The 63,538-nt window shown below is 39.6% G+C and overlaps 1 protein-coding gene across 1 annotated transcript; it reads right to left on the reverse strand.

The window, feature by feature from the left end:
- Positions 1 to 1,259: 1,259 nt before the first annotated feature.
- On the reverse strand, positions 1,260 to 55,556 carry GTF2I (general transcription factor IIi). Its single transcript, XM_088530099.1, has 34 exons — positions 55,535 to 55,556; positions 47,573 to 47,679; positions 45,972 to 46,110; positions 38,198 to 38,332; positions 37,384 to 37,567; positions 37,186 to 37,214; positions 35,990 to 36,038; positions 35,219 to 35,262; positions 32,434 to 32,490; positions 31,009 to 31,029; positions 30,335 to 30,394; positions 27,369 to 27,431; positions 25,522 to 25,623; positions 22,349 to 22,414; positions 21,610 to 21,793; positions 20,716 to 20,774; positions 18,189 to 18,260; positions 17,382 to 17,565; positions 17,032 to 17,090; positions 14,967 to 15,038; positions 14,302 to 14,485; positions 13,732 to 13,790; positions 12,975 to 13,058; positions 12,450 to 12,545; positions 12,011 to 12,076; positions 11,336 to 11,519; positions 10,665 to 10,717; positions 9,449 to 9,559; positions 9,037 to 9,120; positions 8,087 to 8,270; positions 6,976 to 7,004; positions 5,527 to 5,628; positions 5,079 to 5,117; positions 1,260 to 1,333 (listed from the first exon to the last, which is right to left on the reverse strand). Exons 2-34 carry the CDS (start codon positions 47,669 to 47,671, stop codon positions 1,275 to 1,277), a joined length of 3,012 nt encoding a protein of 1,003 aa, XP_088386225.1. The 5' UTR covers positions 47,672 to 47,679; positions 55,535 to 55,556; the 3' UTR covers positions 1,260 to 1,274.
- Positions 55,557 to 63,538: the final 7,982 nt, after the last annotated feature.

The following is a 63,538-nucleotide window of genomic DNA, read 5'->3' on the forward strand; positions in this document are numbered from 1 at the left end:
GCTGAAAAAGTAGACATTTCTATCTAAAAGTACAAAAATGGTTTGTATAGAAGGTACTTCTCTTATACAGTTATATTACACAGCTCAAGACTGTCCCAGCAAGGTCTTCTCAGGACTGGATACTTCTGGCAAGGTAAGAAAAATGACAGAAGTTAGTTAGTTGCATTGCAGCTCAGTATCTCATTGCAAATAGTGGTTTTGACAAGGTTTTGAGTTCTTTAGGGCATACACTTGGAAAGCACCTAGAGGGTGACTATTGTCCTCAGTAAATATGAGATTAAATGTGTGTTGGAATGTTCTCTGTTAGAATGTAAAACAAATATTTGCTTTGGTATAAATTTGTTGGGTAACAGAGAGCTTAGAGTAGCTGGAAATCCAAACCACTGTAGCATTGAATTATCTCTGATGAATACAACCCTCGTGTCTTGCTACATATAGACAGATAGAGCCTGAGCATACCAAACAAATGCATATGGTCAATCATATCAAAATACTAAAGTATCAAAAAATAAAGAGTAAAATATTTGGTTTAGAGTTTTGGCGAATATTGGAATTGGAAAAATTAATACAGATCTGTTACTGCTTAAAATTGCCTTTTTTTTTTTTCCTGCTCTGTATTACAGCTCTAAACTAAGCTTGCCCAGGTAAATCTCCGTATATAGCAATGAGGGAAGGAAAAATAATTGAAGAGAAACAGAAGTCAAACAAATTTTTGTGCTGCTAAGCTAAGCTTTTTGTTAATAGAAAAGAAAGAAAACTTCTAAGTCATGTTGATTTTTCATCATGGCTTGTTATTTTACCAAGTGCGCCAAAGTTACACAACATCAAAATCCTAGTGAAGAGCTTTCCTGCACAGTTACAGGTTGGAAATATATAGGCTCTACTAAAAACAAAAATATTCTTTCACACAACCATGTAACAGCTCTGCATAAACACTAATCCCCTAAGCTTTAATTTACTCTGCCTCTAAGGTATGTAATTACCATCATCCATTTTTATTTATAGGCTGGATTACAGCATTCATTTTCCTAAGACTGACTGTCTTACAAATTATAACACAGCATGCTCTACATTACATTTGAATGTTGCAGTTAAAACATCCTACATTTTACTGATATGGGAAGCAAGACAAATAAAATAATTCATACGTCAGGTAAAGCATTGGCATCCTCTGGCATTCTCCCCACCCTGAAATCTAAAAAAAAAAAAATATTCCTTAACAAGTGTTGACTTCCAACAAGCAGTAAGTTACTTTACCCTAGTATTGATGAGGTCTACCACGTTGGGTCTGGTTCTTGTTTTATTTGAGAATTTTCTTCTGTTTCCGTAACATCTATTGGAAAAAGCAGCAATGAATGAAGAAAAAAAAAATCTTGTGAATTTTGTTGTTATAATTAATAAAAAACTATAGAGCAAATATGAAAAGCATTCATTTACCATTTTATACTATTAAAGATAAATTAATATCTATTCAAAGCAATCTGATCCTATGGAAATTATCATGTTGACTTCAATGTAAAGCAGTCTGGAATCTTAAAAGAACTCTATTTTTTAAATAATAGAAATAAAAAATTCATATTAAAAGTGTAAAAAACTCTCTGGGTGAGAAATGAACTTAATTCAAAACTGAAACAAAACGTAATCAGTTAAAAAACGTCAGACATATCTCAGTTTGGTCTGCAAAGATATCTCGCAGTATTTGCCTGCATCCTCACTCTCATTCAGTCCTCCCCGTTCTTCTCTGCCAGTCCTCCAGGCTGTTGTCTCTTCCATTCATACATTTGATACACAAGGTTTGAAGAGGCTTTTACAAATACTCACAGGTAAATGGACAGCCCACGATCGCAATACAACCTCATGGTCTGCCTTTACTAGCAGCTTAGAGTATGACCACCACATTTTTTAAGATGCTGCCTTCCAAAGCCAGTAAACAGCATCGCACCTTCACTGTGATCAAGTTATACCTTTTGCAATAGTGATTTAATTAACATTCATTGCACAAACTCTTTTTTCCCCAGCATTAACCACTTTTCAGATTTTTTTTTTTCATCTGCAGAACCGCTCCTCGATTGGATGCAGACTCCATCATTACTGTATTTCAATCTGCCCAAACCACTTTCTGATTCTAGCTAATTTTTCTTCAACACACACTATCACGCAAAGAGCTATTTTCATATGCTAGTCCTGTTGGCTACAGCATTTGTCATCTTTTGCTAGGATATTTTTCACTTCCAAGTGACTTCCCTACAAACTCCTTGCCTTTTCTTGTTCACAGTGACACTTGAAGGTGAACCAAATAAATTCTGTGCCTGCACAGTACTGCCTGTGCAACTCAGAACTGAGTTGTGTGAACACAACTCATGTGAACAACTGACGGTTGTTCTTTTTATAAACAGAGAATATGATGCTGGAAGGAAACTTCTTTCACCGAAGCTGTTTGGAAGGTTTGAGGCCAGGCTAATTCCTCACTACAAAGCCAGGTCACTTCCACATGACTGTTTTATACTTCCCACACTGATTCTGAAGTGACTTTGGAGCCTTTGGCAACCACATACCTCTGCTCAAGATCATTTCTCTGGTAAGTGGATCTGAATTTAGTTTTGGATGACAAATTCAAAGGTATGTTTGCTTATTTCTTCACAACTTTTACTTCATAGGCCCCTAACCAGATTTCCTCTGGACCTGGGTACTCAGGAACTACCTCCATCTTCACAACATTTTTGTGACCTCAAATACTTGGCAGCATAAAGACTGTTTCATGTTCAGCTTTTAAGAGCTGTGAGCTTAAAATCTGCATTTAGCTGTTTTGCTGCTATTGCTTGCTTCCTTTTCAATAGGCTTTCTTCCTGATTACTGCAGCAAGATTAATCCATATTCAGAGAAAAGAAAAACTACTGAAAACACTCAGAGTAAACCTGCAGCTAAGCTCATAACTAGGTTTGGCTGAGGATGTTGGATCCTCTGAGAGTTCAGTGACACTTTCAGTGAAGTTGAACCAATGGAGATAGGAAAGAACATTTCCCTGGAAAAGAACAAAGAACGGGAGCGCTAACATTTGCTATAGGGGAATCTAATAGAGAGTGAACTCAAGTTGAGAGTTTTAAGATGACACTGCACTGATGCCAAGCAGCCTCCATCCCACTGTTGCTTGCTATAATGCTGCCAAGATCTTGTGAAAACATCTGCGAGATGTCAGATTTCAGCAGCCCTTCAAAGTGACACATTCATAGTGACCACAGCTCTTTCTGACGACCAAAGTCCACCAAAGCAGAGGCAGGCACAGCCTTCTAGGGTCATAAAGAAAAGTTGTGGTTAGCTAAGGCAGCTTGTACAGGACCAGAGCACACGGCAGACACCAGAATCCAAATTCTGAGATCAACAAGTATTTTAATGCTCCATGACCATCTGCAAAGACAAAGTGAGTAGATCTTCCATGCTCTTATTTGATCTCACATATTTAGTTTCCCAAAGTCTGAAAAAGAAACAGCTTAAGTCTATTCTTGGAAAATAGGAAGGTTAGATATCTGGATATTGCTGGATAGACAACAGGAGAGCTGTGGATGTGTCCTACCCTGATTTCAGCAAGGCTTTTGACACAGTCTCCCATAACATCCTCATAGGAAAGCTCCGGAAGTGTGGACTGTACGAGTGGACAGTGAGGTGGACTGAGGACTGGCAAATCTCGTCAGAGGTCTGTGGTCAGTGGTGTGCCACAAGGTCAGTACTGGGCCCGGTGCTGTTCAACTTGTTCATCAATGACTTGGACGAGGGCACAGAGTGCACCCTGAGCAGATTTGCAGGTGACACCAAACTGGCAGGAGTGGCCAACACTCCTGAGGGCTGCGCTGCCATTCAGAGGGACCTGGACAGGATGAAGAGTTGGGCAGAGAGGAACCTCGTGAGGTTCAACAAGGGCAAGCGCAGGGTCCTGCACCTGGGGAGAAATAACCCCAGGCACCAGGACAGATTAGGGGTTGACCTGCTGGAAAGCAGCTCCCCAGAGAGGGATTTGGGAGTCCTGCTTGACAACAAGTTGACCATGAGTCAGCAATGTGCCCTCGTGGCCAAGAAGGCCAATGGGCTCCTGGCTGCAGCAGGAGGGTTGGCAGCAGGGCCAGGGAGGGGACTGGAGCATTGGGGGCAGTTCTGGGATCCCCGGGACAAGAAGGACATTGAGCTTCTAGAGGGGGTCCAGCAGAGAGCGACAAAGATGATGAAGGGACTGGACCATCTATCTTATGAGCAAAGACTAGGCAAGCTGGGCCTGGTTGGCCTGGTGAGTCTGGAGAAGACTGAGAGGAGATCTGATCAATATGTATAAGTACCTGAGGGGAGAATGTAGGGAGGATGGGGCCAAACTCTTTTCAGTGGTGGCCAGTGATAGGACAAGAGTAGAAGTTGAAATACAGGAAGTTCCATCTCCATGGGAGGAAGAACCTCTTTCCTGTGAGGGTGCCAGAGCCCTGGCACAGGCTGCCCATAGAGGCCGTGGAGGCTCCTTCTCTGGAGATCTTCAAACCCACCTGGATGCCGCCCTGTGCCCCGTGCTCTGGGTGTCCCTGATGGAGCAGGGGGTTGGTCTAGAGGATCTCTAGAGGTCCCTGCCAACCTCAACCCTTCTGTGATTCTGTGATATTTTTCAGAGCTCAAATTCTGGAAGAACAGCAATATCCTCTCTCCTGACAAACCCTCAGTAAATTTGGATCAATATGTCATTGAAGTTTCCTGAAAATACCAATCATTCAGTTGCACAAGTTGTGGAAACCACTGCTCTTAATAGCTAGATGCATCACTTAGGATATGAACAATCACTCAAACTCTATATATAGCCATGATTCACCACCCAAGAATAACAACTCATAAAACTCTTTCGTAAGATTATTTGAATAACTTTTGATTCAGAGATTTTTTTTTAACTTGTTATAGTATGATACTAATAGAGATGAAAACACTTCCTGGGAACCAAGAAGTCCCTTTTTTGTTTGTTTTGATTGACCATCTTCCTTTCAAAAAGGATGTAGCTTTGTTCAAAATAATTTAAAAAGACTTGTTGATAGTAACTGAACACAAAGACTCACCTCCCACAGACATTGCTATTGGGCCTGGTTCAGCTGCCTCTTAAATGAAAAAGTACATAGTCAAGTGAATATGCATATATTTTCAACACTATGAATCAGAAAAGTGTCTTCAGACTCACATATGTTTGCCTGAGTTAAAGATATGTAACTTGCTATACAGTCTACAGCAAAACATTAAAAAGTCAAATATTTATTATAAATTAGTAAGCAACATTTCCTCTTCAGAGTGTGATTCACTGTGGTAGGCACATAACTGAGTCCTAGCAGAACACAGCATGTGCTCGTACAGAATATATTAAGACCAGTCACATTTAAACTTCTTACACATAATCTAGATTTCAAAAAAATGGCACCACTTCTGGTTAATGTTGTTAGGTCTTCAGTGGTGAGTGCCAAGGCATGACTGCTAATACCATCTGTCAGTATATTCTTGAATCCCACAGCCTACCCATTCTGGAAGGATGCGTACTGCGCTCTCCATCACCTGGGAGGCCTGGTGCTGGCGCTGGTACCACTGGTGGTGCTTCTGCTTCAGCTTTCTCCATCAGCTCTAAGATCAGATATGATCACTGTTTAGCTTCACAGTCAAAATCGTCCCAAGTCCCACACATTCAATGCCAGATTATATTCAAATTCTAAAACTGTTGCATGAACAGGTTACACTCACTGTAATGGAGCCACTTTTTTGCTTTAAACAGAAATAATATTCCATATCTTGCCTTCAAGCACTAAAAATTTCCTCCTAAATTCTCGTAACGTTCTTTAGAACAAGAATAATGCATTACAGGCAGTAGGCTCAGAGCCTTTCAATAACTCACCTCACTATCAGTATCGATTCATCTTGACCATAATGAATGGACACAGACAATGCACAAGAATTCCTTGTTCCAGTGACCAATTCCCCCATTCCAGTGATGGAAGATGACCAGACACCTGTGCTGTTCTTGCTCAGCTAGCCTCAGTCCCATTGCCAATTACATGCTGACAGTTGTTTTTTTGTAGATCCTTTCATCCCTAATTCAATTCTCTGGAAATGCTACAACCTTTTCATCTGCCTGGAAGGTTTCTTCTACAAAGTGACATCTTCCCCACCTACAAAGATGTGCCTAGGCCTGATGAGCAGGTCAATGAAAGCTATTAACCAGAACATATTCCTGAGAAAACATCACACTTCAGTTCATAGATGTTGGCATATCAACTGGAAGACACTGGTGTCTGGATGAACATTAGATCACTCGAGCTTAATCACCATACAGCCAAACCAGTGCCGCTAGATTATTTGGCCTCTGACTCTCTAATCTCACACTGGCTCAGAAACAACATGAGCCAAGGAACTGTATGCTTTTTTTTTTTTTCTTTAAGTATGACCTAAAAAAACAAGGTCACAACTATGTTAGGCAACTGAAAATACAGAGACACCATTTTTCCAAACAAGATTTGAGCAACATGGCCAAATTCCACTTCAGCTAGTTGCACTCTGCCTCTCTAAACTCTTACTATTTCAGCAGAATCTAGATTTTTTCACTGGAACAGGATTCTGCAGCTACTGGAAAGTTCCTGCTTACTAGCTGCCACTGCCAAACCTGAAATTAGAGACTCCCAGTCAGTTGTTCAGTCTGGGTCCTAAATCTCTTTGGGGCTCTGCAGCTGAAAAAATACAAAATTACTATCTCACATTTGCATATCAAAGTTAGTGCTAATCTTACACCATTCTGTACGTATATCACTCTGCTCTCGTGATAATGGGGCATGCATGTTTAGTCAGAAATTTTAATGAGATAGGAACACACAAGAGTTACTCTTAGAACTTGCTGCTGTGGAGCCTCTGCTACAAAGCCAAAATGTGGAAACTAATCTTGCTAAGTGACAAAAAAGCATTTATCTCATAAATACTTACGGTTGTTGATCACAAGTCCTGGAAACGGTCTGTGCAAAACAGAAAACAGAACACAAAATTTACTTATTACTCCTAAAACAGCCTCACCTAATGGAGGTCATCCTGAAAGAAGGAACAGAACGTAGACAAGAACAGAGGGAACCACCACGGGGTTTTCTGGGCACTGTGGTTTGGTGTCCAGCATTTTGTAAGTGACATGCACAGAAAGAGCTAAATCCTTCCCTCAGTCTCAGCTGACAGATTAATTAACAAGGGGATCACCTCTTCTTCATCCCACTTAATCTAAAACTTAGATTGAGCAGGAGTTCTTTCATCAGGTTTGAACTTTTTAGAGATTAAGAGTAAAAATTCAGTCTTAGTAAAATGACGTTTTATAAATTTCTCTCTCTAATGCAAGTAAAGCTTTTAAACTCTAGTGAGGTGGTCTGTAATTTGAGGAGTTATAAAAGTTGAGGCATTTTTGCTTTCAACTTCTAACCTTCTTTTTAGTGTGGTTCCTAATTTCTTTCTATTCTGCTTCACTACAAAAATATCTCTTTATAAAATTTGCTTATACTGTAATTGGACAACATTCAATTGTTCAAATACTGTAGATAAATTAACCTTAATGGAGAAAGTGTCAGAAATATTACATTACTTGCAGCATCTTAACACAACTGCAATACTTTATTAATATTATTAGCAATATCACCACAAACACACTAATCACTGTCAAAAACCAACATGGATGACTGGACAGTCTTGTATGAAGCAAAACCAAAGTTTGATCAAGGCTGTGGGGCAGCAAGGCCACTACGTGTTAGGACCGTGTTTTATAATATGAATAAATGGCAACTCGAATTTTAGCCTGCTGTAACGTGTAATACTAACACTATGATTTTTCTCCTACCTAACTGGGCAATTGCAATTTGGGCAATTTTGGTCCTACACAGTTAACATCTTCATTCATGCTATGGATATTTGGATTTCATTTGACCTATTTAGTTATCCAAAACAGTCAACTTCTTCCTCTAGATTCACTGAAATTTCTGTTCTTTCGAGTCTCCATTTATACAAGTTACTGGGGTGTCCTCACAACATGTGCACAATCCAGTCAATGAAAACTACATACCGAATGACAGTAAACTTGATGAACTCTGCTGATTCCAAAATCTTCCTCATTGAGCTGATTTCAAGATAACTGGGAGCTTTAAATGCCACCCCAGGAGGCATTCCGTCCACCACCACACAGCCAGGGTTGATGGTGATTTTTCTGTATGGGACTTTCACAGGGAAACTCATACCAATTGCCTCACCTGTGTGAGAAAATTAGGACAGGTTTATTTTCAAGTCTACATATTCATGATAATATTGAGGAAAAAATTCTCAGACAAAATCTGTAACTATAGCTATTTAATCATCAAGTAGATTAAGTGTTATTTTTTCAAACAAATAGATTTGGGTTGCACTTACGACTACCACAAAGAGATCTCTAGTTCTAGCTCTAGTATGTTCAGCATAAAAAAGGACCAAGATTCTGCTTTTACTAAAAAAGAACAGGCTATCTAAGAAAATAACTACAAGAAAGGAAAACACAGCACTTCCTGTAACGCACACAAAAATGCACACACAGCACTAGAAAAGGAATTCTAGATAAAGAATCTCACTAAGTTTTTATTGGTGTCCAATGCAAATATACAGTAAAATAAATAAAAAATACATACAGGAAAAAAATAAGTTAGATTTTAAAAAATAATCCAGTCTTGAATATTAATAGGTCAGAATTACATAGTCTTATGAAGAATCATAGTTTGCAAGCAAAATAAACATTTCAGTCATGTTTACACAGGAAGAGGGAGAAGCAACATAAAGCAATCTATATGTATGGGACCTTGTTTAAAATATCAAGCAAACCACATCCCTTATTCTTTTTGATTCTTTTTGAAGTCAAGACGATATTCACACACAATTCTCATATTTGTTCATTTTAATGATTGTACATATTGTCCAGCATTAGCAACAACTCAGTAATATCACATGAACAACATTAGTTACATTAACATCTGTCTAAAAATTAATTACCAAATTTCCGGCTAAACAGATCATTTACTTGCTCTCTCAATTGTCTGGCTTTTTCTACTTTTGACAATCGCTCGCTTTCATCATCTGAAAAATTGATAGAACAGTATCAGAAGATTTAGCAATGTGTGAGTGTGTACTTGCAGCAGGCATACCAAAATGTTTTGAAACAGGAAATCTGTTCCTTATTCTATCATTAACACAAAATTGCATAAATAAACAAAAATTCCTGGCTGTTAAGAAATCTCTAAAATTCTTCAAACTTGAAATTATGGAAATTATTCAAACTTGTATTTTAATAAACCAACTAGAAACCTACTTTGGTTTTCAGTAATCCTACTAGGAAAATAACTCAGCAGAAAAAACAAAAATAAGAGCACAAAAGATAAGCTGGGTAGCTGGACAGCATGCATACCTGGTATAGTTACTTGGATGATGTTGAGATCTTCAACACCTGCAGCTGTGTTCACCACTGCATTGGTTGTGGTGCTTGTTGAAATGGCCATATTGGAACAGTTATTTTTTCCTAGATGTAACAAAATGAATTTAAAAGACAATTGTGGAGAGCCCAGAATCTTCAATGCCATATACTAAGAAAAGACTAGATTAAAGCTTATGTTAATTATCATCAAACAGGTTTTCCAAAAAGACTTCAAAAAACAGGATGAAAGACCAGGTAAGATATTTTTTGTTCTTTTTAATGAAGAGGAAAAAAAATCACAGCACTTGTGGTTAATTTAGTAACATCTACTGATCTGTTTTTTCACTGCATGCATTCACAAAATAAATCCTTTAGTTATATTTATGGGTCACACTGTCCAGGGGCATAAACTGGCGAAGCTCAACTAGCTCAGTGGAGTTTTGCCAACCTTAATAATGGATAACAGTATGACTCCATTTAATTCATGACATGCCTTTTGCTGATACAATTTTCTACTGGCTATCATCACTCATTTTATGGAGCACTTCTCACTTAGAATCACTTAGGCATCAGGAGTAACTAATTCACTGATAGACTCCAATTATTTCTGCAGATCACACCCCATTTGTCAGATTTTGATAACAGTAAAACAGATCAGAGAGAAGATTATATAGTGAATAACTCAAAAATTTTAATCCCTTGCCAAATTCTATATTCAAACCAGCAATGGTTACTGCCTTCCTCATCTCATGGGTGTAATTCAGAAGCGACGATGATTTTTGATATATCACTTTCTTTCATTAGAGTGAAAACACTAACAGCTATCCAAAACATAAGCAGTGTGTGGAATACTGTTACAAAGGGTTCAATTACAAACTGCTGCTCAGAAAGCCAGAAAGACCTGGCAGAAGACGGAATAATACAAGAGTTAGGGAACTATGCAGAAGACCAAAAAAAAAAAAAATGTAGTAGTGTTATAATCCTGAAAGTGGAGAGATCTCCTACAGATATGGGATGGTCGCACAGCACTTAAGATTGTGCCTCAAATTCAGCCCAGTAACATTCTCCTTTCTTCTAAAGGAAAAGCCAAATCAATCACAATATAGAATGAATTTTTCAGGAGTTTATTAACACCAAACAGCACTTCTCATCTGGTTTTAATCCTTGAAAGAGATTATTATCTAGAATACTAAGCAGACATAAAACTCACTTTGGGGGCTTCTAGCAGAATTTTCCTTAAGTGTTGCCTCAAACACCTCGGGCCTGCAAGCAAACAGATTGAATTTTTCATGCACAACAGCAAAATTACATTCATTTCATCAACAATTAAGAAAATGCAATATTCTAATATTGATATTTTAAAGACAGAAACTGATTCTGTACACACAGTATTCTCCTAGACCAGATGATCCACGATACAGTGGTTAAACCTCCAGAACTTCTCTTGCCATCTTACATCCATGCTGGAACGCAGATGTTTAAGACTATTCTAGTTGAGACAAATCAGTTCTTACAACTCCAAGCATATGAATTTACCCTTCTCTGTCCTTAATATAGTGCTGTCAAATTTTAGCTAAGTGTAGCCTACAGCAGTTCCACATAATAGGAATTAAGAGTGACGTGCTGCTAACTGAAATGAACTTCAAAATCTGGATCAGCTCTTCCCTACTACATAGCTTGTAACTATCTTTTTGAACAACAAATCAGTATACCTTTGCTCCTCATACATAAATGCTTTCTGCACATTTCCTGGGTTACCAGAAATATTCCAGTGTGTATTTTAGACTAAAGAAATTTAGCAATTCACCAAATGAATTTTATTTCTCAGGCTGCAGTTCAGCTTTAATAGAATAAATTGTCAGAGACATATGGGGGCCTTACTTTTTAATAATGAATTTAATCTTAGATTTGTTTCTCAGGATCTTCTCTAGTCGTGGAATTCCAAAGGTAGAAGGTCGACGGAACGGCACTCCCTCTGGTAGGCCCTCCACAAAGAAATCTTCTGGGTAGGATTCAAATAATGCAAAAGGGACCTTCACTGGTTCAGTCAGCCCCAGTGCTTCCCCTGAAATGCAACACAGCAAATAAGCTACAGCTAGACCACTGATGTGTTTACAAGCAAAACATATCAGGTATCAACTGTATATAATAAAGCCCTTAATTTCCAAACAGTTTGCTGTAGAAAGAGACTGAATATGATGGGTTACATGTTCCTCCAGGTACCATCCATGATGAATGGAGTCATGCAGCAGCTGAAATAATGTAAATTCTCATTCCTAAGTAGAATGAAGAATGCTTAGAAATGTGCCAACACGTGCAACAACTGGGTCATTAAAAAAGTAGAAATCAAACCATAGCTTCTCCATTTCCAAGGCCATATAAAGTAAGTGGAAATTTGACACAGAACTATAAGCAAATTATGTAAGAATGAGAGAACACAGCCTACACTATGCAAGGATTGTAAAATTTTCAAAGTAAGTATATGAACACATCCATGATACGTCTAACAGTACATTTATAAGAAAGGCATCTTGATAAAGGAATTGGTAAACTTACCACATTTTTCACTAAAAAGATTTTCAACTTTCTGCTTTAGGTCGGTGATTTTGGCATTCCAAGCCTCTAACGGGAGAAAATGGAAAGCAGTAAATCATTCACAAAATTAATCTATCTTCAAATAATGTTTTTTATAAATGTTTAATAAATGACTTATTATGCTTGCTAACAGATTATTATGAAATGAAAATAAGCAAAATGGCAATCAGTCTGCAAACTGCATAGAAATATGAGTAAGGAATTCTTTTATGAGTATAGGGGCCAAGTGCACATTGTTCTAAATGATGGAGAACTGAATGTGGATGAAAACAAGAACTTCCATCATTCTCTAACTGTAGAATAAAACATAAATGCAAGGAATTTCTCATATTAAAAATGCCAAAATTGTCAATGATGACATTAATAGAACATATGCATGCTAAATCACGTAAGTATTTACCAAAGGAAAATTCTCTTCCTCGTGGCTTGAAACACATATTGGATCCATTGGTTTGAGAATTAGTTTGAACAGCTGTTGTTTGTGGTTTATTGGGACCTGTAGAAACACATTATATACATACATGCAGACAGCAGAAACAATCCATCATATGAAAAGGATAATACACCATACCAATAGAAAGAACTGTGCTGCATTAAGAATGCAATGAAAATCTTGACTTTTTTTTCAGGGTTGAATTTAAGCATATCATAGTATTGCTCATATCCCTCATTCTCTGCTCAGGACTTTAGTCATACCTGTATCACTACTTGGAATAAAAGGCCCAAGAAAGCAGTCACAACCACTACTTTCTCAGAATCCAGTATTATTCAAAAAGGACAAGCAAAACTGTTATCTAAGCTGGAGTGTATCTGGAGTCCTGAAATGAAGTCTGCTATATGAGGTGAAGATTAGAACTGGTAGGTTAACTGTGGGATTTGAGACCTTTTTACACTAAAACAGCATTTATAAATATTTGTTCCATACCTTCTCCAACAGTAACTACAACCTCTGGGACCTTTGGATTGCTTGCAGGACTTCGCAAACTTTTTGTACTCTTTGGATTTATTGCTAAAAAACAATGTAAAACAAGCTGTAATGAACACACTTTCTATGGAATATATCCTGCATAGCCAACAAAACCACCTGCATTCTGAAAATTGCACCAAACTGAATAACTTGTGCCTGTGCTCAGTGTAGTCTGCACTGAAAAACCTGACCAACACAGTGAAGTTCACAGACTTCCAAAGTGCTTTTAGAGTTCATCAGACAGACAGGTATCATACTCCCTCGAATTTGCATCCCCTTAATTTAGAACAGAAGACATTTAAGGGGCAGCCTTAGTACCTTTTATTATCTAAAAGATTTAGAAGTTAATAACCTCATGATTATGACAGCGAATTTTAAAGGACTTCTTTGTTATTTCCTTAAGAAACTGAATTGTTAATTACTTCAGTTCACAGGTAAGCTAAGTCATGCTTTCAGTAAGCAAAATAAGAGTTGTAGAAATTGTAAAAATTCACTATTCTTTATTTGAATAGTGGCAAGTTAAAAAATTCAAAAAAAAAGTTTTGAGTAAATGTTTTGGGGAATAGTTAGTTTAGAGGCTACTGTGCAAGTTCATCTTAAGTAATGCCATTTATCTGCAAAGTCTGTATTTTCAAACTGTAAAAAAAAGTAAGTCTGCTAAGAAAGCAGAAAGTATTTATGAAGTGGCAGTAGCAAATAACACTTAAGCATTTACCTTTAGTATTTATTTTACTAGCCAATCCTGGAGGCAAAAAGGAAGTGACAAGCTCAGGCCTGAAAGTTGAACAGAATACAATTCAATCAATCCCAGACGCAGGAAAAATACAGCATAATACTACATATTTATTGGAATTCAGAAGAGTTCAAATTTACATAATATCAGCTGCTTATAAATTCCTACTAGAAGAAGGGTGACTCACTATGTACTATAACCCGAAGAAATTAGAAAACATTAAGTTGCATATTATACTTCTGTTTTTTTCCAAGTTTTTACTCGGGGGGGGGGCGGGGGGGGGGGAGTGGGGGCGAAGAAGAAGAAAAGCTTCCAGGTACAGGGCCTTTTTTTTTTTTTTTTTTCCCCTAGATCCATGATTTGTGAACTAAAAATATGCATTTATTTAAGTTTCTAAGGAGGGCATATCCCTTCATGAGATAAAACATACGCGAAGCTGTCTTTCTGTTTCATGTAAACAGAATTTCTGTTGCATTTAAAACTTAAAATTGCCAAGCAGAAAATCAAATAATTTCAAAAACAGGAGTAGAAATAACTGAATCACAAACATACTTTTTAACAACAAATTTGATTTTGCCACTCTCGCGGATAATTTTTTCAAGGCGTGGAATTCCAAACCACATGGGACTCCGGAAGGGGATTCCTTCTGGGAAGCCTTCGACGTACAAGTGCTCTGGGTATGATTCAAATACAGGATAGGGAACTTTCACTGCCTCTGAAAGCCCCAGAGCTTGGGCTGAAAATAAAGATTTAATGATAGTTTACACACTCAAATGGGTGGTTTTTTATATTAAATGATTTTAAGAAGCTCTTCTACTCAGAGAACAAAAAAACCCAAGAAACATTTCAACAGGTTTTCTACCACTTTCTGTAGAATCACTGCAAAGGGGAATTTTGCCCATCTTGTTATAGTCTCCTTACAGCTATCTAAATCTGCAGAATCTAGTATTTCCAGCACTAAGAAGTTCTTTGATCCTAAGTCCTTTTGTACACATACCACTATACCTATCCTAAAATTAAAAAAATTAAAAATCATTAAGCCAGTTAGAGGGAAGAGTCAGCAAGAAGTCGGTAAGAAGAGTCAATATTTCCTTTCTCTTGTTCTAGCACATTTTTAATCTTACATACATGTAAATGTAAAATTTACAATTCTTCTATAGCAGAGTTTTAATCAAAGCAGCACTATATTATAATAGTTAATTTAATATTTAACTTACCAAATTTTGTATTAAATATCTCTTCTACTTGCTTTCTGAGTTTTGCGATTCTCACATTCCAATCTTCTTTCACTGAAAACAAGAAATGGGCACATGCTATAGGGTATTATTCACTTTCTAGATAAGGTAGTACATTTGACCACATTTCTTCCAATTCAAGAACCTGGAAACTTCCAGCACAAACACCTCAGAATAGACAAGGACAGGCAGCGAGTATTAAAAGAAGCTTAAATAATGTACATTATTCCCTACACATAATGGAAGAACTGTTCAAATGTAGTTACAAATTTCAATTATTGTCCCAAGTGGGAGAACTTGCTCTTCAGAGCCTTTCAATGCAGGGAGAATTATGCTCTGATATACCCTGAAATTCATTAATAATTCCAAGTGTAAGAAACACATTCTTTAGAACAGAACATGAAGATTTAAAGACTGCTTTGCTAAACATTTTTATTAACATTAAAAAAAAAAAAACCTTCAATCCTGTTTTCTGCTATAAATAATAGTCAATTATAGGGGTGCCAGCCAGAGAAGCTGATTTGTAGCTCAGAGCAAAGGACAAACTATTAGAGATAAAAGGCACTTCTTTCCCAACAAACACCATTAAGGCTCATTACTTCAGTCATCACAGATAACAATTAATTGTCACTGAGAGCTGTAAAAAACATAAATGAAGGCATACAGAATTTTCAAATCATACTTTCAACTAATAAGTTATATGATCTGATTTATTACTAGGTTTTTATATTATCGAGGTTAGCAGCATTAATGCTTTCTGCAATCTATTTCATAGATTTCACGTGAACCTCGTCCTGCAAGTGTGTAACACCTGCATCTATGTTTGCACTTATTCACTGGCTGGAGTCTAAGTGGCACTGGAATTAAACTGAATAATTTACTGAAAAAATAAAAGTGTTGTTTGCAAGCTATCTGCTGGGGGCACCAGATTATAGCTTTGCAAGAGAACGATACGTTGCTTTAAAAAAGGCTAATATTATTCTTTATCCAGTTAAGGTTTGCATCAACAAATAAGATAATCTCTGGCCTTTACTCGAGGAAATGACCTGCACTGGGTTCTGAGCCTGGGAGGACATTTGCTTTGTTTACTTGTTTGACATCAAGCCCTATATCCTCATAAAGTATGTGGACACTGGTAATACCAGACTTGCCTAAAAGTTAAGGAAAAATATGTAATTTGAATATATGAAATAAGAAATAAGAATGCTATTCCGAGCATTCAAATAATTTGCATTTATGAATCATGACCACTTCATGTCAGTTCTTTCAGAAAGACTTTTTTTTTTGCTACCCTGTCTACTTACTGCTATTGCTATACCGTCAGATTGTCAGTTACACTGTCAAATTTGAGAAGATTCAGGGGTTTAGAGACTGAAAAAAGAGGTGCTTTTTTTCCCTTCTGCTCCATGTTTAACACAGTCTTTTCTACCCTCTCGCTGAATACAAACCTCTTCCTAAAGTCCAAACAAAATCCACAATAAATTCCGATGGCATAAGGACATCACTGTTTATATGATTATATCATATTCTTTCTCTTTTCTTCTTCAGAAGACTCATGGTTATCTCTTGAAATCACACTGTGTTTATCTAGTGTAAGGCAAAAAACTAGGAAGCCTTGGATCTTGGTTCAAAACCCTAAATCATAGCACCCTTATGTGTCAGGAAGTAAAAGAAAGGATTAATCTGGACTCTTTTCTTCATGGCTTTTTAGAAGCCATCATAATTCCTTACCAGCAGATGTCTCAAAATGCCCAACACAATCAGCAGTAAAATGCTACAGGACTTCAGAGCTTTAGATCAGGGCATAGTAACTAGTTCTCTTAGGCTGCCAATATGATCCCTTCTAGTTATCCAACTAGGTTGGACTGTACAATAATTCAGAAAACTGTTCATCTACACCATGATCAGTTTAGGCTTTTAAAGCCTCACAAAGAGCATGGCATATACTACTCACAGAAGGACTACTTCTTTAAAAATTATTTATTGATCCACATTTGTTTTTCAATCAATCTTTTACATTGTCCTTTGGGGACAACATCTGTCTTACCTGGTGTGTTTGACCTTGTTTGAATAATTTCGGTTGGAGCGACAGTTAGCAGTTCTGGCCTGTAATGAGAAAGCACATAATTTATCCACTCTTAACAGAAATTAAATAATTCTTTTCATGTTAGTAATCGAAAAGTATGATTTTTTTCTATTATGTATTTCGCCCTCTTGTAAAAATGTTATAAGGATAATTTGGGAGATTCTTGTCTGAATTGCAAATATCCATTTTCTTTATAAGACAGCATATTTCATTTTCCTGTCTGAATGCTTTATGACTTAAAGAAAGCAAGTGTACCATTAAATAAATAGCAGTCTTCTCCACTTTTTTAAGGTACTAAACTGAGCTCTTACCTTTTGATTACAAATTTGATTCTGTTGCCCACTTGAATTATTTTTTCAAGGTGAGGAATCCCAAACCAGGCCGGGCTCCTGAATGGAATGTTCTCCGGCAGACCTTCGACGTAGAGCTCGGTAGGATGGGCCTCAAATTTCTGGTACGGGACTGCTTTAGGCTCAGTGCTCCCCAAGGCCTCGGCTGTTGGAACAAAATAAATCCAGTAACTGACAGTTTGGCCATCTTTACTAAAAACCAGCTAAACTACATAACCTCCAGACTATTACAATCCTTAGAACAATATGGAACATCAAAATCCATCAGACTCCAAGCTTCAGCACATCAAAAACAGATTTATCACATTGTATTATGGTATCTTGGAAAGCCACAATGCCAGGAAGAAGATTAACAGGTTCTTCATGGAGGCATAAGGAAGTGGTTTCATCCAGAGTTTTAAATCTTTATACAGCATAATGAAACAACATTTTATTCAAGCTCTTATGAAGCTGACCATTTTTTATACTGGGGAAAGCATAAAAATTCAACAAATGCAGAAATGTCCAGATTCAAATTTTAAAGCTATTGCAGTGGATACAGATAAGTAAAAGATCCTTTTTTTCTTCAAAGAAAAAAAATCTGAAGAGGAAGAAATTAAAAGCAATTTTTTTTACTATGAATTTAGCTTGTTGTATAAACAGCACACTAATACTCTTTCTCCTCCCACAAAAAAACCCTTTTTTTTTTGGCCAGGATTTTTAATATTTGGAAATCATTGGATCAAAGAAACACAAAGCCAGGAAAGAAAATAATAGCATTGTGCTCACCAAACTTCTTACAGAAGAGCTGATCGACTGCCTCGTACAGTTTGGTGATTCTGGTGTAACACTCCTCCTCCACTATGTTCGAGAGACACAGAACAAAGTCAACATTCCCTCCTATTCTAGTCACCATTTTCAGTCCTGCAGTTTATACCAGACCCATCCAAATTCCTTTAAATGACTGCTTTTTAAACACACATACTCTCAAGAGATTACATTTTCAGCTAACCTATATAATACTATGCTAAAGTACAGATTTAACTAGGAACCAGAAAAAAATTATCATAATTCTGTCAAAGATGACTGAATTTTAAACCTAGAAAATTTCCACTAAATCCACCAAACTCGAGATATCCCTCCAGTTGCAAAGCACAGCCTGCATGTTGGCATCTGGAACTGCACTGCTGTCACTATTGGCTCCAATCTGTGGGGCTGAAATTGTTTTTTTGCCAGTTTCATTTTCTAAAAATTTATCTTGGTATTTGATGCATAGCTTGGTATGCATAGGTGACAGAAACTTGCTTTCATGCAATTTTCACAACCCAAAGGCAAGTTTTTATGATAGGGGCACATTTCACCTTGATTCTTGTATAGTCACATCTAACTTCCTGCATTAACTTCCCTCTCTTTTTTTTTTGTGGATATTATTTTTAAAACAGCAACTAATGGCTGTACCAAATGACTGCCATAATTTTGTCATTCTTCTTCAGATGCCAAAAAAAAACGTGTTCCAACTCTCTGAAATGTTTCCTTAGCACTATTTAAGACATGAGTTAAGACATAAATGTGACAGCTTTCTAGATTAGCATATCTTCAGTGAATAAAACAAGTTTAAATCCAGTGTGTCATCATTTAATCCCTTGACCATTTCTGCTCATTGGCTCATACATCTGAGTTCCTGAGACACGACTTTGCATCTGACCATAGTTGTGGCTTTGAGTCTTTGTAAAGGCAGGCAACAAAGTCACTGCTCATGACAGTGCAATCAAAATGGGTTATCACCCGTCTTGGCTGCAGGGGTTTTACACAATATGCAATGTATCTGTTTTGTCTTCATAATCAGTATAGCCATATTAAATATGGCACAAACAACACAAGAGGACTAATTAAAAAACTCACAAAAGACAGTCAAGTCTAGGATTCAGTCATTAACTTAGCTACTATTTTTATAGTCTAATTTGGTGCTCTACGGAACAGTAGATTATTAACATTTAAAACAGTAGCTTAACTTATACAGCATGAAAACCCTAATTCCTCCACAGACATAATTTCTTTGCTTAATTTAGGTCCTAATGTTCACTTTAAGCACAATCTTTGATACACTTTTATATCAGAAGATTAGGAGACTTCTCATGTAATACAATGTAACAGTGTTGCAGTAATACAGATACTACCATTTACATGCTCTTGTATCCCTCTCTGAACTAGGAATCTCTCAGATATTACTGAAAATTCACAATTCCACTAGGTCAAGCTCGCCAATTAACACTTTGGGGTTAAGAGCAATTTGTTTTCTACCACAGTTTCAGACACAGAAGCTTTCAATTCTCAGCTTACTTGGACAATCAGCAAAATGCAGCCCTGAAGGACTGGGAATAAAACTGGCAGTTTTATACACATTATCACAGCAGGAAAAAAAAAAAAAAAAAAAAAAGGAAAACAAGTCCAAGGAAGCAATTTACCAACTATGGCTTATGCAGAGCCACAATTCCTTCAAAACTTGTTTTTTTTCCTTCCTTTTTTTTTTTTTTTTTTTTATTTCAGCCTGAGGCAATATGAATTTATGGATGCCACTATAACAAAAATCAGTTCTTGTAGTCTTGTTTTTACTTGATGATTTTTGCTACCTTTGGATGCACACTAAGTGGAGGCAAAAGTGTAAGACCAGGCAGTATTTCTTTCAGCAGTATGTAAGAGTCAAGTGGTCAGACAGCACTGCCTTTGCACGAAAATAAATATTTTGCATGAAAATAAAGTCCTGTCATCCAAGCAAGTCACAGCCTACAACAATAAATGCCTCCATAAGCAGGATGTTCATTACTGCTTCTCAGCTAATTAATTTTAGCAAATACCAAATGTAAGCAAATGGTACAGAAAAGTCTCCATGGGACAGACAGTTCCCCACGCAGCAAACTTTGTCAGCTATGGAAACTATTGCTTTCTCTCAGCTCTCTGGTTTTCCTTGCTGGCAGCTGTATCAAATCTGGTGGCAGGTGAGTATTAGCACAGTACTTTTAAAGAGAAAAAGACAGGAAAGTCAATATAAGCTTTCACATAGTCACTGGAACTATATTAATTTAGAAAAATGCGCTCTTGAATAAAGAACGAATACTGAGAATAACTGGTAGACTTTCAAAGTTTTTCCAGGATTTGGGAATTTTACTGGAAAATTGCTGCTAAATTTTACTTTCAGAATAAGAGAAATTATTTGCTATGTATTATTAATGAAAGCAAACAGTAGCCAAGACCATGATCAACAGATAAGTAGAAAAGTCACACTGTATGCACACAGCTCACAAATGTGAAGACCTACCTCCTGCAACTGGGTTGTCCAATGGTACATCTTCACGTGCTGAATTCAAAGGGTCATGCCTATGTGATTTAAGATACAGGAATCACACCAAGAAATTATCAGGGCTGGTTGGTATTGTTCTAACAAAACATTTTTTTTTTTTTATTCCTCAAATATCCGTATCTCAGAGCCATAATATTGAAAACACATGGATTTCACTGAAATTACCTCTGAGGTTCAATATGTACTCCTCAGTCAAAACTACCATCAAAAACTAAGATCCAAATTGAAAATTTAACCTTTAAAAAATAAAAACGTAATAGCAGATATTTCTGTTTTGCAAATAGATATAGTTTAATCCACTCTAAAATTAAGAAAAGTTTAAAAACTGGCATTTCTCATGGAGCTTGACTGTTTTTGACATGTTCTGGTTACCACTGTTCACTGAACTGATGAACAGCATAAATTAATTACTGTTAATAACTAAGACAAATTTGACAGGAAGAGGCACCAGCATTACAGGAATGCCTAAATCTATGCATGCTGTCTGATTTTAAGTGAGACAAAAAGTGGCAGATTAACCACTTCCTCTCTTCTGGTTATTTGCAGGCTTTAGAATTCAGAATTTAGAAAAACTGTCTGAAAGCTCTACAATTTGAAAAGTTAACATCAGTGCTAAAGGTGGCACGCACAGAAGCAAAGATAGTCACTTCCACTGATTAGAGGTTTGACAACTGCAACCAGCACTCCATCTGCCTTTGTACTGAGCAAAGTCTCACTATTATTTATCAACCTAAACTAAAAATTACTCATCAGTACTAGAAAAGAAGGAAATTTGGAATTCCTGAAGACCTGAAGAGTAGAACCAGAAGAAAATAATGTGTAAAATAGGGACAAAAATGCAAAATTCCTTACTTTTTAATCACAAAGCGGATGCGCTCCTTTGCTAGAAGTATCCTCTCAAGGCGGGGAATTCCATAGGTGGATGGTCTTCGGAAGGGAATTCCTTCTGGCAATCCTTCCACATAAAAGCCTCCCATATGTGACTGGAAGAGCGGATATGGGATAGACACTGGACCTTTTGCTTTTATAGCTTGAGCTTTAAAATGAAAGAAAAATAAGAATGTTAGACTAGCTTGTAACCTTACCCAAACTACCTGTGTGATACCACTCTGGAAAGCATTAAAACTATCAGACAGACATAATTATCCAAAGTCTAACATATGTGCCTCTCTTCCTCCCCAAGAAGTATTAACATGTAAATGTTTCTTGATTGCAAATCAATCATGATTAGAAATGGAATCCAGTGGTAACCTCTCTCCAAAGACATCTGAAAAAACTATTTCACTTAAGGACTTGGTATAATGAGAGGAAAAAAGGCAAACTCTTAAATGTGAGTAGCCAAGACCTAAGCACACCACAACTCTTGGAAACTGAGTGCAACTGAAAAAAAAAAAATCAAGTTTCAAACTTAGGAGCCCAATACATGCACATAATTTTGAAAATACTCTGCTCTGCCTAGTTGCTGTGATACTATTTAACCTTTTCGTGCTGTCAGCCCAGGCCTGCTTCAGAGCCAACAAGACACATGCCAAAATGCTGTGATTTCTGATGTCAAAAGTATAAATTGCTTGAAAATGAGCATAACACATACCATATTTTTTTTCAAACAGTTCTTCAACTTGCTTTCTCAATTCAGTAATTCGTGCACTCCATTTCTCTGCAAAAAAAGGACATGTCAGGTAACAGATGAAACCAAGAACCTCCTTCAAAAGGTATGTTATTATTAACTGAAATATGCAGTGTGGTTTTACTGCTCACATGCATACAGATGCCTTCATGATATGGTATAAGCTATGTCTCAAAATATTGAGAAAGAAAAAGGATAGAATAAAATGCTTATGATTACCTTCAAAACTTGTGCAGTTGCTAAATCAAGTTAAAAAAAAAATAGATAAAGGGACAAAAACCAGGCTAAATAATTTCAAAAATGTTTTCTCTTCAGTGGGTCCATCAGCAGCTCCCACCATCATTGGGGTAAACTTAATTTGCAGCTGCTGTTACTTAAATAGTTACCTAAATCCAGAGACTGAAAAGCTTAATTAGAGAAGCTTGATAAAGTTTACAGTCAGCACAAAGTTATTTTGGTGCAAATCTGTACAACTATGCAGGTCAGAAGGCATCATGCCATCCTTTTCCTTAATCCAGTACCTCCCCAAGTCCTGGTGTTGCAAGACACCCCCATAATTTTAATTTCTGAAAGAAGATGCAGGTTGCAAGACAGAAGTTACCTAAAACCAATTCTGTGTGCCATGGAGAACTAGATTTTAATGGCAGTAATTTAACATCTTATTTCCCACCTGTGACATTGTCTCATACCTTTTTGTACCATCTGAATTCCTTTAGGAAAGTGTCACAACTCTTTTGTAGACTGTGCCAGATGCTGACTGGCCTTTAAGAGCAAGTTAATAAGCAAGTATACTTGCAGCTTATTTCCTACACCTAGATTTTAGTCTAGTAACTGAAAAGTTCAAAAAGTGAGGCCATTCAAGTTACTACACTTCCTGTTGTGAAAAAAACTGTGTATCAAATAAGGCAGCATATAGAACTTTAGGTCTGTATCAAAAGGGTTTTAAATACTCATTTTCAGACACACGTATACAACTTTGGTCACCATTTTTAGGCTTAAAAAATTTCCATGTCATTTCATGGCTATCAAGAGGACTGTGTGCTTCAGATGTGGGAAATAATAAGACCTTGTCTATAGGATTTTTTTTTTTTTTGGCATGCTGCCCTGCATCAAGACATAACCTCCTCACTGTAGTTACCTGGTGTACCTCCTACATTAATTAAACTGTTTGGAAAGTGAGATTATTCTATTACAGAAACAAGTTTATATTTTATAATAATACCCTTGTGGATAAATCTGTTTACTTGCTTCTGACCCCTCCTACTACTATGCTACACTGTATGGCTTTCGGGCTGATAATCATGTCTTCAGCCGAGTATTTTCTCTCTGTGTTCTGTCCAATGCACTCTGATCATGCAATATTACAGTCTCACTGCAGATGCATGGCCAAAATGACCTTCCTTCTGACTCTAGCAGAACCACACACTGCATTTTGTGTTGCACCTAGAGAAAAATGCATTACAGGCAGCTCTACTAGTAAGAATTGGGAAAACAGGAACTAGAGTTTACTGTGGTACAGGGGAAATGCTGTTTTAATCACTAGAGCTGGTGAACACACATGGGCAGGCTCAGGGCTGGGTTTGGAAAGGTCCCCATGGGGCAAAGCCGGACTGGAGCTCAGGGGAAACTGTCACCGTGCTGAGACCTCTGCAGCCCAGCGAGCTCTGAGGCAGGCTCAGCAGAATCCCTCCTCTCAAACACAGGCTGGTTTCCCTCCTCAGAGGGAGTAGAGACAGAAGGAATGTCATGCCACACTACAATGCAACTATATTGAAGTATTTAAAATATTGTTGTTGCTACAATTTTGGGAGAGGTTGTTCATATCCAGCCTCTCTCCTTCTGGGCATGTTAGCCTGCCCAAGAGAGCCTTCTTACATGAACCATTAAGTTCCATTTTCTTCTACCTCTATACCTTCTGATGCCTGAGAAACACTCTCCTAGTTTAATACCAATCCCAAAGTCTTCCCCAGCCCATCCATGGGCTTTTCAATTTAGACCATTTTCTGACACTTGGAGGCAGGGGTAACACCAACTACAGTAATGAAAAGCTTAGGAAAGGTTAGAAAAAGCTCCTGAAATATTAAGCACTCTATATACTCTACTAATGTCATAGTATTTTCCTGACCCAATTCAAAATAATCCTACATGTGGAACTGCCTATTTATGTTAATGATCTCTTGAGAATTCAGGTCTCAGTAATGTTTTATTCATGGTTGCTGAAATTTGCATGAAATTGCACATGGTTCACACAAAACAGATGTTACAATAGCTTCCATGGGGATTATTCATTTGACCCCGAATTCCAGAATTCCTAATAAGCATCTCCTAAACACTCTGGCAAAGGACAGATTCCTGATTGCACAAGACCCTACAGAAGAACACAGACCCATGGGATATCTGCCCAGAAACAAACAAAAAAGCTAAAAGGAGAGGTACAGATTTGCAGCAATTCCCATGGGAAATGTCTTAAACCAGAATATCTACAGCACGTGGATGTGTTTCTGCAGCAAGAATGCTACACAAGGCCTTATGAAAGAACACTGCTAAAATACTCCATTTTTTGTGCCCACAAGGATCAAAGAGGTTACAGGGTCTAATGGAGTTCTTCAATTACTTTCCCAAATGTGGTTCACCTTAGCACATCTTCATTGTTCATGGATTTTATCTAGAAAAACAAAGTTAAGACAGGCTGCTGACCTTGTAATAACCAGGGTTACATAGAGTAACCAGGGTCTCTTGTAATTCAGTATACTATGCTGTATTCTACTGTAATACTAGTGATCTCAGTCTGATTTTCCCAATAAATTTATTGACAAAATTCTAATCTTATTTTTATTAAATTATTCTGTTTCTAACCTTTTATTTATTTATTTATTTTATTTACAACACCTTCTAAATGGCTCATACGCTACAGTGGTGATTAATTTGCAGAGTCTATATTAGATGGTAACTCACTTTAACTAACGAGAAACAGAAGAGGTAGCCTAGAGATCTTTCTACTGCTATAGTGCATCTACAAAGAGTCCTAGGCTCTTAAATATTCCCACTGCTGTGTCCTACTACTGCAGTGTGATATCATCTAATAGCATTTTAGAAAACAAGGCAGAAACAAAATAATGTTTTAATTCTAACCTTACCAAAATTGAACTCTCTCACTTTTCTTCTCCCAGTATTGGCAGATTCATTTGCTGACTCAGTGCTCTTCGGTCTCTTGTTAGGAGGTAAGTAATCTTCATCATCTTAAAGAAATATAAAAGACATGACCGTTTTAATGTCCAGGCAACTACTGGGCAACATTGGAATTGCTTTGAACTTGAAAGCTCTAGAGCAAGCATGGATCTGTGCTTCATTAGAGGGTCAATTTTTGCAACAGATTACTTATCTGAGTAGCTTTGAAAGCTACTGTCCTCTCTATGAGCAATTCATGTAAGTCAGGAAAACAGCACGTGGCATAAGTCGGCAAAATCAAATGTTTGCCTCATTTCCTAAGGGAAACAGGATTGCAATCTGAAACATGAGTGGCTCTAGGCTCCACACCACCATGGAAGACTCCCACTGACCCTCAAAATTCTCGACATCCATGCTGAACTCTGAAGCCCCAGTTCAACTGGGCACAGCATTCCTGATGTGACCTCACTGGTGCCATTAGAGGAGCACAATACCTTCAGCAGCTCTGGCCATGCTGCTTCTAATGTAGCACAGTTGTGTGGTTTCCCTTAGACATGATCAGAGCACACAGTTGGCTCATATTCAACTTGGCCTCTGTTGCAAGTAAGTCCATCTACTGCAACCCAAAAGTCTCTTGCAGTGAGCTGCTATTCAGCCACTTGTTCCCAATCTAAAACACTAGCTTCACTACAGATTTATGAGTTTTTCTGTTGAACCAGCAGTATCTGCAATTCTAGAGAAAAGAAATAGCTAAAGCAGACAAAGAAAATTAAAGCTATTTTCATATATGATATGGCACTTCCCCAGACACACATGTGCCTATAGTCTATATTTAGGAAGCCTAATATTACATATGGACATCCCTGGAACTTATATGCTTGTATTCTATTTTGTTAGAGAAAATCTTTCCAAAGCACTTTTATTTTTGTGGTAAAGGTTTTTACATACAGAGAACCTAGGAATATTCTTATAATCTGTTCTGATGAGGTAATGCAGCAGTTATTTTATTGCTGGATAGAAAAAAAGGTTAAAGTAATTCCCAGAAGTGTCAACTCTGTGCTAAAACATACTGTCTAATTTCTCAGTTGATAATTTAGTGGTGCTATTCTAGTAGCAAGCACTGCAATAGACAATCTGAGAAGAGTTTTAAAGTGGTTACAGGACATATAACTTAAAAATAAGAGAAGCACTGCTGACTTCTAACCAATCTCCTACCATGTAGGCAATATGGAACAGCTTCACTGCCATTTTCTTTGCAGCTCTCTTGCTGGACTTACTGATGAAAAAGGGAGGCAGCACATACAGACAGATAAAAATTTAAAACTTCTGTATCAGAAAAATAAATTGAGGCTTCACCTATTTGCTGCAACACACCACTTTTGTTATGGCATGATTCTTCCTAGAAGCTAGGGTCTAGTTAACACTAGTTAACTAGACATTTTACTTAACTATCGTGTGTATGCCATGTTTTTTAGAATGCATGTTATAAAAGTCTTTGAAATCTAAACTACTGGCTTTTAAATAATGAACATTCTTAAATACTGATGCTTGAAAAATATGTGAAAGATGAACCTCTGCCAGTTGCCATTTCAAAACTGGTCCAATGAGACAATATAGTTTCAGCGTGCTGTGGTTTTATAAATCTTCTGGATTAGGTATGCTTGTGAAGGAGCACACACTTCAGACCACAGTCAACACTGGCAGATAATCCTATTCATTCAGTGCCAAGAACTACAGAAATGGGTGTGTGACTGCAAAACACTTCTTTGACATAAAAGTGCCCAGCAGACTGAAATCAAGGAACCAGAGGACTAACCTTCGATGGTGACCTCGACTTCAGGATCTTCATTTGTTTCTGAATGCACACGCTGGGAGGAATCTGAAGGGACAAAAACAGTGCTGTTGATGGCTGGACACAGAAAAGACTTCCAAGCAACCACTCAGTGATTTGGTATTTAAACTTACACTTGTCAAAGAAGCCCACGGACTCAGTGAAATATTTTGCATTCACAGCAAGCAATAAAAATGGGAGCAAAGATACTTTACCATAAGCCTTTAAGCAATTCTAGACAAGGCTAAGGAGGTGGGGGATTATCCATGCTAAATTGCATGTGCAGCAGTGCAGAGCTGGTGTTAACAGCAGCAGGAAATTCCTTAGTCCCAGTTTAACAGTGTTAATAGAATCATAAATACTTTTCTCTTTGTTAACAAGAATTATTCAAAATATAAACAAAGGTTGTGTGCCACTGCCGGATGATTTTTTTTTTTTTAAATCATTTACAACAGCTCAGAGTGGTTACACTTTAATGATTTTCATCTTTCATGACAGGTTGCTAGGCCAAGAGTGAAAAATGACAGGGATATTCATAGTCACAGCGCTTTTGTTGGGGCAGTGCACACCCATATAATAACTAGGATTAGGCCTACCAATACACAGCAGGACGAGGAGCAATCTGAATTTAATTCTGGTAAGGTTGAAACAGTGAAGCTGATTATATTGGAAACTACTGCAAAATAAGTATGAGTGTATGAAAGAATACATGATAATTTTTCTGGCAGATTAATGCTCTGCTTGTGTGCTTGGCAGAATATTTCCAGATCTCTAAGTTGGTAGTTTAGAGTCACTTTGGCAGCAGGTCTGAAGGAATCTCCCTTTTTCACGGCCCTTCACATTACACCATGTATGGTAGAGAATCAGCAAGATCTACTGAGATTACCTAAACTGGAGTACATGTGAACTATGTCAAATAGATCATCTAGTTCTTGAAAAACACTATTTTTTGATCGAGTGCTGGGCTGGTAACTAAACAAATGCAAAGCAGAACAAAATGAAAGAATTATGAGGTCTTCTGGCATACATGAAGAGAAAATATGCTTCCCAAAATAACTCTATCGCATCAGCTCATCACTGGAGAGCATCAGAAATGTTTCATGTTTTTATATATGTATATGTAAGATATGCATGTATATCGTACCTATATAATTTAGGTAATCTTTGTGGAAACAGTCATGAAGACTGACAAATAGTGCATCTAGCCAGTACCAAATTCTCACTGAAGGGTCATAATTCAGAGAAACATTAAATAAAAAAAGCCCTTTTTATAGCTCTAAATGTTGTCATTCACTGGCATAGCCTCCTCTTTCTTCAGGATTATAAGAAAAAAAAACCGCAATCACCGAGTTTACTTCTCCCGCATCCTTCACTGCTTTGTGTGCTGTCTGAAGAACAGCAGTATTTTCTATTTTTGACAATGCAGCAGCTCCCCAGCTTTATAGAATTTTTTTTTTGGCCTCTTCCTATTATGATACAAACAAGTCACCATTGAACATCTTCCAAGTGAAGACATATCACCTATTAGTATTATATTTACACCATATTTTCATTCCCAAGCTATACACATGCAATAATGGGTTTGGTTGCTCATTCTTTTGGGGGACAAGAAGATAGATGACAATTGCTACCAGCTGGACACATCCACAAGGTATTGCTTATGACACCAGTGTCACCAAGGTGACTTCACTGAGTTTAAAGCAACTATTTCTGATGCACAGGACCTTGACTTTGTGAAGACTGGATGTGGGATGCATCAAATGATATTGTATCCCGCTAGAGAACACAAAAGTGTTAACAGGATATACTAAGGTATCTGCAAATCTTCTGCATGATGCTCTAACTTTTAGAGTAACCTTCGGAAGAATTTAGATATCTATTAGATGCATTTCTTCAATAACACTTAAAAAGGACATTTGTCAAAGCCTACATAAAATCCAAGGTCAGAGCATTGGTCTTTTCATATCACTACCTTCTTCAGGCTCTCTCTTCATAACTGGGCATGAACAGGTCATGGCATTATGCTTAGGAAAGCAAAATACTTAGATTTTTTGTTTTCAAATAAGAAGCGTTAATAATGCAGTCAGGAAAAGCAGAGAATCTTATTCTTGTTTATGAAAAGGTATACTTCTAAATTTCATATAACGGTTTCCTTAACTATAGTGATTATAGACTCTTGGAGAAAAAAAAAGATTTGCAAAAATGAATATTGCTATTAACTTGCCTTAATACAAGAAAATACTTGTGAATCAGGTGCTCAGAACAAAACTAGCTGGAGTATGATGCCTGTCTGATGACACGTAAAAGCACTGAATACTAAGTGACAGGTGCCTTGCAAATACAATTTATAGTTAAAACAATGACCTCTGACCTTTTCAAGTAACACGGTGAAATTTCACAGTTTGAAATGCAGATTAGTACATTCCAACACTTGCAAAAGGGCAAAATAGGATTTTTAATATAAATTGGAAAAAGCTGAAAGAAGTGTAGAACTCTTGAGCAAGTACACTGCAGACGTTCAGCTCCTGTAATGAAGCCCTACCACTAAACACAACTTCCATGCACTTGTGTTCTGCATGTACCCATTCATCTCACCCAAAACTAAACGAAAGAGATGATCAAGATCAAACTGTAGTCAAAAACATGTAAACAGAGGTTTGTTAAAATTTATTATCAATTATGAAATAGACGATCTCATGGGATTTGCGCTTTCAAGAATCACTAGTGTTTTAAATTAATCAACCTGATGACCCAGAGGTCTTTTCTATTTTAGAAAACGTCTCTTCAGTATGTCTCTAATTGGAAATTTGAAAATTAAGGCAAAGGAAATAGCCAAATATTTTAAAATTTCTGTTTCAGCATCCTATTCTCAAACAACCAGATCTCTGAAAAGTAAAACTCTCATTCAACTTCCAAAACATGTGGGAGAAAAATATAACTAAAAGATCTACCTGTGAAAGTTTTCGCAAGAGCAATTTTTTCATCAATCTCTGATGTCTCTGAAGGGCCTGCTTGGGAACAAAGAGAATGTCTTTTAAATTGGGTCTCACAACAAAACCTTTCTCAGTCCACAAAGGAATTTATCAAATAACTCTTAACTGTTCACATATCAAACTCATTTCATGCTTTCCATAAAGGAGGACTGGGAGAAGATTGAAAAATAATCTTAGTCAGTTCAACAAAATGAAAATATTGGAAAGCTGAAGTAAGGAGGACTGAAGTGTACCTTTCCTGGACTATTGAACAAGGAGACTCATGCACAATATGCAGATTTTAGATTTTATGTGTTAGTAAATAAACTAAAACTTCTTTTCAAACACGAAACATTGGTAATTATACCTTTATAATGATTTTTTAAACAGCTAAGTCTTTCTCCTGTGATTTGTTAAAATCTCCCTTCTTAGGGAGCTCTTTTTGACTAATTTGCATCTATGTTAAAAAGACAAATTCTGAGAGATTAAAATCATTTACAACATGGCGATTTTTTTTTGCTTTTAATCACAATAGCTCCTTCATTGGTTATATATGAACTGCTTTAAAAAGGCTTCCAGCACACAACCATTCAAATAACACTTACAAGATTAAATTAACACCACCAAAACTCTACTGCCTAAAACCGTGGCACCAGTGCAGTTAAACTGAAAGACTAAACTACTTACAGCACAAATGGCTTCACGCTGAGACAAAGATCATTTTATACAACAGAAATAGCATAAGCCGATGAAACCAGCGTTGTGTGTGGATTGAAGGATTTGGACTAATTGTTGATTAGCTGCATCAATTCTGTGTTATCTGCAACTACTATCTGCAGAGTCCTACAGCTCCCCAGAAATTATGGTTGTATTGAGGCAGCTTTAAAAGTGTATTAAGGATGGATGTTAATAATTGATTCACAATATGGAAAAAGATCCTACTATTAACTCATAAAATAGTCTAAAATATTGTTTGCCTTATATACACACATATAAAATAATAGGACAGAAAAGCGTTGTCAGGAACAGGCCTAATGAATATTTTGTTTACCTGAATGACACATAGTACATCAAATACTGCAAGCTATTCAAGAAAATGAACTACTTGAGGGGTCGGTCACTTTTTTTTTTTTTTTAAAAGGAAGTTGGCTCCACTTTATTCAACTAGTCAGACTTTCAGAAGGATTTTACACGAATGCGATTTCAAGTGAGGAACCAATAGAAGGCTGGTGCAAGGCTGGGTCTTGTTGGTGCAATCCCAACATTACTATGAGTTTTACATGGTTTTCTTTCATGTAAGTGCTGCCTTAATCAGCTCCTGTCACTTCTCTGCATGATGCAGGACTTGTGATTTTTGGTTTATTTAGCCCAAAGATGCTCCCTGATTTGGTTCAGAACATGGCTCCACCAAGAGCTGCACTGGCACCGCTTGGATCAAAGTCCATACAAGGAAAAAGCAAAGTGGGAAAAAGGAACAAGGCAGATGCCTCAGTGTATTGGCACTGTTATAAGAGGCAAGATAAGAAGTTCTCATCAAACCAGTGATTTGTAGCTACTATCGGTGAGTAGCATTAGAACACAACCCCTTTAGATGTCCTGGAAAGTATTTCCATGTCCTAAATTTGGATTTATTTAAATAAATGAAATTATAAACTAAAGAAGATATCCAACCAGCTCTAGCTACTATTATTTGAAAGTTGTTTTTCCTGTTTAAATGGGTCTTTAGAATTACAGTCAACATTTTGTATGCTCAGAAAAAAAAAATAGGTTTTGAAGACTTGCTACACATTTACTGGGAAAAATGAATCTACTAGAATAAGGTCACCTGCAATTTCTCCTTCAACCCAAACATGCACAGACAGCTCTGCTGAAGTCAAACCTTAGATCTCTTCTTGTTCTTCAGATTAACTTTAATGGTAGCCAGCATTGAAATTTTGTATCCAAAGACAGTCAAGCAGTTACATTTTCAACAGAACAGGAGAAAGCAAAGAGAGGTACAGCAAGAGTAACACTTAAGCAATCAAGGATTTTATGAGATAATAACTTTAATATGTGGTTATCTTTACCTGGAATATTACATTCTGGATCCTCTGATTCCTCTTTCACTGTTGCCACTGCCATTTCCAAAGAAATTCCTGTAGAAACAACAGAGGAGTCAAATATGGACACAAAGGAAAAGTAGATTCTTAAGTAAATCACACAACCCGCAATATTCCCGGTGGTGCCTACTCCAAAACAAAAAGAAATGACTTGCAAGTGCTGAGATGAATGGCTACAACAAGAAAAATAAAGGGCCATTTTGGTGTTTCTGTTTTCATGTCCAGTCCTTATCAGAAGGGACTTGGACTTGAAACACTTGCCTGCAAACTGGGCATCCTTGCAAACACCATCTCAAATTTGAGAAACTAAAGCCCTCTTCTCCCTTTTTGCCCACCATCACAGCCAAAATAAAGAGGGGGGGCAGGGAGAGAGAAGAAAAAGAGAGATTTTATTACCTTTTGTGCCAAAAGTAGTACTTGACCTACTCCTCCTCACTTCTCTACACATCCAAGTTCAAATACACTCTAGATCAAATTCCACCTTTGAAGGCAGCAACATTCTTGGCAGTAACCAACTGCTCTTGGTTTCCTTAAGCTGAGCTATTCTCTACACATGCCTTTGCAGCACTCCCTAAACGTTTTCAAAACAGCTTGACAAAAGAAGAATTACTTAAAGTGCCTAAAAAGCAGCACTGGAAAGAGTTTCCCTATCAGCCCAGACAGTAAAGAGTTGATTCCTCTGAATCATTCTAATGGACTTCACAAAAAGCTGAAGTTAACTTAACTTCTTGTTTTGGGTGATTATTGCCAAATCCCAAGCCCATTCGCACCTAATTGGCGACAAGGATCGGCTTTGGCAATTGAGACAGTGGAACTCACTAGTGAAGTGCACAGCTACGTGAGGTCGTGCCACTCGACAGAAACTCTGTTTTTGCTGTTTGTATGTGTAGTCTTTAGATCTTTATTGTATAATATATATCAGCAGAGAGGACTGACTAAGTCCTATTATTAGCACACGGTCATGGTTGCGAGGAACTAGAGGGAATGTGCTGTATGAACCTTTCTGATCATTCAAATTCCATACATAAGCAATTGGAACAATTGCATGAATTGACTACACATTTACAGCACGATACAGGATTCGGCCTTGACAACTGGATAAAAGGTCTCGGTTTGGGCCCATGGCTAACATCAATTGTGCAACACTTAATTACCATAGGGATTGTGTTTATTGCAATTTTGCTTCTTGTACCATGTATCTTTAAATGCTTGCAAAACATGCTTACGCGAATAGTTAATCAAGAGTGGAATACAAGCTTAGTAGCCCAAAAAGAAAACGGGGGAAGTGTAGAGAGCATTGTTCAAACCTGGTTAATGGAAAAAGGACATAGCCAGGCAGAGCTGATACGGAGGGCTTAAGTAAGACAAAGGACAGAGTTTCCTTGAGATAAAGAAGTTGATGCAGCTGCACAAAACAAAGGCAAACAGGAACCGGTTTGATACTGGAAGAATGAAGAAGCTGCTTGCTTATCTACCGTAATCTGGGCTGGCCAGACAGAAGTTATCTTTCGAATAAACAACCAAAATACCGGTCGAGTAAACAACCAAAATGTATAAGAAGCAAGCTAAAACGACTAATAAACGAGTCTTGTTGATGACCAACTGGTGTCAGCAGTCTCCCTTTCTCCTACATAAGGCAGAAAACAGCAAAACATTAAGAGCTTCAGCCTGCAAAGTGCTGAGGAGTGTGGCCTAACCCAGCAACTCACCAAGGCAGAAGCTTATCTCTAAGCACACCTGCAGTCTCACCAGCTTTAATGGGATTATTCAGGCATTTATTTTAAAGTCTACAATTCAATATTGCTCTGCTACAGACCACGGTGCCTTGCAGGAGCATGTTCTAACTGCATAGGAACTTGTGAATGCCTGACCATTTTTTTAATGTTAATTTGTGTTAATAAACAACATTTAAGTTAATAAACAGCACGATTTATTATTATTTATTTCCATTTTAGTTATAAAGTGGTTTTCAGAGTTTTGGCATTTTCTCTATTTTAGTAATATTATATAAATCAAAATTTGCGCTCCACATCAGGGATAAAATCATCCTGAACTAAATAAAAATTGGTGTATTCCTCTTTTCCTTTTGGCTAAGCATAAATACTTGATAAATGCTTCAACTGACAAGGGTGAGCGGAATGCTCAAGTTTCTGTATTCATCAATAAGGGGGTTTCTCCACAGTTTGCCTGAAGAGCAGGACAAAGGGAGGGGAGACTGAGTGGAGCCATGAGCCCAGAAGGACAAAAAGAGCCATCTGCAAGGAGATGGGGCCTTTACAAAGGAGGGAAACAGGGCAATTGCCCCACATTCTTCAGCAAGGGGGACAAAGGAGTTGGTGAGCTCAGGTGAGAACAGATGGCGGGAGGCCGGAGTTCGGTGTAGGCGGGCCGGGAAGGCTGTAACTTCTGAGTACCTTGGCCAAGGGGGAAAAGGAGAGGGCGTCCCTCGGTCGGGAAATTAGGATAAAAGGGGGGCTGCGTCCCCCAGCAATCTGAGAGACCCCACAGGGATATGCCCGGTGGACTCTCCCTTTATTCGAATAAAGTTTTAGGACTCCTCTGTCTCCTTTTGGACATTCAGTTCTTGACAGCGAGATTTTCCGCACAAGGGGCCTTTTTTAAGGAAAGAAACACTTTTCTTACATAAAGGATGGCTCTTTGCTGCTTTTACTGGTGGTGCTTCCTGCCCTTGCTCAAACACAACCTTCTGAACAGAAACTGATTATTCAGTGTTTTGTAAAGAAGGACAAAATATTGAACATACCGGAATCCTCATTTGGTTCCGTTTTTACTTGAATAGGAGGGCAACTACAAAAAAAGAAAAAAAAGAATCACTCATTTACAATATATAAAGAGTAAGTGCCACATTTTGGGAATGTTCCTCAGTATATGTGTTGTCTAGTAACTTTAAATTCAGTGTATTGTTTTAAAACTAAGAGAACAATAGTAAAAGGTATTGCATTTTGGCTTATCTGAATTAACTCAAGGGAATTGCCCAGAATCTCCTTCATCCCCGTTCTTGAGACACGCTTCAGTGTTTGCCATTTCACGAGAAGTGCACCCAGAAGCACAGAAACATTTGCCATTTGCTCCCTGTTTTCACATTAATCAATTTCCCAGATATAGTCTTGTTCATTTTATTTTATTTTTTTTTAAACTGAAGAGGAAGGAAAAAAAACCACTACATCTGTTCCCCATCGCTACTCTATTATAAAAGACGACAAACTTATCACTGACTAACAGATTTGAATTAAGAACACTTACTGGGCTAATTAAGCTGAGGGGAAATGTTTAACTCATCTGTTTAACTCATAATCGTTTCCTTACAAATAACAGTCAACAGAGAAGATTCTGCTCTGTGCTTTTTATGATCTGAGGCAAGCAAAAGTTATCCAAAAAATCAGTTAGACCCGAACAGAAAAAAATATCATTACAAGAAAGAGCCTATATAAAAATATACAATAGACACCACACAAGATCACCTGGTTTTCAAAATAAGAAATATTTGAAAACAGGCCAAAAAAAATAAATTTACCTTCCACCTGGAGGTATAACAGCGTGTGAAGGATCTGACACATGAGCTCCTAAAAGAAAAAAAAAAAAAAAAAGAGACAATCTGCGAGTTTTCTGTGTGCCATTTATCTTAAATTAAACATCAATTTCATGAAGTAGTAAACCTGTTCCCATCTTAAATGTATCTGTACATATTTTCTATATTTACATAACTAAAAGACACATCTCAAATTGCTTTATTAATCTACAAAATGACTCCAATTAAAAATTATTTCAAATGTGCACAATTACTATGCTTTTTAACACTCTATCATGGTGTTAAGTGAAAATCTTGGGGGGAAAAAAGTCTAAAGAAATCCTTCATCTAAAATCTTCCAGAAGACAGTGCATAGTTTAATATTCCTTATCTTTGTGTTACAACTAGACACAAATAGATTATGTTTTTGCAGAGTCATTTGGCACACTGAAACCCTGCTTTCTTTTTTCAGTATAAATATTATATTCTTGGAATTCCTGTAATTTCCCATTTCTAATCTTCCTACCGGGCACAGACAACAAATTTCTAATTTTATGAATACAGCAACAACTGCTGGCTACCTGTTTCATCTCAGAAAGTAAAACATTTCTTTTGGCTATATTCCTACAGAGATTCTGGTAACCAGCATGCTTCATCATCTTCATACAAGTTCTCATATATATGAATGCTGCAAGCAAAGCAACATCATAAAAGGAACATAAAGTAATTTCGTCTAAGCCAGAAATGAATCTTCACAGTTTCTTCAAAGTCACTCTAGCTCAGACTTGTAAATATGGGCTTATCATAAGCACTGTAACATCTACCATTTTAGAAGATTAAATACATTTTTAAAATGAGATATAAATACCAAAATCAGCTACATATTGGAACACTGAGCACAAGAAAGTCTATGCATCTTTTAAAAAAAATGCAATGAAGTCTTTTATCGGGTTAATTATCCTTTTCCTAAAATGAGGATACTACTTAATTCATATTAAGTCTAAATTCTGTAATAAGTCAAAGATTTTTATTTCTAATTAGCTATTCATGGCAGAATTTCTGCAAAGTTTTGTACCACCTACCCAAATGTTCACATCTTGGGTCATTATCACTGCCCTGCTAAGTACTGGACATAATGCTACTGCATATTTAAAATCAAAAGCTAACCTCTTTCTGTGTAGTCCAAATAAGTGCTAACTTACCTAGTTGTATCTTTGGCTCTAGGAAAGGCCTGTATTAAAATAAAAAAGGAAAGTCTATAGCTTTAGCAAAGATAACATTGTTTACTGTTAGTATAACATTAAAGAGGTGGCACTCCTGTACAAATGAAACAGGCTGGACTATATTTATTAAAAAAATAGATAAATAAGTTGAATAAAGGGAACCAGTGAGTAAATAACCTTTTGATGATAAATGAGATCCCTGACTTATTTTCCAAAATCCACTTCAGAGTCGAAACATCGTAATTTGCTGGATGTTTAAATGCAAGTCCTTCAGGCAGGCCCTGAACTACCACAGCAGACTGGTCTAGATGAATCTTCTCATATGGCACTGGGACTACTGTTGACTTTCCTAAAGCTTTACCTGGAAACAAAAGGAGATTTGTAAGAGGTCAAAAGTAGGCAAGTTACCAAAAGCTGGTGCTTAATGTCTCCCCACTGATATTTCCAAGCCCTAGTTCAGATACATTGCAACACTGCTCCTTTTCTATGAGGACTTGTTTTCATTGGGAAGCCATGGAGCTTTGTCTCTAGAACCACAAGCCAAAGGCAGGATCCAGGAAAAAACAAAACAAAACCCAGTCCAACGTACACCCATAATGTGACTTCTTTGCTAAAGATGAATCCTTCAAAAAAAACTTACTTTTTAGAGGAAATAGGTTTCCTATTGAGCAAACCAAAACCCTGACATCTGTGCTAAAGGCAGAAAAAGAAAAGATGCAGATCTGTATAAGAAACCAAGGCACAGGCTTTCTTAAAAGAAAATGAAATAGGCTGTTCTCTGCAATATTCTCAAAGTTCATATCCCACAAAACCCATACAAGAGCGAAAACTATCCAAGATATAGGTATGTTTTAGATTGATGTTAAATGTTAAGCTTATCACACTAATAGCAGTAGAGTTGAAAAGCCAAGGTTATACCATACTTTCCCTCCTACTCGAGTAAAATATTTGAAATCTAGAACAGTTATTCCAAAGACTTTATAGCACTCACCATAGCAAAAGCAGAAAAAGTCCTCCACAGACTTCCTGAGAGCTTCCAGTTCCACAATATCTACTGTCAGTCTGTTTACAGGTGATAAAGTCTTTGTTTTCTGCAGCTCTGCAGCTTTCTCCTCTTCTGTAACACCTAGAAGTAATTTTGTAAAATAAAAAAGCAGTACTGAGCCATTCGAATTTGGAACAGACAATTTACAGGGTTTCTTGCTGGAGATCTGTTAGATCTATGCTGATAATAAATATGCATAGGGTAAATAGACATTTACATTGTAATGATTATATGTTGTTTATGACCTTCAGAAATATCACCTTCTGAGATACAAAAAATGATGATGAATCAAGGGACACACTGAAGTAGATTGTTTCAACACGAAGAGGTAGAAAAGACTGTATTAATCCCAGAAGGGCAGAATACAACAGGGAAAAATGCAAAGCTGACAAACAAGGATGGAAACAACTGCTGGGAAAAAGTTAAAATGCCTGTAGAGAGGGACTCAGAGAAATGCAGCTATTCCTGATGTCTTATTCAGCAGTTATGCTATACCCCTTTCTTTTTACACTGTAAGTCCTTATCTGTGTGTGTGTTTTTTTTTGTTTTTTTTTTTTGTTTTTTTTTTTAAATACAAGGGATCTGACTTTTGGAACAACAGCTCTTTCATCTTTCAAAAGACATTTTTAAATACATATATCTTATGGCAGAGTAAGAGGAGTTGCAATCAAGCTGTTAGCTCACAGCACAGATAATGAGGAGATCTAAGCTCCCTATGTCTTTTTCTTTCACCAAAAGTTCTTCCAAATGAGCTGAAAAAGCAACACATTAATTAAAAATGCATTGATCATTTTAAAATCTTGCATCTTCGATACAAGTATCTATTCCTTTCCCTACAGATCACCTGTGCCCTGGAAATACACCTTCAAATGACTTACAAATCTCCAGCTCTTCAAGCCTGAAACTATTGCCTTCCCTGGAGATAAAGAATATGGGATACGTCAGGGCCTACCATGACAACATGGTAGAAGAAATGATGCAAAAGGGAAATATTACTTATCCTTTACACAAGAGCTTAATTAACAACAGTTCATAAGATTTGCCTGTAGACACCGGGATAAACTATCAACATCTCGACTTACTACTACATCCCATACTGCTTTATGGTTTTTTGATTCACTGAAAAAGCCTTTATTGTCAGTAACTTTTCAAAAACATAACACTTTCTAAACCACAAGCAAAACAAAATCAAGATGACACCGCTCACATACCATTAAAAATGAAAATAAAGAGAAATACGGAAACTTTCCTTCTTATCTAGAAGGAGACGTTACTTTTGATTTTTATTACATGATCTGCATCCAATTTCCAGAGCTCACACAGTACCTCTGTTTGCCCCTCTAATCTCTATTAAACTTGTCAGCCAGTTGCAATCTAATTAGACAAAGGAGATAAAGTCCCAAAGATAATAAGTTTGTATAGGAGCTCTGCACAACAGATCAGGACTCATCTGTCTCCTCCTCCGCTTTCCAGCAGCAAAACCCAGTTCAACTGACGTGGCCACTTGCTGGATGAGGAACAGGGGATAGCTGGCCACCAACAACGAGGTAACACTCAGCACGTTCATACAGGAGGGTGCACTACCATACAAAAAGCCTAGGAATAGCCAAAAACTATACTGCTTCTTACCTACCTAGCCAAAACTGACAGCAAGTACAAAAATATCGTTCAATTTGGCAGGCCACCTCTTTCAGAATTGTAGATTAGATTGTGTTTGGGAATGCATAGGTTTAATGACAGAAAAAAGTTTCAGGTGACTAAGTTCAGGTGCTGTTTATTCCAGCAGGACATTCCTGCTGGAACCCCACTGCCCAGATCTGATGTAGGAGGCCATCTTTCCCAGTTCCAAGAATCCAAGTTCCAAGTTTCCTTAAGCAAATGCACACAGAAATCTGGTCACTCAAACCACACAAAATGTGGTAGTATTAACAAGGTTCAGCAACTGCTCTTCTGCCAGGGCTTTCATCTCTTACTGGAGGACACACAAGTTGTAAGTTCTATAGAAGCTCTTGCCACAATTACAAGGGCACCAAGAGGAGATTCCCGACACAGGATTCAGCGCGGATTCAGGAGAAGGGATCATTGGTGCACACGTTTGGTCACTCGCAGCAGGAAGGGAGCTGTGGTCAGAGCATGTGTGTTTTACAGCAGTTGTCCAGAAGAGTTAAATCCCAGGTCTATGGTGATACCAGGGCAGAACAAAAGGTTTGGAGACACTGTCAAGCCCAGGGCAGCTGCCCCCTTCTTCCCCTGCAACCCAAGGCAGCCATGGCAAAGACAGGGAATTTTCTGTTCATTTGCATTTGAGAGAGAGATTGGAGATCACAAGAGGGGAGGAAAAGCAGCTCTGGCTCCACAACAGAGACAAGGGATGTTTGCTTTGGATTTTATTGTTACTAATTGGAACTGACGTGTGAAGGTAGTTGCGATTCTTGCAGAAAAAAAAGTCTAAGTCTTCCAGTGCTAACGTTGGAAATTGCACACTACTAAATAAAAAAAAAAGGAGACGCTTCTTGTAAACTTGAACTATGAGGACACACCATATCGCTTTGTAATGTTATAGCAATATAGGGGCATCCGCAACTAAATCACTGTGCTAGGATTTTATTCCTCTAAAGGCCTAGGCAAAAGGCCCCAAAACACCTTATACACACAGCTGCAGAAGGAGATACACGAGAGAGCCCGTAGGTAGCACGTCAGTAACTTTGCAAAGTAAAAAGGATTAGGAAAGGGTGCCCGAAACAGCTGCAGGCAGAGTTGAGCACTGAGCACAGCGCAGTGCTCAGCGGGTGTGATGCACCCAGCTGACAACACGGAACAGACCCTTGCATGATCCCCCTAAAACGTGGTGCAAGGTCTCAGCTCCTAAGTGACAGGGACGGCAGGAGCTCAGGTGTCACGTTAAGGAGCACAGAAGGCCTGGTCAAAGTGACGGGCTGCAGTGCCGTGGCCAGGAGCATCCGTTTATCTCCTCTCTTGCAAGCTGCAGAAGGGCCAAGCAGTCCAAACCACGCTGCAAAAAGGTAAGTGAAACTAAGGAACCTAACTGAGAGCCAGAGCTGAATAAGGGCCCATTAATAGTGACTGGGAAAGGCTTGTTCCAGCAGACACCCAAAATAAGTGTCCGGCAGAGGTTGTTTTAAAGAGGCCACTCCCAAATAGCTGAAAAGCAACCAGGCATGAAAAGAGCCTGAGTTAGAGCTGTAAAACCACACTGGTTTGTCAATATTAAAGCATCTAAACAGTTTCACTTTTAAAATGCCACTATTCCAACATCTTTTCTTTGGGGAATATATTGTTAGAGTGAGCCATTTTAAACTGCACTGAAACAGCAAGGCTGGAACAAGAGACATAACAGATTGAATCCTCAAACCTCATATTTTTTAAATAAGTAACACTTGTGACAGCATGCATGCAAACTCCACTAGTGTTTTGCCACAATTAGTTTTCAGCCTGACTCTTACTGCTTTTCTTTCACAGACAATGTATATTGAAAAGGATTTAATGGATTCTTTCTCCCCCAAAGTTTTCTGCAGCTTCAGGAACAGCAGAGCCACCTAAGTCTCATCCGACCACAAATAGTTCAGGGGCCAAATGACACACCGCCCCACTGACACGAAGAGAATCAGTATTTTTAACTAGTTACCTCAGTATCAAAGCACCAGCCTCTAAGTGACATAAAGAAGAAAAAAAATGTTGACCAGTTTCAGAAAGGTATTTTCACTATTTGCACTGGTATATAATCAAAGACAGATGTAAAGATGAAGATGCAATACACAGCTAGGCTCAAACATGTAAATAAACCCATCCATCAAGGAAAAAACAAACAAACAAACAAGAAACAGCAAACCATGTCAATCTGCCTCAGTATCTTAAAACTGTATATTTATAACCAATATGGTATCAGGAGAGAGTTTACTGGGCCCTAGTTTTTTGGGCTGTTTAGATGCCTACAGAGAATTGTCATGGAGAAGCATTGCTTTTATTTTTTTTAACCACCTAAATTCTACTCTGTAGATCTGGTCCTGTTGGCTAGTGGTTTTTTTGTTTGTTTCATTGACAATACTGGAAATATTCATCACACTATTTGGAATGTATGCTGCTTTTATCACTAATACATGGCACATGAGAGATTATGCCAAGCAAACAAGCAGAAGGAAGCTGCATACAAACAGCTCGAGTTTTGGGGTGCACTACGTGTACTTTTCTCTTGGGGGTGACTCCAGCTAGTGCCACAAATTCCTCCAGAAGAAAGTCATCATGCAGACAGCAACCACAGAGCTTGTACCCACGGCTGCTGAGCTCCTCGAAGGAAGCAATGCCAGCACTGCTGATGAAAGCACATCCGGAATGTTAAATTGCCTCGCAGCTGTCCAGGATCTAGATATTGCATATGTGATACCACCACGCTTGCCCAAGCCTGGCAGAGTACATTCTGTTTCACTGGCAACAGCTCCCTTGTGCATATGAGTGCTAAAGGCAGAAGATTTCCTCTCAGAGCATCCGAACAGCTTAATCTTGTGTGTTCGTATTTTAAACATTTTTAATGCAATCAGTTCTGTCACTCAAAGAATTCTAAGAGCAATATATCACGAGAACTACCCCTAGAAAGTAGGAAAGCAAACAAGGAGGGAAATGGAGAAAAAGCAATTACACATTCCATTTTTGGTGTCCAGTACAGACAGCACCCAGTCTAGCCAGTTTCTAGCACAAAAGTGAACAAAAAGCAAAAACAAAATTGGTGAGTTACACCCCACTGGCATAGCTGGAAAGATGCTGCCTGGAAGACTAAAGCAGAAAAGGAACTCAAGGTAGGAACAGATTTGCATCTAGTCCTATATAGGCGCCCTCCAGGCCATAGGGATGAAGTGGGCAGATGTACATAGCGACTACTCAAAAGTTAGCACACATATATCTAATCTTACATCTTTGCTCTACAGTCCTCCTGTGCATAAGAAACCTCAAATGCCATAAAGCTCATTCTCTACCAAGAAGAAATTCCATGCAATGAAGAGCAGCTCCTATAGAAAATAAAACCTGAAGTGGGGACTGTCACTGCACAGCCCTAACTACAGGAATGGAGCAGGAAGCCACCAGAGTAAGCTCCTGGACATTGTGTGATCTTCTGCCAGAAAGATAATTCTCTCAGGAACCTAGTGGAAGCTACTATATAGACTAGGAATGTCAGCTTCACAAGTCACAGTAGGTTCCCCAAAGGCCAGCAATCCAAACAAAGACTTGCCAGGTTCTGTTATTGGTTTGCTTTTCGCACCAGCAAGATCCAATCTTTGATGTAAAAAGTAATGATGAAAAGTAATCCAGTGCCAAAGATACTGGGGAGTCAAAGCTGAGAAATCTTTTCCTTAAGTTCTTTGAAGCATCTTGTGTCATTCGATTATCTTGAGCGGGAAGAACAGCTGTATCCATTAAAAACATTTGGGCTCTGATCATTCTTGAAGCTACAACGAATTATTGCAACCTATGCCTTGATGGACACAGAGGTAAAGATGAGAAGAGTGGAAGACTCGGGGCCAAAGTTTTGAAGCAGAACCAGATGCATTGCTAGAAGTCAGCAAGGAACCCAGAGGCCACCAGAAGGAAAACCAAGGTTTCCTAAATAAAGGACTAATCCAGAATGGGTGGCCTAGAGATGAAAGATGTCCCCACCTCAGGCAAGCGAGTCCAGAGCCCTGACACCAAAGAAAAGCACCATGACTGCAATGGAGAGAAGGCCACAGAACTGTGCTCAGTGCATCCTATATATCAGCCAGGCAGCGGCTGGTGCCAGTGGAAGTGTCAGCAGAGGCAACCACAGCCTCGAGGGGATCATCATGTTCTCAGCAGGCACAGTGCAGGGCAGCCTCTTGAAAAATCCAAAGCAGATCACCAAAAAGGCATTTCCGCATCAGAAACCTATCAGAAATGGACTTTCAGAAGGGCTAAGTACAACCAGAGGATGAGCTGATGCCTCTTTTGCTTCTTTCTACCTCCAACCGGAGCTTTGAACAACAGCAAGTTCAACAGGTACATGAGATGCGTGCGAGTCTCTTTCCTTTTCATGTAACTAGGTTAAGGAATCCACGTGGGAGTGAGTCATTGTGAATGAAAGTTACAGGAAACCAGACTTCAGTTCCACTGCTTGCTGAATTACTGTCATCTTTAACCAGACCTAGACTGCTAGAAAATGCACAGGCTACTTCCTTCATATATTATGAAGCAGGATTATATATTCAAATTCAGCCCATTAAGTTGTTCATTACTAAAAATAAGGAGTGTCTGAAGCCCCAGCCCTCTGAATTCTGAGTGCTCTTCATAAGTGCATGATATCAGGGGGGGCTATAAAAAAAAGTAGAAATAAGGACTGAAAAGGGAGAAAGTCAAAGATTACCATAGGAATGCTTAGAAACTACAGTTTACATCCTTAGGAGATCAATATCCAGCTCTATGCATAGATAACTTCCAATTCTGCCACCAGCACAAGTTTCAAAAACCAAGGTTGCAGCTGAAAAATTTAATAGCAATGGTAAAACTCTTAGAGATGTTTATTAATCATAAGGGAACAAAAGGGGCACAATTCCAGATAATAAAAAGCGACACAAAACTGACCTTCCCGATTTTTCTGAAAAATCTAATAGAATAGCAGCTGACGTCATCTAATGCTAGCTTTCACATTTAAGTGAAGAAACAAGGTGTAAGGGAAAAGGACCAGTTACCTCCACAGTTCTGAACTTTACATCACATGTTAAGATACAAACTTCATGACCAGCCCCAAACTGCTAAAAGCAGTAATGGAATCAACATTCCCAGAAATATATGACACATTTCTAAAAACTGATGTTCTTAAATGAACTCTCCTGGAATATCAACATCACAATGATCAAAAATTTTGCTAGCAATAGGAGAAAACTAGACTTTGGCAACCCAATTCCCCAGGAACTGCGGGGGATATACACTTACTGGAACATGAACACATTGAATCTGAATTTAGACAGCTTTATTCACACAGATTTATATTGCAACGGTATTCTGGGCAAGTATAATGAAGATATTGTTTTCAAAGTGGATATTGTTTAATCTGCTTTACCTGGCAGTATAAAACACACTTTCCGAGTATCTCGTAACTGGAGTAGCAAAAAGGATCTGGATTATCAGAAATAACATAAGATTTAAACATATGCATGTATGTATAGAAACCACAGCTGATACAGTCAAACACAAGCATAGACAGGACACCAGGGCATCCCATGGTACAAACCCAGAACTAATAATGGTCTCTCCCTCCTTTAGTTACAAATCAAGGACCACTGAGTTCTGAGAGATCATCCACTACCTATTCAATGCCCTGCCCAGGGGGGAATGAATGAGAGGGGGAAAAAGGTTGCAGAGATGGAAGGGGGAAATGCAAAGGTGAACTAACCTGCGCTAACAAGGACAGAAAATATTGTTATGCTGGACAGCTTAATGTGAACTATTATACTCGTTTGTCATATTCCTAAAAAAAGGAAAGCCAAGAACATTGTCGTTCAAACTTGAAATAAGACTCTAAAAAGACCACTGTCAACCATGATTTTTAATATTCTCAAACAGCTGATTTTGCCATAGGTAATATATTTATAGCATGTAGCCACAATACACTGAACTGTGCTTCCAAAAGATATTAGTATTAGGCAATGTACGCGAGGTAGCTTGTGAAACACAAAAATGCAAGATTGAAACTTACAGTATTTAACAAAATCCTTCTGAAAATCTTTCCTAGAGTTGACAAAGGCTCTTCCTCTCTCACTTCCAACTACAAACACATCTGTTTCATATACAGCAATACAGGCAACTTCTGCCTTGGACTTGGCAAGTTCTTTACACTACAAAGAGAAAAAGAAGAAAGCTTTTATTACCATAGTTAAAGAGTGTAGTTAATGAAAAAGTACACAGAATCAAGTAAAACAGTTTATTACTTTTGCAGCCACTGTTCATCCCTCAGAAGGTGCTGCAAGTCACCCAACATCATCTATCAGGCAAAAAAATCATTTTTACCTCTCAAGTGATTTTCATCAGGAATTTTATACAATCTCAGAAGCATTAATGCTTGCACCTAGCAATTGTACTGCTTTTAATTAAAATGATTTAAGTCAATACACTGAAAATTACCACTTCTTGCTGACATCTTGAATGCTTTATACCAATTTCAGCTTTCAACAGAGCATGTATGAGTTTTGCCCGCTCACAGCACACTTAATACAAGTGGGGCTGTTTGGAAAGGTGTGGCTGCAAGGAGGAGGGCTGCCTGCAGACCGCCCCATCCTACCTGCTGTGCTCTGGCTCAAGTGAAGCCACCAGAGGAAAGGGAAGGTTGCACCTTTCCTAGAAACAACCAGGTGTGTTCTGCTGGGAGAAACTTCCAGCAGCAGGCAAGTAAGGCAGAAAGGCTGCACCACAAGAGAAAGCCAGCAAGATCATCACGAAGTAACCACAGAAATTCCACTTCTAGGATTCAGATGACAGTTTGCTGCAACCTAGAAAGACACCAGTAGTTTCTGCTCTGAGAGAAAAGCCTGACACACAGGGCTGCAGGAACAGACTATGTCCATTGGGAAAAAGAGCTTGAAGCCAATTTTCTTATTTTATAACCGTGCCACTCTAAGTTCCAGTGCTGTTCTTATTTATTCATTCTATTCTATTCATTCTGCAGAGAATGAAGTCTTTAAGTGTTCCAACTTTAAGGAAACAGTGCAAGCACTTTCCCCTCAAAGTTCTGACCAACCTGAGGTCTTACCACACAGTGGGACTACATTTCCACAAAACAGGAGATATGCCAACTTAAATACACGCATTTTCTGAACAAACCTTGTTGAAATGATATAGCATCAGAGGACAAGACAACATCAACCTCAAGACTGGTTCTGCATTCCCTTTTACAGATGACAAAAAGTGAAAAATTAAATCTTTTAATTATCCACGCTTAGGGACATGGTTTAGCAGGGTTGTGGTGATGGGTTTATGGTTGGACTCAATGATCTAGAAGGTCTTTTCCAACCATAATGGTTCTCCTTCTCCTCTGCTCAATCAAGAAGCATTTCCAGTTTGTTCATTTGACCAAAGAATTGTCAAAACAATCAGAGCACAACGAGAAACAAGGTGGCTGTCAAGATCACTCTTAACAGAGATTTCCAGGAGCAGGATCTCAGTAATAGGCAATTAAGTAGCACACTCCAAGGTCCAGGTATAATATTACACGTCTCCCCTCCCCAGCGATACTGGTGTAATCTCCACCAAGAGATGTGTGCCAAGACAGGCGTGTGACAGTTGCTTCATGTCTCTACTAACCATTGACTCAAGTGCCGACACGAGAAACTTAACCACCATTCTGCTTTCCAAGGGGTCCTCATCGTGGATGGACGTTGTGGGTGCCGTAGCTTGGGCCATTTTCCCCCCTATAAAAAGAAATATAAAACCTGTTCAGATAAACACAGCAATGCAAGCAAACTAAATCCTCTCTTACATAAATAAACAAGGGGATAAAGCCCTTCGAAAAACCAGAATCCCCCAAATGAGCAAACATACAGAGAAAGTGATAGAATGAAATATTCCGTTTTCTACTCTTTTAGACTTCCTGCTGTTTCCTTCAAAGCCAGAAGCAAGTGTTCAAAAGTTACAATGCTGTATCATGATGAGACCACAAACCCTTTGTGCCTATAGAGATGCATATTAATCGATTAGGTGAAATTATTTGTTTTTTCTTCCTAAGCATGCTTGCAACTCCAGAAGTTTAGATAAGCACTGCAAAGAAAAAAATCCTGTAAAGGTCAGTGATACAGTAACGAGATAGCATAACATGAGGAATAACAGAAAGATGCAGTTATGACATAGGTATTAGAACAACTTCCCTATAATTTACAGCATACATTTATCACAGGGAGGAAAAAAAATACATAGCAGAGACAACAGCATCAGCAACCAGAACACGACGCTTTTATCTGTACATTATTCAGTTGTGGGATTTCAAAACTAAGTCCAGTTACAAAGTCCCAATTAAAGTGCTAAAATTAAAATCTGAGTTTCAAAACTGATAAAAAGAGAGAGAGATTTAAACCTATTTTCTCTATGTAGTTCAGTAGAGTTTCAGTTTATTTAAGACATAAGTAATAATTGGGAGTTGTTTATGCTTTTGCCGGCAGAATTATCTATAGAAAAGATCGAATATATGAGAACGAAGTTTGAACAGCTGCTAAGAGTACATTTTTCTCCTGGAGTGTTGCAACTCGTTATGCTTACATGTATTTAATGCAACATCCCAACATGCCTGAGGGATGAAAAAAAATGGTAGGGATTTAGCTGTTACAACTCTATGTGCAAGTCTTAAGAAAATCCCCTCAATAGTCAAGACAGCCCAGATAAATGAGACATTTCACAACAGGCCTTGCACCTTGTTGCTCCTGTAGCATTTGACCCCACTGCCTTGCTCAGGGTTTTCAAGGTGTGTCCTGGGAAATGCAGACAAGTCAGGGCAGCACAAATCACCACTGCATGGGACAAGACATGCATGCGTTGGAGAAAAGTGGTACTTTGCTGTTTGACAGAATTTAGAGCATTTGACATTATATTAGGAAAAAAACCCACTAGCACTCCTGGAAGAGCAAAAGATCCCCATTTCAAATGGATTATTCCTTGCAGCCTTTTTTTCTTTGAATATTCAATATTGCAAGCTGACAACAGACATCCAGAAGTCTTCCAACTCTCTAGACTGGTCTGCAAGTTTTAAACAGCTTTAAATGTAAATTATGGATTAACTGGCAGGGACACAACCAGCAGCCATCTGAAGATGTGGGCAATAAAAGGATTAAATAAATTCTAGAGCAGAGTTCTTCAGGTCTGGAAAAAAAGCCAACCTTCGAGACTGAACATTAAGGGATGGACAGATGTTAAAGCTGATAATTTCAGTGATCTGTGACCAGGTTAGTTGACAGCTATGGTCAAATCACTTGGAAAGGCAGAGGACAACGGGATTATCCTGCCAAGGCAGAGGGGCAGACAATTAATTGCCTGCAGCATATCGGAAGTGAAACGGATTATGACATGACATTGAAAAACAAGACAAAATTTCCACATCAGAGTCATGTCTTCCAGTTCATCACTCCCAAAGCTCATCTTTAGGAAGTGTTTTTCCACTCTCCTTTGAGGGCTGGGATGTTGACAGTGGCATGTAACATTACAGTTTTTTGACTTCAAAATAGCACCCTAATAACATGATAGAAAAGACAAAATTAGAGTGCAACTACGTAGTTCTTCCTATTCTCCTCTTTTCTTTCTGCATCTCTACTCACTGATGCAGTCCTTCTAATCACTTTAATATCTCCTGAACCTAGTGATGCGCAACCACCTCATTCCTGGAAGGTTGGGGCACAGTTAAATCACGCCAGGGAGCTCACCCAGGGAGCAGGGGGCTCTGCAATCCCAACCTCATTCCCGGTACAGCCGCACACACAACCGTCCTGGCACGGGGTACAGCACAGCCCGCGCAGCCCGTCTGCTGACCGTGAAGCCGCCACCCCAGCAGCTGGGACTTCCATTTGCATCCAAGTTGGGCACGGGACCAATTTGCTAATGCATATCAGAAGGTTCCTTCCAAATTATGAAGTCTAGCGTACTGTATGTGGAGGATCCTCATGCTTGCTTAAACAGCTTGAGCAGTAACAGATGAATATTGAATCTGGAGACATCCTGTTGCACTGTGGTAACATAAGAATATTTATTCCTACTCATTTAACAGCAAGTCACATGTGAAAGATTTTCCAAATTTCACCAGTTTCTCCTTTTCGAGCATAAGCTTTCATCATCATCTCTATCCATACCAATGGGACACTGCTTATTTTTTTAGCAAGAGTATGATACAATCCGGTAGATCTACTGAACCTGGCTGTGCTTCCAAGATTAGGCCCTTAAAACACATGATTGTTGACAACACGATTGCCCAGTGCAAGCCCCCAGTACAAAGCTATGAAAAAATGCAAAATACTTTCCCCATTATCAAAGTTCTATCCCAAAAGAGCTATTTAATTCCACTCTTTGAGCAATTAAAATCTGGCTGCCGCTTACGATGCTGCTATTAGCCTTAACCTCATATTGACCAAAAAAACTTTCATATCAGTTAACACTCATGATAAATATCCATAAATCCTTCAGTGCAACTCTGCCAAGATCAGCCTTTGTCCAAGCAAAGGTCTGGAACCAAGAATAAATGATTACAAAAAACCCTGGCAGACTACCAGGAAGTAGCACTCTGCCATTCCTGCCCCATAAGGTGGTCATTACACCACAGAACTAATAAAGCTGTTTTTCCTTTTGCAAGGGGCAAAATAGTGACAAATCAGCACCTTTGAGGATGTTAAAGCAAACCAAGATGTATCTCATCACACATGCTACTTGCTTCTGCTTTGGAGAGCCAAGAAATAAAAACACTTGAGGTAAGTGAAAACTAAACCACAATGACTTCCTCCTTATGCTCATAAAAGAGTACATGTGCCCATCTTGATAAACCCCACACAGCAGAATCCCTCTCTCACAGAATCCCTGTGCTCAGCAGATGCACAGGGAAGCAAAGGAAAGATATCAGCTTCATGTGCTATTTAAGCACAGAGAAAATGCACATCCCGCCACCCTCATTGGAAGGATGCAATTCCTGAAAACTCCAAGATATACCTGAACATGAATCTGGCTGGTGTCCTCCCTACTCACCACTGAAAGATCTGCTGCTCCCTGCAAGGATTTCCTGGCTGGTACAGATTTCATCCATGAAATTCTTTGCCTTCTGCATCTACATATACTTTCAGTGTATTTACTCTGCCAAAACATTGCCCCTCTGATGAAGGGCCACAGTTCATTCTTTCCCCAACCGCACAGATTAGCAATGCACAAGCTAACTGCTGAGTGTCAAAGAACCTTGTTAACAGACCTTGGCTCCGAGTTTTTTTGTTGTTGTTTTGGGTTTTTTTTTTTTGTCTTCTGCAATTTAGATCAGCAATACTATGCTCCAGTTACTATGCTCCAGTAAGAGTTAAATCCAACATTTCGTAGCTAACCTAGCTTTGTTGTGGCGTGCACCTAACACATTCACTCAAGCTGCTAGAAAACACGGTTAGACAGTTCTCACTTTCACCCCCCAGTTTGTTCCTAGCTGACCCACACAGTCCAGGCAGAGGGATCTCTCTACTTATCATGAGATTTCAGGAATCACTTTAAAACTACACAAATCTCACATGTAGGTCTCGGTTCATTCCCAGCATTACTGAGCTCAGGCGTTGCACAAATGCTGGCGCTTAGACTGAGTGACAACTCAGTCTGGACTGAATACACCCGGACTGCCTCCAGATATACACAGCTTTCTTGAAAGAAAAGGATCCACATTAGCCATAACCCAAGAGAAATAAAAGCAATGTATCTGGGATTTCTTTCACAGAAAAACACTGCTATCTTCACTATCTGCATTCAGCTCATCTGGATTCTGAATCAGTTTATATGAGCAATATCCAAGTTGCCTATGCAGAGAGCCAGCCTGGTCTGAAGTATAAATCCCCCCACACCAAGGAAAAGCAGCAGCAGCAGATGTTCCAGAGGCAGATCGGAGTTAAAGCAAGGATCAGAAGCAGATCTGGCAAGGTTTAGCTCTACGATCTGCACCTAGAATGAGACAGAGACTCAGGAAGAGGAAGGAGAAGCAATATGGAGATACAAGACAGTATGCAGTCAGCTCAGATCCATCAGGGTTTATCTCCTCTGGTTTAGTGTAACCATTCCAGATGTAAGCCGGCTTGTTTGGCAGTACCAGGGGTGTCTGCAGCACAAACCTGAAGAACCCAGGCTCATCAGCTGAAGATCAGTGTCACATAAATGCAAAGGGCCAGCCCCTAGCCAGCCCCTTGGGCAAAATGCCATCCTTGGGGGCATCAAAGCAGCTTGCGGAAGGGCTAGTGTGCTGGAGGGCCCCCTCCACACGTGCTCCCTGAACATCCAAATGGGCTTTTCTTTCCCAAGCCTCTGCTATCAGGAGCATCAGAATGGCTTATTTGGGAAAAGTTTTAAAATAAAAATAAAATAAAACACAGGTCAACCTTCTTGCTCCTTTTCTGAAATTATGCATCCCTCTAACCTTAAACTGTGTTGCTTTCTATACTGCAATAGCAGGCGTGCAGACCTGCAGCACAGATTGGATTTCACACGAGCAGCCTGTTTCTCGGTCGCGCCACTACAAGCTCTGCGACGGTGACCCATTAAACACAGCAGCTGGGACATTTGCTGTGGCCCTTTCAATCCAACACCCACTGCAGGGATTTAACCCACAGCAGCAGCAGAATCAGCAAGACACAGCCCGCTGCCTTCCCACGAAGGTGGCTTCAAAGCAGCAGCTATTCCCAATACCTGATGCAATTAATGAAACAATTCACAGAATCGCGCCAGGCACAGAAATAGGATCTTCCTGTAAACAACACACATCTCAATCTTTGTCGTAGCGTTCACAGATTGAAACTTCTGTTTTTTTTTCTCCTAGGGCAGTCAAGCAGAAGGACAATAACCAAAGAACATGCGCTCCTAATGTCTCAAGATCCTAGAGGGAGACACCTGATGCTTAACATCAGGTGCAATAATGCAAAAATAGCACAAAATTACACTCAAACAGCAGCATTTTGGTGAGGGGAGAGGGGAGTTGACATGGTTCATAATATAGCTCCAAGACCCACCTAAAAGGAAAACTAAAAATTAGTTCCCGTCCTTCCAGGTACTCTTAGGACAGTCAGTGACATGCGATCACTTTTTAGATAGCTTAGGTTATTCCTATCTTTGCTATTCTTATTAGAGGCACTAAAAGAGTAAAATGCAACTTCAGCTACTACTTTAAAAGCACTGCTGACCTCTCTCATTTGGAAGCCTACATCTCACTGTTTCTAGACGTTCTGACACAAAACAAACTTCATAATCACAAAGCTTCAGATAAAATTCAAATTCAAAATCTAACCTATACCTCACTAGGCAATTACACAGAAATAAATCGTCACCTAATTTGAATAACTAAGACATCTACTATTAAGATGAAAGTTCATTTCTGTGTTAGAGCCAGATGGTCTCCGAGAACAAATTTACTCCCCCCCCCCCTTTTTTTTTTTAAATGTATGCAGAGCATCCTATGGCAGGACCCACATATTTGTGATTTATAGTTAAACCATGCAAACAAAATGAAATATTCATCACGGCAGTCTTGACCGTCTCATGAAATTTTTCTTTGCCATGTAATTCTATTTACTTTGTCAACACGCCAACCGTGTTAAATAATTATTATTTTATTTCTTTGTGTCTGTCAACACTGACACAGGGTATTTAAGAAGTGAATTAATATAAACTCTACTACTATTTATCCACTTAGAAAATTCGTTTCTGGTACCTTCTGACATCAATTACATATGTTCTTCCTCAAATTGCAACACTTATCTCTGTCCTATTAGAATCACCACCTTGCTAACAGGATCAAGACACACATTCACACAGGCAACTTCGAGCAACATCCTGAGAATTTGTCAATAATTCCTTTGTCAGAAAAATACAAATTCTTTCCAGAAGGATGTAAATTGCAACCAAGCTCTCGTGTCCAAACGATAAGCTGGAGATTGGCCAGTAACCAGCCCATACACCCATAGGATGAGAGATCCCGGACCAAGCTGAGCGAAGCAGAGAAAGAACCTAACGGCTGCGATTGATTTTCCAAGCTGTAGAAGCACCAACACTGCCATGCTGGCCAGTCTGAAGTGCTACACTACATGTTGTAACTTTAAATTAAAAAATAAAAATCTGATTTTGAACTGATGCACCACAGAACAGTTTCTCCTTTTTGCAATCGCATAGATTAGATAAAGCATTGTCGCTAAACTCCAAAAATCTTCTGAACTGCAACATTTAGCTGCTCTTAAAAAGCTCAAACAGTTATAAAAGGATGAGATTTTTCCAGAATTGTATATAATATTCCCAAAGCAGTAGAATTTTAAAACAGAGCAAATATGAGAAATATATTTCCCCATCCCTGTTAAACTGCTTGCCTCTATGGAAATCTCAAACTCCCAAAACAACTCTTCTATCTTTAGGAATAGATTTAACCATCACATTTAACGGAACAAATTTTTATACCACCAAATTTACTCAACAGATTTACAAGCTCTCTTTCTCTGTATATTTTATGAAGCTTAATTATTTTAATTGCATAACAAGGTTTAGACGAAAAGAAACAAAAAATAAGAAACACTTTAAACCATAGCTTCGAGCTCCTCCTCATTATGGGATATTAGCCCGAAGATTTATACACACCAATAACGATGTCAGATTAGCTTGTGAAGGGGCGGATGCACTCGCTAAACAGACACCGTGCAGATGTTTCACGTGACTTCAGCATCAAACCTTTGGCAGTAGTCTGCAAAAAGAGCTGGAACATAAAAGGTCATGCCTAAAAACATGACGATGCCCAAAACCACCGTGACTAAACCCCAGAGAGGCAGACAACCCACGCAGGCAGGTGTAGGACGTAGCATCAACATCCCCCAGGCATCAGCTCCTCACCTGTGGCTACGGACGCCCTTGCTGCTGGCTGCTTTGCTGCAGACGGAGTCACAGCATCACAGAACCTCTGGAGGTCACCCAGTCCAACCCCGGCTCAAGCAGGGACACCTAGAGCACATGGCACAGAGTCACATCCATGTGGTTTGGAATCTCTCTGAAGGAGACTACACGACCTCTCTGGGCAGCCTGCTCCAGAGCTCACCCTCATAGCAAAGCCTTGGCAGGTTTGTTTGCTGCCTTCAGCCCTGCAGCTCTCCCGTGTCCCCGGCCTCAACACCCACCCCAGGAAGCTGCTGCCCCTGCCAGCCCCCTGCAGCGCAGACGTGACACCTGCAAGGTGAGGCCTCAGTGCCAGACCGAGCTCACAGTCCAGCTGCCTTGCGTATAGGAGTTTAGAAGATAATCAGGTCTAGATTTTAAGGAGGAAAACAAACCTAAACCCCCCTGGGTACTATCGATAAAAGTCTTAGTAATAGCACACACTTCATATCTTCCATGCTGTACTTCTCCTATCAATAATTTGAACCTCCCCAGTCCAGTGGGTGCTCACAGTCACAAAACCACTTTTTTTCTCCCCTAGGTGACATCATTTTAGCCACCGGCCGGAGACCAGAGCACAAAACGCTGTTGTAACAGCACAGCCCGCACATCCACCCCCTGCGTTAGCACCAAGAGCATCTGGTTGCTTCGTACCTTGTGTGCAGGAGCAGCTGCGACCCCGCGGCTGAGGCCCGGAAGGGACCGGGGGCTCGGGGAGCCCGCGGCCCTCAGCGAGGCCCGTGCCCGGCCTGAACCCGCCGGCGCTGGGAGGGCGGCGCCTGTCGCCCCGCCCCTTGTGCTGCTTTGCATACACCGCCCCGCCCCTTGTGCTGCTTTGCATACATTGCCCCGCCGCCTTGGAGCCCGCACCCAATCGCCGCCGGGGCCCCGCACGTGCGCGCCCCCCTCCGCAGCCAATGGGAGGCGGCGGCGCCCCCTCCTCCCAACGACCGGGACCCCGGGCCGACGAGCCCTTCCGTCCCCGCCCCTTCCGCGCTCGCACGAGGGGGCGCCGCGCCGGGCCGGCCGTCCCCGCCGCCGGGCCCAGCCCGCGCCCCGCGCGCTCACCCGCTCTCTGCGCAGCCCGCGCGCTGCCTCCGCGAGGCCAATGGCGGCCGCTCGCGCCAGGCGCAGCCGCTCCGTCCCCCTCGCAGCCCGGTGCCGCTCCGGGAGAGGGGAGGTGGGTTTTTTGTTCGAGCAGCTCCGACTGCTCACGCGTAAAGCTTTCGCGGTGCCTGATGGGAGTTGTAGTTCAACGGGGGTGCCGGCGCCGCGCTACGGAGCGACGGCGAACAACAACTCCCGTGGTGCCCCGCGCGGGGGGCGGGCTGTGCGCCGCGCAGGGGAGCGAGGCCTGAGGCGGCGAGAAGCGGCCGTGAGGGACCCGAGCCCCGCTTGTTTCTAACGTGGGTTCCCTCTGCTTCTTACCGCGAAAACTGGACACGTTTAGTAAAAAAAAAAAAAAAAAAAAAAAAAAAAAAAAAAAAAAAAAAAAAATGTTCCCAAATGCAGCTCTCTGGAGAGGCAACAATTTCCCCTCAAGCACGAAACCTGGCCCTTGGTTTGCATAAACTCCAGTAACACAACACAGAAGTAACTTCTCTATGGCTGCTAGTTGCTGCTATTGCTGTTCCCCAGAGGCACTAAGTAGAATTGCTACCATCTATTTTTCTAAGTCATCCATAGCCTGGCAAGTGTTTTACCTAGCATCACTTAAATTTGCCTGGAAAGTCAGGTTTGAGATTATAACTGGATGGAAAATGAAGTTCCCATTTGGAGGCAAATGTTGGCTTTTCAGAATTTGTTCTGAATCAAAAAGCTGAGCGCTATGAAAAATAACAACAACAAACCCTCAGTATTAACTAGCATTTTGATAAATGTCAACATTTTGTTTAGATCCTTGTGTGCGGAAAATCTCGCTGTCAAGAACTGAATGTCCAAAAGGAGACAGAGGAGTCCTAAAACTTTATTCGAATAAAGGGAGAGTCCACTGGGCATATCCCTGTGGGGTCTCTCAAATTGCTGGAGGACGCAGCCCCCCTTTTATCCTAATTTCCCGACCGAGGGACGCCCTCTCCTTTTCCCCATTGGCCAAGGTACTCAGAAGTTACAGCCTTCCCGGCCGCCTACACCGAACTCCGGCCTCCCGCCATCTGTTCTCACCTGAGCTCACCAACTCCTTTGTCCCCCTTGCTGAAGAATGTGGGGGAATTGCCCTATTTCCCTCCTTTGTAAAGGCCCCCATCTCGTTGCAGATGGCTCTTTTTGTCCTTCTGGGCTCATGGCTCCACTCAGTCTCCCCTCCCTTTGTCCTGCTCTTCAGGCAAACTGTGGAGAAACCCCCTTATTGATGAATACAGAAACTTGAGCATTCCGCTCACTTGTTTTAGTTTGGATTGTGTTTATTCGTTTCATTTAGACCAATGTATATAAATCCATTAATTTTGTTTTGAGAATGTTAACAGTTTGCAGTCTAGAGTAACCACAAAGCATTAAGATTCCAAGTAAACTTCCTTTTAAAGGGGAATTGAAAAGTGGCCAGTTTAAAGCGTTTAGCTACTTCCTCTTTAAAATAAGTAGAGATAAATAAAATGAGGGAATAAAACTCAGAATGGGAGTGATGTGTTGCAGGGCCTTCCTGCTGGCAAGCCCGTAGTTACCATGGCTTGTTGCCTCTCATGGGATCTTCTGAGGAGCAGAAATTTGGTATTTTGTGGAGAAAAGTTTGTTTCCACTCTTATATATCCCTCTCCACTACATGAGCTATGCAACTGGTTACAGTTTAGGGGGAAAAAAAGTGCATAATGAAAGTTAACTAAAGTCATGCTTTGTTAGGAATAATGTTTACCCATTGTGGTTACAAGATGACTAACTGAAAAATTAGTTCCTCAAGGCTTCTAACTACATCAGAGACATCCACTTGCAGCCACTGGATGTTGTAAATCAATGTTCAGAATAGAAATAGCTTGTATGTTTTTAGTAGTTGGAGTAATTAACAACTACAGCTGCCAGAAGAATTTCTCCATCAGCTTGAAGTTTGAATATATAAGCGGCTTCTTCTAAAAGATACATTTTTTGTAGAGCCTGCATGATTTTTTAGCCACAGATTCCTGAATCCAGACTAGCTAATCCTGATTTTTTTTTTTTAGGTTTAAAGATAAGGAGCAGTTTCTAGAGGAAAACACTTTCATCTAAATTCCTTAGGGTAAAGTACTTTGTACCATATCACTTTTCCTTTACTAGTTAACTAGATGGGCTTCAACTGCAGGTGGAATAAGATTTTCACACAACTACAAGGCAAGAAAACAGTCTCTTAAACAAGGCAAAGCCAGACTGTAAAACCACAAGCACTGGAAATTTTTATCATCATTAAAAAGACAAATTTCAATTCAAGTTCATATTCCCATTCTGAAAACAAATTGAAACCAATACATACTTTTTTTCACTCATTACCTTTGGAAATTATTCTGTTTCATCCCCAGATGCATTATGAGGGATGTATTATGTATTATTCTCTTTAGAATTAAAAAGGTTTAGGCTGTCTTTATCAGAAATTTTAGCTGCAATAAATGTAATGACTTATAAATGTAACCTCAAGCTAAGCATAATGTACAGGATTTCAAATCAACTCATATTTAACGTTTCTGTGGATAAATCTAAAGATTCCTGACAGCTTACATCCAAATATATAACATCTAAGAGTCCTAAAACCTTAGGAAATTCCAATTGAAGATATCGGAGTCCTTAAAAAAATGTGAAGGGGAGTTAGGCCTGAAGGTAATGATAGCAAGCAGAAAGCATCCAGTCTTTCCATGATCAGCATGGACCTGCTTTCCCAACCAGTCACCTCTTCCCCGGGGAAACTTAATGTGCAGAACGATACTGTGCTTTCCATTTTGTGTAGAAATTAAACCTTGGTGTCTGCAAGCCATGTGCAAATCTTACAGACCCTAAGAGCAGGGAGTTCCCTGGTTCTTTTATACGTAGATACAAACGCTTCCTTTCTTTCATGTTCAAACAAGAATTCTGCAAACAGCATAGCTCCACCATACCCCAGGAACAGCAAAGCATTCTTTGCATCAGAGAACATCAGCGACGATGGGCTAAATCAGACTGTGCATTGATGGACCATGCAGCCCACGTGTCTCCAGCGCAGACCTCCAGATAAGCTTATTTCATGCTCCTTCATCACATTTTCCTGCTCTAGTTGTCTGGGTTCTACGGTTTTCTTTCTGTAAGCATTTTATCTGTTAAAAAGTAAACAAAGACATCGTTTATTTTTCCTTTGAACGTGGTACTCATAATAAGGCTGGTGACACCTTTACACTACGAGTTTTTGGACAGTAGAAGCACAGACACTGTTTACTCCTCTGCCATCAACACAAATGGCTCTACTATCCCTAAATATGTGAGTGCTCTTGGTCACTCCCTCCAAATGTCTTCCCTTCTCATCCTCCCAAAGTGATGATCTGCAATCAGGAGCCTTCTCTCATTATTATTTTTATATGACTATATAAATTCTACAGAGCAACATTTTTGTGCCTGCTTGCATGCTGCGTGTTTTTCAAGAGAACTTCTTTAAAAATAATTCCCTCATGTGGCAGAGGATTGCAGCAGTAGTAAATGCACATTCCCCCAAATATCAAGATTAAAAAAAAAAGAACTTCACGCTATCCAAAATGATAAGTGCCAGCATTAAGTCATGGGTGCTCTCCTCAGTGCCTTTATTTATAGCAAAAAAATAAGTTGCCTTTTTGGAAGGACTTGGCAAATCTGCTACAAGGTGCTTTGATGAGGAGCACAGCAGTTACCAGCACCAAGGATTTGGTCCGGCCTTGCAGCCACAGCAGCAAGAAGCACAAAACCAGCAAACACCAAACCTGATGCTTAATATATAGCACAGGTGAATTATTTTGGCTGGAGAACAAATAGCTCCAAGGAGCGCAGAAGCCAGGAGGACTTCTGCCTCTCACGTGCAGCCGGGCAGGAAACCTAGGCAGGAAAAATTAGATTTTTTTTCTTTGCTATTAGGAGGAAATTAGATCGTGGTTTTGCCAGCGAAGCTTTGTCATCCAAGTGAGGGATTTTATCCCCCCCTGTGCCCTGCTCCTCACTAAGAAGTCTTTGCCAGAATATTATGAAGTTTGGATGAAGCTGTTGACAAAAGAGACCAGCCATTTGAGTATATTTGATGCAAATATCCACAACAGCAAAGTCTAAAAGGGAATTCTTGTATCTGCAATTCCTTGAGAGATTCCTTGAGAATAAAGATCTTCCTACATGACCTACCTTTCTAGAAAAAAAAGGGTTTGGGAACAGTTTTGCCTTGCGTTACAGAACTATTTCACTGGCAGCTGAGCTATAAAGACGTGTTTATATGAAAGCCAAAACAAAACAAACAATTAAGGGAATTTGCCTGTATTTGGTTTAAGAATTGCAGTCTGCATTTTTGTCCAGATGCTATCATCTCATCCCCTCATGTGCTCCCACATTTCCAGGCATCAGCCTATAAGATGGTGGCAAATACGGTGGCCATCAGCACAAGCAGAGATAAGGGCTTGGCATGTCCATTTTCAGGGTGCCCATTTTGTGAGATGAAAAAACTGGGGGCAAAAAATACTAAATAATTGCAATGATGGGTTGCAGAAGTTCCTTCCATGCTTAAGACACTGCCTACCTATAGATAGATAGATAGATAGATAGATGGATAGATAGATAGATAACCACTCAAGAGAAGATGGAGGCTGTGCTAGTTCAGTTCAGCTCCATCAATCTGCCTTTATACCCCATGGATCTGTTAATTTGAGCTTGAGACAGTGTTTAATATATTCATTTAACAAAAGATTTAGCCACTGCACTGGTAGAGTCCTCTCGAGACACCAGAAAACCTCTAGGACTGTGTAAGCTCATCCCCAGCTGCTGTGCAAACAGTTTTACTGCTCAGTTCCCTATTTTTCTCCCCCTAAGCGATGTCAGGACCCCACAGTTGACCCAGCTCCTCTCCCATGGTTCTGCTTGGACCAGCCAAAACTGCTGGCAGAAGCAGCAGCAATGGGTTGGTTTTCCCCTTCCCACATCCCAGATTCCAAGCAGGTGCTGGTGCATGTTGTGGAAACAGGAGGAAATAATCTGGTGGGAGGACAGGACCTCTTGTGGGGTCTGAGCCACAGAAAAGCACCTCATCAGTGACACAGGGGCCATCCAGTCCCAGCTCGTGGCCCTGGGCTGTCCTCAGAGCTGGCAGGAGCACGAGCCATGTCAGACGGGCACAAAACTTGCAACACGTGAAGCAAACACAGCAACTGCAGCCACCAAGATACTGAGCTGCTGCCACCCCCTGGAAACGCTCTGGATGTTCTCCCTGCTTGAGAAGCCGCCACAGGAGTCTATGCCCATTTCCACACCACAACCACAGGCATTTTGGCACCAGAAAGTGTTCTCAGGGCCTTTGTCCCCCTTGCACTAGCACAAAGCGGCCGTAAACACCACTACGGCCCAAGGAGATGCCCAAACCCTGCTGCACAGAGCTACCAGGGTGCCAAATCCCTCCGAAATCCAAGTCGGCAAACCCACAAATGCACTCGGAAATGCCACAGCCCAGCCTGGAGCCATCACAAAATGCCCTGGGGCTGCCCCTGGGCAGGATCAAAGCTCTTCTGCACCCGTTGAAATCGTCAAAAAGATAAAAAAAAAAATCCAAAAGCATCTGCATCAGCACAGGAACCAGCATGGGCTCCCTTGCTCACACTGTTAGTTTCCTCCGGCTGGCAAACACGTGATTTCTCGGAAATGTTTTGCAAAGTGTCTCCTCACAAATGGATTCTGGGGGTCTAAATAAAAGCACAGATGCTGTTTATGCTGTTCTCTAGCATCTCAGTGCACTATATTTAAAGAAAAAAAATGGTTTGAATCAAAGCTCTCATTCTTTAATTAAACTTCATTTAGATGCCATCTGCCTGAGATCAAGATGGCTTCATGTTTTGCAACTCTTAATGAGGATTGTTATTGGGTTTGTAAACAGATAAACAGCCGCCCCACTGCCGCCACCGAACTCTTTGAAAAGTAATAAATGAGAAATGTGGCTAAAGTGCGAAGATCTGCTTCTTCAGGCATCTCATTGTCCGGGAACAGGCTCCATTCAGTAGATAATCACTTTACATAGAAAAAACAGGGGTAAAAATACTCCACAACTGAAGGAGAGAGAAGAGGGAAAGTGTTAGCATCGCAATTGAGTGAAAACAGTAATAAAGCAGTAATTGCTGTTTTTTTCTGAGGAGGGAAGGGTCCAGACACCTGTCGCCCGGACCTGTCTCCCACAGCCATGCTGGCCCCAATGGAGGGAATTTCCTATCCTGTGGAATCCGGGAAGTGGAAATTGCATCCCCAAAACTCTGAGAAATTAAGAGTTACTGCTGTGCACTCCCAAAAATAAACCCTTCACGGGAGAAGGGAAGGATGAAGGGAAAAGGAGAAGGAAAAAAAGGGGGTCTGGGGAAGATGGGCCAGGGTGGAGGGCAGGGGCATGAGCCCCACACACACCCCCGGCAGGGACAGAGCCAGAACATAGCAAGGAAATGCCACCTCCTTTGTCCTTTCTTCACTTCCTTTTTTTTTCTTTTTTTTTCCTATTTTTTCCCCAATTTTTACAGCCTTTCTGATTCCATTAAGCTTTGTGAACTAAATCCTTAGTCCCCAGTGCAGCTCTGATGCCCTAGTTTAACTCCAGGCCTCATTTCACCCCAGCCTTTCAGCGTGAGTAATTAGGGCTCCACGTCCATGCCCGATAGATCCTGATCCTGCAAAAAGCCTCAGCTCACCACGTGTTCATGGGAGCTCTGAAACCTGGAGCAGACCTGGAGCAAGGGCAAAGAGCTCTGCTCATTACCAAGCCACTCTGCTGCCCTCAGTGCTACTCTAGCAGATCTTTTTTTTCTGGAAAAAGAATTAAAAAGTCAAAATGTAATGAACTGGCCTATTAGGAGACACCTGTATGTGGCCTGATCTGTGAATAAGCCAGTTTCAGGCATTTTCAGAAAGGAAAATTGCATTTTCACCTGTGAATCACATTTCTCTGCTTCCTAATTGGAGATGCCATGGGTTGGAGCACCAGGCAGACACATGAAAGATCGTGGGTTTTGAAGGCGCCTGCTCAAACTGTATGTAACTGCATGTCAAACTGTAGTTCTAACTGGGGTCACTGATAGACATTTTTGTCCTTCCTTTGGCTGCCAGCTTTGCACCATCTCTTACATTTATTTGGGCTTTTACCATCTTTTGTGTTCATTTGCATCCAACTCAACAGCAAAGGGAAGTCAAGTAACTACATCAAAAGTCCTGCCCAGGATCAGAATGTTCTAGGCGATGAACAGACAGTGACTCAAGAAGATCAAAAACCCACGAAACAAATATGGAATCACACTAGGAAGAGCTGTTGCAGAGGACTTTGATCCCTGCACCCACTACCATCCCCTGGGATTTAGCAGGAAGGGTTCTGCTGTAGGCACAATCTTTCCTCCTCTTCCTCATAACAAGTGATTCTCAGGCTGAGGAGCAACCCGTAACCACTGTTTTGGAGAGAGCCATCTCATTCCTGCTGTGCTTCGGAGTGCGGGAGCAACTTCTTCCAACACCACATTCAGCATTTGTTACCACTGCATT

The sequence above is a fragment of the Tinamus guttatus genome, unplaced genomic scaffold (genome assembly GCF_059628265.1).
Source record: "Tinamus guttatus ecotype Peru unplaced genomic scaffold, ASM5962826v1 Tinamus_guttatus_pri_ptg000356l, whole genome shotgun sequence".
Lineage (NCBI taxonomy): Eukaryota > Metazoa > Chordata > Aves > Tinamiformes > Tinamidae > Tinamus > Tinamus guttatus.

What these genes read in the sequence shown, in the direction of transcription:
- GTF2I (XM_088530099.1), bottom strand. Translation starts at nt 47,671, where the DNA reads ATGGCCCAAGCTACGGCACCCACAACGTCCATCCACGATGAGGACCCC. An exon ending in AGGACTTGTGATCAACAACC is followed by an intron (nt 5,629 to 6,975) that starts GTAAGTATTTAT and finishes ATCTGATCTTAG; the next exon opens with AGCTGATGGAGAAAGCTGAA. An exon ending in TACGCATCCTTCCAGAATGG is followed by an intron (nt 5,118 to 5,526) that starts GTAGGCTGTGGG and finishes TTTTCATTTAAG; the next exon opens with AGGCAGCTGAACCAGGCCCA.